General features: G+C 39.7%; 1 long non-coding RNA gene across 2 annotated transcripts; it reads right to left on the bottom strand.

Moving 5' to 3' along the window:
* Window positions 1–32,253: 32,253 nt before the first annotated feature.
* On the bottom strand, window positions 32,254–68,193 carry LOC140534490 (uncharacterized). 2 transcript variants are annotated; one of them, XR_011977342.1, is made up of 4 exons: window positions 67,986–68,193; window positions 44,692–45,313; window positions 36,994–37,111; window positions 32,254–34,235 (listed from the first exon to the last, which is right to left on the bottom strand). It is a non-coding gene; the product is annotated as an uncharacterized lncRNA (long non-coding RNA). The 2 variants fall into 2 exon arrangements; XR_011977341.1 differs by lacking the exon at window positions 36,994–37,111.
* Between the last annotated feature and the right edge of the window lie 3,896 nt (window positions 68,194–72,089).

The following is a 72,089-nucleotide window of genomic DNA, read 5'->3' as shown; positions in this document are numbered from 1 at the left end:
GAAACTCAAAATTTAAGAAGAAAAGAATGTTTAAAATAAATAATAACAACAATAATAAATAATATGAAAAATTGATTAATAAAAAAGATCTCATCTTCCTTTCTAATAGAGGTATTCTGCCATTTGGTAGATGATCAGACCTCCAGTATGTATTTATCAACTACAATGTGCCAGGCACTCTGCTAAGCATGGAGCTCATAAGGGTGGAACTCTGGGCTTGGTCAAGTCCTGGGTTCAAATTTCCCCTCCAGTACTCACTTGGTGTTATCACCTTGGGCAAGTCTTTTAGTGCACCCCCCTCCCCCAGCTTCAGGTGATAATAATAGTACCTACCTTACAGTGTGGTTGTAAGGAAAAAATGAAATAATGTACTTATGACGCTTTACAAACCACAAAGCACTGTAGAAACTAGCTGTTATTAATCCTTAGACGTTGTTTGGTTCAGTCATTTTTCAGTTGTATCTGACTCTTTGTGACCCTATTTGGGATTTTCTTGGCAAAGATAATAGAGAGATCTGCCATTTCTTTCTCCAGCTCATTTTATAACTGAGGAAACTGAGGCAAACAGGGTTAAGTGACTTGCCCAGAGTCACACAGCTAGGAAGAGTCTGAGGTCAGATTTGAACTCAAGTACTGCTGACTCTAGGGCTAACTCTATCCTCTATGCCACCTAGCTGCTCCACATTCTTTCTAGAGGGAAATAAAACATACCTGCAGAAGTATGTACATGGCATATACAAAGAGTCACAAGATGACAAGATGGATGGAAATGTGAGCGCAGGTGAGGCAAGCAAGAAAGGCCTGTAGAAAGTGGGGCTCAAGCTGGATCTTGTAGCCGGGGACTCCAAGAAGGGGAGGCAAATAAGGAAAGCTTCCCAGGTATGGGGGATCACCAACACAAAATCATTATGTGTGAGGAATCTCAGGTATGCCTCATGGCCAGATTGTGGAGTACAGGGAGAGGAGGAATTCTTAAGGGGATTGCAGAGCTAGGAAGGGACCAGATTGTAAAGAACTTTAAAAGCCAAACAAAGGATTTTATATTTGATCTTAGAGGGAATAGGGAGCCACTGGAGTTTCTTGAGTGTGGGGCAGTGTGCTAGTCTGACCTGCCCTCTAGGAAGATCACCTTGGGGTCTGTGTGTAGGATGGGTTGCTGAACAGGTATACTGGAGTCAAATTGCCTGTCTTAAAAATCAGACTAATGAGTTTGTCTTTTATCCTAGAGATAAAAGAGAGATACTGAAGGTTTTCAACTGGCATGATCAAACCTACTTCTTAGGAAGATTATTTTGCTTCCCATGTGGCAAATAAATTGATGGGGAGAGATGAGGTAGATTAGAAGGCAATTAAGGTCACGGTTAAGGCAGAAATGACAAGATTTGGCAACTAATTCAATAGTTGGGTGTGTAGATGATGAGCTGAGGAGAATGCCAAATGGTGTGGAATGGATGGATGGGCCAGCTGAAAGGTAATGAGGACCAAAATCCAGAGTCCACTGAAGGCAGGTAGGGTATTCGTATCATTTATGGACATAATAATAATGACAATTCTAATAGCGAACATTAATTCAGTGTTTAAAGATTTGCAGAGTACTTTACACGTACTAATCTCATTTCATCCTCATGCGAACAGTGTGAGGTGGGTACTCTCATTATTTCTAATTTACAGGTGACAGAAGTGGGTCTAAGAGAATTTAAATGACTTGGCCAAGATTGCCTTGCCAGCAACATTCAGATGCAGGATTTGACCTTAAGTCCTTTTGATGTCAAGTGCAGCAGTCTTTCATTTGGCCTAAAGAGAGGAGTCGAGAGAAACATGGGCATACACAGCTTCCCTGGCCAGTTGTCTTTAGAGCAAGGGAATATTAGAGGAGGGGAAAGAGACAAAGGCTGACAGAGGGAAAAGAAGGAATTTTCCTTGAGTAGAAGAGTAATACAGTCACATCTTTAGGATCATAGAATCTTACATGTAGAGCAGGAAAGGATTGTAGAGGCTGACTAGTTCAACCCCTTTATTTTACAAATGAGGACACTGAGGCCCAGAGAGCTCACCCAGCTAGTAAGTGGCAGAGCCCTGGGGCTCTGACTCCAAATTCAGGGTATTTTCCACAGTACCAAATTGCCACTAACCAGAAAATTCCAAATGAAAAGAATGTTCCAACTAGACCAGAACAGATTGTGTTTGGAATAATTTGGGTTGTTAATTTCATCCCCTGAAAGACTTCACAGATTCTGCCAGACAGACGTTTATAAGGTTCTCCTGTGGAAAAGAGGAAATGGATGGTCACCTCACTGGTCCAAATGGGCTTGAGCAGCTCTGTTTCGTAAAGATCATCATGTCTTGTAACCTAATCTACCAAAAGCACACAGGCCACTAGGAAACCAGAAAAGAAATGCCCTCCCACAACTTCTCTATGTCTGCTGAGGCACCACATCCCTTACAATGTAAACTCCTTGAAGGCAGGGACTGTGTTTTTGAGTGTTTAGCACCTGATAAGTGCTTAATACATGTTTATTGGCTTCCACTGCATCTGGGACCATCTCTGTTCATCTTGCTGTCTCTCTAGCCACTGGACCCAGATGACTCCAGAGCAGAAAGTGAGGCTGGTGACTTTGCACAGCCTTCTCTCACTTAAATCCAATTCTCTTACATGTCATGGCATTGCCTTCCTGATGCCATGGTCCTCGTTGAGAACGAAGAAGAAGCAACAATACGTTTGTTGGCTAACAGACTATACTAGCTAACATCCTCCCAGTCACTCGGTTAGATGGATCTGTTTCTTTGGACTCCTCCCTCTTCCCCATACCCTGCACCCTATCCTTTGTTAAATGTTCTCTATTAACGGGTCCCAGCCTCATTCACCTGTTCTCTATCCACTCATCAGGCCACCACCCTCTTCATGAGATTCACTCTGCAACTTGCAAGATTACCCATCCTCTAAGACTCAGCTCAAGTACTTCTTCTTCCATGAAGGTTGTCCTCCCTTCTTTGGAAATGATCTCCCCTCCTTTCCACATCACATAGTATTTTCTTATTAGCTCTTCTACTACTTACAATGTTCTATTTGCTGTTATAATTTTTTTTTTTTTTTTACTGCCTCTCTCATTCTCACTGCTAGGTTGGGATCTTCATGAGGGTTCACAAGATAATAGATTTAAGAAGGAATATCAGAAACCATCTAAACCAAACTCCTCCTTTACATTAAAAAAAATGTTAATTTGAATTTGTTAGACACTAGATATTTCCACAGGTAAAAAAGAACAGAAAACTAGGATTTCATATGAAAGCAGGAGCTGCTATTACAAATGCTTTAAAAAAATGCTTTGAAAAAAGCATATGATTGATTCAACATGTTAGTTTTAAAATTATTCTGTTTCTCTGTCTGCCTCTGAAGCTAATTCCGTTTTCTTCTGTGTGTTTATTTAAATGTTTCCATAACTCTGTACATATAGTCATTTTGCATATTACTCCCCTTAACAGAATGCAAAAATTTTTTTTTCTGTTTAAATGTTATTTTATTAAATATCTTCAGTTTAGGGTTTCATTGTAACAAAACTATGAAAGGTCTATACATTCAAAACAGATGCTAGCTACTTTTAAATTATTTCTCTGTCATCATGCAAAAAATTCTGTTTCAAATGCCTTTCATTTCCTGTTTAAGATTAAAAAAAATACCTAAATTCCATAGATGCTGACGTTCGCTCTAGAAGAGGAGAGTAAGAACGCTAAAGAAAGGAGGGGATCAAATCCTGCTATCAACTTATGGCTCTCAAGACCATTTGTCTCCATGACTGCAAAACCAAGGCACATTGTGCAGTTGTCTCCATGCTGCAATGCAGAATATAGGAAAGGAAAGGGGGCCTAGGGCCCAGAGGGTGGACTTGCACACTATGTTCCATTGAATCTGACCAACTGAGAGGAAGGACCAAGGTTGTTTTTTTTAATTTAAATTTAAATTTTTTTATCCCCATACTGAATATATACTTGTTGTCTAAAAGAATGACCTTTTCTTTTTTTTTTAAAGACCACTATCACTCAGTCCCCTCAATCCCCCTACTTGTGAAAAAACATTCCTTCCCCTGTGACAGATAAGCATAGTCAAGCTGAAGGAAATCCACATATTGGCAATATCTGAAAATGTTTGTCTCATTTTGATTCTCTCCTCCATCCCCTCAAAGCCAGGATGGGGACAGAATGCTCCATTATCAGTCCCTTGAAATCTTGGTTGGTCATTGGCCTCATTAGTTCTTAAGTCATTCGGAGTTGTTTTCTTTATAGTGTTGCGGTCATATAAATTGTTCTCATTCTACTCATTTCACTTTGCATAAGTTCCTAGACATGTGGCACCCATCTGGGGCCACTCACCCAAGGTGCACTGGTAGGCTAAGTCTCTAGGAGGATGAATATTATTCCTTTCTTCAGGATTCTAGGGGATACCCTAATGGATTATAACTTCTAAAAATTTAGTCATTGAACCCCCATTGAGTCCCCCACCCCATATCAATCAGCTGATATTAATAAATTTTTCACAAAAGAGATATTTACTGAGAAAATGAGGACAAATGTCATTTTAAAAAATCTCCCAAAAGAGGAGTTCATTTTCTGCTTGCACACGAAAGATCACTGGGGAGTGAGTATATTATTAAAGTAGAATTATAGTGAGGTACATATATGGAGAACATGTGTGGTCAAGGCGTACCTTCCCATTTCTGGCTCCTGATGTGTTTTTCTCCCTTTCTGAAAACCTCACTATATAGAGGGAAAGAGAGAGAGAGAAAGAGGAGAGGGGAGAGAGAGAGAGAGAGAGAGAGAGAGAGAGAGAGAGAGAGAGAATCAGTTGCTAGGACCTTTTGTATACATACTCAGTTCTGGCTCATCTTCTTAAGTCATCATTCCTTATGACTCAGAAGTCAATTAGAAGGCATTCCTTCATATATATTAGTAATTCTGAGTCATTATGGACCAATCTAGACTCTGTGCAAGTTTGTACCATGGTCTCTGGACAGAGAATAGGTAGGAAATATCTAAACATGTTTCAGAGATCCCTCATTGACTCATCTACCCATTACAAAGCTCTTGCTAGATTTCTGAATCTAGTCCTTTTATCGTTTGTTATGATTTGATAACATTTCCTTACATTTCTATACCATAATCCATTCAACCATTTCCCAATTGATGGCTACTTCTTTATTTTCCAATTCTTTGCTACAATAAATTTGTTATAAATATTTTTGTATTTATGAATTCTTACCCTTTGGTCTGGATGTCATTGGAAGTATAAGTCTAGCAGTTCTATCACTGGGTCAAAGATGATGCACAGTTTAGTGACTTTTTGAGTATAGTCCAAATTGCCTTCCAGAATTGAGGGATCATTTTGCAACTTTATCAGTTATCTTAGTGTCACTGCACTCTCATGTCTCCAGTGAGAATGGGTATTTTCCCTTTGGGTCATCTTTGCCAATATGATGCCAATGATCTCATTTCACAGATGAAGAAAATGAAATTCAGAGTGGCTAAGTGATTGTCCAGAATAATGTAGGTATTAAGTGTCAAGAGTCTGGATTTGATCATAGTTATGGATCGAGTGTTGAAAGGATTATAGAGCCAAACCATTTAAAACCCCCTCATTTTATATACAAAGAAACAGGCTCAGAGAAGTTTAGCAACTTTAGTCGCAGAGCCTAGTCCTCCTTAACCTTGGTGTTCTCCCTCTGAAGGTACTCCATTTTATCCTGTATTATCACTTGTTTGTACACAGTTATTTGCACATTGTCCTCTCTATTAGACTATGAGCTTCTTGATCCCCAGTTCTCAGTGCCTGGCATATAGCAGGTGCTCAATAAATGCTTGTGGATTTGACTTGACTGATAAGCATCTGAAGGAGCAGCCTTTTCTTTTTCAGCTTCTTTCCCCCTTTCATTCTCATCTTCATTCTTTACCTTTTTTCTCTTTTCATCCCCTTCTTTTTCTATTTGTTGCTCTTTACTTCTTTCTCCTTTCAATTCCCTTTTTTCTATTTATGTCCTTTTCGATCTTTCATTCTTTATGATTCCTTGTCTTTCATTCTTTTATTTTATCTTTCATTCTTTCTCTTCTGCTGTTTCTTTTTCATTTTCTCTCCCCATCTCCCTCTGTCCTTGTTTTTCATTCTTTTTCCTTTTTAGTTATCTCCATTCTTTCCCCCTTCTTTCTCCTACCTCCCTTTTCTTTTGCACTTGCTTCTTCTTTCCCTTCCTTGTCTCACACACTTTCTCCTTGTAGTCTTCCTTTTATTTGGTTTACGCACACCATCTTTCATCTCCTTTTGCTCCCTTTCATTCTCCCTCTCAGTTTTCTCATCCTTTCTCTTTCACTCTCCCCCTTTTGCCTTCTCTCCCCTTTCACCCTTCTTCTTTCTCCTCTCCTTCCATCTTTCATTTTCTGTCCCTTTCTCCTCTCCCTACTTCCTTCTCTCCCTCCCTTTCTTTTCCTCTCTCCTTTCCTTCCTCCCCTCCTTATCTCTTCTTCTTTCCTTCTCTCTTTCTTACCCAGTCTTTCACTTTGTGTCCTGCATTTCAGTTCCTCTGGAGTCCTCTTCTGAGCCACTGTAGGGCTTTCTCTCCATTGGCTAACTTTGGGTTACTGTCTGCTATTCCTTCTCCATGTGCAGGGTGTGACTAATCAGATTCAGTTAAAGCTGACAACGCAAATGTAGAGTCAAGTCCCGCAGAGCAGGGTGTCCTTTCTTCAGCATCCTTGCCTGAGATCTGAGGTGACCAGAGCTTGCTGACTTAGCAAGCCTAGCGCCAGAGAACACAGAGGAGTTTTATTCTTCATGCCTGTGAGCTTAGTTGGTTAGAACATTGTGCTAATGAGGAATATGCACTCATGGAAAGAGATCTGGTCTTGGAGGCAGAATGCTGGGGTGTGAGTCCTGGCTGTGACACGGGCTGTGTAGGCAAGTCCCCTACTGTGTCACATCTTCACTTTCCTCCACTGTAAAGTGCACTCATGGTACCTGCATCTCAGGGTGGTATTTTAGAATCAAAGAAAGGGCTTATAAAAGTGATTGGAGATGCCAAGCTACAGATGATGCCAAGCCACAGCCAGAGAGGCCTCTGCTGAAGACTCTTTTTCCCTCCACAGAGTTGCCAGAGGGAAGGAGCCAGTACGAGAAGGAGGTGCTAAAATGGCAATAGTACTGTAAAGGGAGGGAAGTGGGGGAAAATAGACAGAGATGGGGAAGAGAGAGAAAGGAAGACATGGGTGTGAAGGAGGGAGAGAATAGAAAATAGAGGAAGGGGGAAAGAGACAGCAGGGAACTACAGTATTAAGGATCAACAAAGCTCAGAGCTAAAGAATAGTAAATATATGGATCTTGCTTTCTGCTGGTACTTTGAATCACATGGGATGGATAAGTCCCTGGTGAAGGTCCCTCACGTGGTGAAGGTGAGAACCACTCCCTCTACCCCTGGTGGATGCTCTGAAAAGGAAAGATCATTTTCATTTTTTGAAGTGAAAAAAAAAACACACTTCAATTTTCACTCAGAGTTCATCAGATCTGAAGGATCATTATCTTAACTATTGGACTTAGGTATGAGCCCTTTGGTCATTTTTGTTTGCTTCAATGACATCTATTCTATATTTGATGCCAGATTAACCTGAGAGTAAAATGAGCCATGTGCTGATATTACTGGGGGTTTCCATGGGCTAAGGCGTAAGTCAGAGGTTTTTGGTAAAAGGCATCCTTCCTTCCCCATTGTCCCTGAGTCCCTTTGTCAGGGAGATCCTTGGATATTAGGGGTATATTCACAACTATCCCTTGGCACAAGAGGGTCAGGGTAAAAAGATTCTGAGCCAATCTACTGGCATGCATCCTGAAGGGTACCTTCTAATGAAGGGGTCAGGAATGTCATCTCTGTATACAAGGAACAACACTTTTATTTTGACATGGAACTTGGAAGTCGAAAAAATGCAATAAATGAAATATTCAGTTACTTTTAGCTGGGGGAAGGAGGAGAGCTTTCCGAGTGGTTTGTTATTCTGACCACCCTCCTCTTCTCTCCATCTTCCCCCCACCCCATACCCACCTCCCTCATGTCCCTGGGGAGAAAACGCAGTGGAAAGTTCTGATTTTGGTGTTTGGGTACATTGTCAGTGTTCTGCCCTGCCTCCTTCCTGCTTCTGCCTGTCTCCGATACTTGTTTGGCCTTTCGCGGTCTCCTTCTTGCTCCATGATCCCTTTTCTCTTCCCCCCTCCTTTCCCCCTCTTCCATTTTCTTCTCTATTCCTCTCTCTCTCTCCCTTTCCTTCTCCCTCATTTCCCCTCTCTCTGTCTCTTTCTCTGTGTGTGTCTCTGTCTCTCTCTCTTTGTCTCTGTCTCTGTGTCTCTGTGTCTGTCTCTTTGTATCTGTCTCTCTCCTTTCCCCCTCTCTCCCTCCCCTTCTCTCATACACTCACACCTAAAAAAGATCACATTTATAATTTGCTGGTGCCTTTCCAAATGCCAGTGTTCATTTCAGGAGCACATTTGTTTCTCTTGCTTGGGACAGCCTAAATTTTCCACTGGCTCAGAGCTGAGAAAGCTCCCTTTTTGTAGCCTTTCCAATCCCTTGGTGCTGAGGAGGGAGCCCAGGGGGTGGAATGCCATATGCCAGCGGGCTCATCCTGGTGTGCTTAGAAGAATCATTCCAACCGAGAAGGCACATTTCTAGAATGACTCAGGGGCAGAGTTTGGCTAAGGAGCTTGCATTGTTTTAATGTGGACCGTTCCTTGAAAATGATTGGAGGTGAAGGACTGGAAGAACAAAATATGCAAAGTAAATAGATAAAGAACGGTAACAGCCAGAAGAACAAAGCTGAAAAGCTGTGTCGTTTTGTAATGACCAATCTTAGTCCCAAAGGAGACAGAATTTCACCTGCTTCCTTTGATTGAAGAGGTCGGGGCTATGGTTATGGAATACTGCATATGCTGTTAGATTTGGTTGATGGTTACTTGTACTGAACTGATGGTTTTTCTCCATATCTTCTCCACTCCCCGCCCCCCCCCCCCGACTTTTTTTCTGTTATAAGGGAGAGTTGAAGGATTTATTTGAAAATGAAGATAATGTCAAAAGAAAAGCTATCAATAAAAAAAAAAAAAGAAAAATAGTGACAAAAATCAGTCACAAAACCCAAAAGAAAATAGTAAGAGGTGAACTGTATTAAGGAATAAAAAACCCAAGGAAAAATGCCCCTCCCTTTCTAAATCACCATTACCAACACAGAGAGGAGAGGACAACTAGTGGAATTTGGAAAACTCTGAAAGGAGAAGAGTATAACTATTATTCACTGTCCAGTAATTAATCTGAAAGGTCTCTACTGCTTCTGAGGACAGCTGCACATGCAACCATTCTTCAAGGATGGGCTCAGGGCTAGCCTTTCACACAGGCTAAGGGTCACAGCAGTCTGGAACTTACATGATATCACTTTGGGGCCCTGGGGGAGTTTCACTTCTGCCTTCCGGGCTGATGCCAGAGATTCTTTGGACGAGGCATAATCTTCCATTTCTTAACCTGAGCCAAAGGTTTAAAATACACATAACCCTGAGAAGGCTGTCCGTGATTATGATCAATATTAACATTTAAGAACGTTGATTTAGGGTTGGATGGATTCTTGAAGGTCATCTTACCCAACTTTCTGATTTTACAGACGAGGAAACTGAGGCCCAGAGAAATTCAGTAACTTGTCCAAAGTCACCTCTGGCTTGGAAGCCAGCTTTCTAGCCTCCACACTGTGTTGCTCCGCAATTTATCATCAGACATTATTCCACATTGTGGCATATACTTCTATCTAAGTTCATCAAAAAATGTTTATAATTCTTTACCTTTTTTTCTGGCAAATGAAGTTTCCAAGACCTGCCTGGTGCCACGAATGTCCCTGGCCACTCCCAATTCCTTAGGTTGAGTTATACAAACCTGTTAAAGTCAATCTTGATGCTGTTTGTCATGTGGTTACTGCCTGGGTAAATGAGCAATAGGGTCATGTGTTCTGCACATATATCACCTTATTTTAGATGTGCTGAGAGCTTCAGAGACAAAAGAAGAGCCCCAGGTAAGAGCCAGACATCTCTTTCCATATAGGATGTGCTGTGTCTACTAATATATATGTAATATAATATAATAATATTATATAATAATAATAACAACATAATAATCTACTAACATACACAAAATAATACACATGCCATCGCATGTGACATATCTCCATGTGGAATCCAGGCATGCTTTCAGTAGCACATATATTTTCATGTACAAGAAGCTCATTAGTATGCCACTGTGCCTACTTCACAGTGAGTGTCTAACCTTTGCTTATGCTCAGTTTGGAACTGTTGGCCATGTAGGAAGAGTGAGGAGGAATTTTGGAGCTATGGGTGTGGTCTCCAGATCTGAGCCAGCTCATGAGATCATAGACTTATTGACTTAAAGCTGAAAGGGTCTTTGAGGGCATCCAGTTTAACCTCTTCATTTCATGGATGAGGAAAGTGAGATTCAGAGAAGTGAAGTGACTGCCCAGTCACACAATCCTCTCTGAGGCAGGATTCAAATCTAGGCCTTCCTGACTCCAAGCCCAATGATTAATCAAATACAACACCTCGATGTCTCCCCAGTCCCCCAGGGTAATTAATTTCAAACCTTTCCCTTGTGTTCTACTCCTTTTTTTTTTTTTTTTTGTCTAATGCCCCACCCTTACCATGATTTTCTGCATCCTATCCCATCCCTTTCCTCAAGGCTTATGCTCAGCTGAACTATTTGTTACTCCCTGAATTTACCCCATTTTTTCTCAAAGTTACCTATGCTAGACTCTCCACCTGAAATGCCATCCTTACCATTTGCACAAACACAATCCCACCTCTTTTATGAAGTTTTCTTTGATTTTCCCAGTTGGAATTTGTTTCACTTCCAACAAACATCTTTAAGGCCCTCCTATGTATAAGGCTTTATGCTGCGTGGGGATATAAAGAGCACAATACTCTTGTTTTCAAGGGGCTCATAATCTAATGTGTGTGTGTTCAGCCATTCATATGCCATCAGAGAAATAATGGCATGACTTGCACTTGACTTTGTTTCGAGTGAGGGAGGGCTTCATAATGTAATAAGTATGTAAAGAAAGACAAATTTTAATGTCTATACTTGTCCCTAAGGAAATGTAGAAAGTTCATAAAGGACTCACATAAACAATGGATACAATTCTCCTCCCTTTCTTTATATGAGCAGCTTCCCAGACTTGTAGAACCAAGGCCTCTCCTCCTCTGGTTCAGATTCCTTTTGGAAAGGAAGTGAGTTTAGGATTAGAGAGGTGCAGCGAAACTCTGGACTCTTCTGCAGTGAGACCAGCTATTTCGTTCCCTCAGTGTTTTTATGGATACTCCCAAGGAATGAAAACATCTTTCTCTAACGATATGAGCTCAAGGGATCATTGCAGTGCTCTACCTAACAACTGGCCTATAGCGATTAGCACCCCTGTTCTCTTTAACTAAAGAACATCAATTACCCTTTACAAACGGATATTTACTCCATAGATAAAGCAAGGACAGAGGTACAAATGAACTTTTCTCCATTACCAGGCACACTCTTCCCTATACCACCTTGGTTCCTAGAGACATTAGGCTCAGACAATTTTTTGACACAGCTTTGGTCCTACCAAGTTCACTTCCAAATCCACCATAACCCCCAGATGAGCTCCTGCTGGGTTGGATCCTGAAGGTCATTGCTCAGGGGCTGAATGCTAGACTGGCTAGATGAAAAAGCTGGTGTGGACTCCATTCTTGTAATTCTTGGTGGTTCACTGCTCAGTCTTTCAAAGCTCACAGAGTCATAGCCATCTCCATTGTCATTCTTCTAACCCAATATCATTCACCTTAAACAGAAAAGCAAACACGTAAGCAAAAAAAGCCAAGGAACAGAGACTCGTATTCACGTCAGATGTCAACACCAGATGAAGAGTACCCAAAGCATGTGTCTTATATCCTCTTCTCTATCCCCTGAATATCAGTCAGACAGAAAAGAGAGAGACAAAATGCAAAGACCAGCCGCTGGCTGACACTGTAATACAAGGGGATACAGACTGGACCTTCCTGTGATTTCAGTGTTCCAAGAGGAATATATTCCTACCTCTTTTCCAAGGTCAAGTTTCTTGGTCATTATAAGTTCTTGGCATTTAAATTTCTTTGTTTTTGTGCTTGTCCTTTCCACTTACATTGTTGAAGTCATTGAGTATATTGTTTTTCTGGCTCTGCTTACTTCACTACTCCCAAGCATAGGAAGACTTCCTCTGGCAGAATGGGTGGGTGAGAACAATTTGTTCCAATGTCCATGAAGGTGGCTGGAGCAGGCACTCTGGAATACTTAGAGCTTGATTAGACATTGAAGATGCCAAGGTCATTCCATGAATCCTGGATCTCTCCCAGTCATCTTGACTTTTGTCTGAGATTGCGAGACTGATGACTTTGTGCAATTCTACCTCAATTCAATCCAGTTGATGCCAAAGTCAAGACATCACCCCATAATGTCATCAGTCCTCTTCAAAAATGAAAGACAAACCACATCAGATGCTGATAGCTCAGTAGAGGTCTCCTGATTCCACAAGATATATGGTAACTCTACAACTTCATTGATTTACCTTAATTGAGAGGGCTTGGGTTCCAATCCCACCTATGAAACCAATGGAGAAATGAGAACAAAAGAGTTCCAATTCACATATAAATCTGGCCGTCACCTGTGATATCATTGGTCCTCTTGGAAAACAAAGGATAAACAACAAAAATAATACTTCACTCATCACAGAACCATAGAATCTGAGAGTGGGAAGGCCCCCAGTGGCCACCTGACAAGCGATTGTAGCCTCTACATAAGAATTCAGATCGGTGCGTCTCAGTCCTTCTGTGCTTCTCCAAATTCTTTATACATTTAGTTTCTTATGGCATCTGGGGTATTTCTGTTCCTAGTCTATGGAGCTGAGTTCAGGGATCAGAGATCAACTAACATGAATGAATGAATGAATGAATGAATGAATGAATGTGTATGTGTCTGTCCTTCATTGCCGAAGAAGACCACGCCATCAGAGAAATGATGGCATGACTTGCACTTGACTTTGTTTTGAGTGAGGAAGGGCTGTGCAGGTCACCAGCCTCACTTTTCCTCCAGAGCCATCTGAATCCAGTGACCAGATATTCATCAGGATGACTGGAGATGATCCAGGATGAGGCAATTGGAGTTAAGTGACTTGCCCAAGGTCACACAGCCAGTGAGTGCCTGACATGAGATGTGAACTCAGATCCTCCTGACTCCTACATTGGTGCTCTATCCACTGCACCACCTAGCTGCCCCTGAATGAATGAATGAATGAATATGAATGGGAAAAAATTTTATTCAGTGTTTGTTATGGATACAAAAAGAATAGTCAGGCAATCTTTGTTCTCCAGAAACTTACATTCTCATGGCAGTTGGGGGAGGAAGATAACATATGGAACATCTTACCTACAAGGTATGTAAATCAGATGGAAAGATCCTGTGGTTCTTAAGGGGCAGTAGCAAAGCAGATAGTAATGCTTCTCCTTTAACGCCATTTCTACTGATAAAATCATATCCATTTTTGATGATGAACCATTTGACAATGCCTTAGAGCAGGCGCTGCCCTTAGAAACCATCATCTCTCTCTCTTGTTCTGGCAAAACCCTGATTGGTCCTTAGGGTATGATGCAAACATTGTCTGTTCACTCAGGAAGTGGCCTTGGAATCATGATAGGAGTTTAGGAACTGGAATGTCTGTTTTGTTGATATTGTGTCCAAATGCTATTTTAATTCTACTTTTCAAAAACTGTGTTGGTTGGTTGGTTGGTTGTTGTCATCTGTTCTCAAAGAGGACAAAATGACATCACCGTGATAAAGTCAAGTTTCAGTGTTTCCGACTGTAGCTGATCAGACCAATATGAGCTTGGAATGCTCTACCACCGATTGGGCACAGATAGTCTATGCGAGCATTTAAGGACAACAGATTTTAGAGGAAGAAATAGAATTTTGCTTTTATGTATCGAGAGGAAGCATGATATAACAGAAAGAACATTGAATTCATTGTCCTGTATTTGGAGTCAGAGGACCTGGGTTCTAATCTTACTACCTGTATGATCTTGTGCAAGTCACTCTCTGGGACTTACTTTCTTCTTTAAAATGAGAAGGGTTGTACTAGTTGATCGCTGAGGTCCTTTCCAGTTCTAAATATATTTTATGGCTAAATCAGGAGATCTGTTTTCAAGTCTTTGCTCAGACATTAACTGGCTGTAAGATTTGAGGCAAATCACTTCACTTTCCAGAGCCTCAGTTTCCTTCTCTGTAAAATGAGATGGCTAGACAAATGATTTCCAAAGTCGCTCCCAACTCTAGCCATCTGTCAAGTTATAAATCCATATGTAGACATTCCCTAAGGATCTATGTCTTTCTTCCATTGGTTGTTAATTATTCTTTTAAGACACAGATGACTTTATAATAATCTATAATTGGCATTAAATATTCCTCTTCCTTTTTGTCTTTTTCAGATCTATAGAAATTTTAAATCTTCCAGCTTCGTGACAAATCTCAGCAGTCTTGGCACTGGAGAACAAGGCTGTCTTGCTGGGGTTTTTTGTCATCTATGCAGAGCTGGAAGGAATCCCAGAGTCCATCTAAGCCAATTGCCTCATTTTACAGATCAAGAAACTGAGGCTCTGGGAGATTGAGTCATGTCAGGTAGTGACACATTATGCATATTGTTTATTCTATTAGTACATAAGTGAATCCGTGCTTGGATACTCTCACTCATATATGATCATTTGCACACTCTGCTTCTCTGAAGTCCCTCCTCCTCTCGAAGGGTCTTTTGAAGGTATTAAATTGGGCATCGTTTACATTTTGTAAAAAAGACAAAGTCATGAATAAGATAAAAATACTAAAACAACAGGATGGAGTACAAGTGAAGACTGTATAGTGTGCAATTTTGAAAGCATTGTGTTTTTCCAACTTTTGAAAAGCATGTTAGAGATGAATGAGGCCAAGTAACTTTCTGAAAGGTCAGAAGATTCTGTGAAGGTGGGAGTTAATTTTTTAGAGCTATACTGATTCCATATCCCTACATTTCCCTAGTTAGAAAAGAAGATCCTTTTCTACCTTGAAGGGAATATAATAGTATGGGTTAAGGGAAGCCTGAAGATGTTCTGTAGGAACTTGGGAAAAGACACATTAAAGCAGAAGCTCTGCTGTTAAGACCAAGTCCCTTGAACAACTCAACCACTAAAAATCTGAAATAATTAATTCATCAGTGAAGGTCCCTGAAAATGAGTCAGAGGAACTTTATAAACCTACCTCTTTTCTTGCTTACTAAACACATCTCTCCTTTATGTCTTTTTAAAAATTCTTATCTTGCCCTTGGGCAGTATAGAAAAAGACAGCGTTCTTTCTTTGTGATTACCTAGCGTCTCCTATGTGTCTTATTAAGGTTTCTACCACTTTTATTTTTTTCTTTCCAAAGTACTTGGAGTTAGTGGAATGGTTATCCTATTGGGATGCTTCTCTCTGAAAATGCTGAGCCTTGCAGCTTGTGTCACCCTCCAAATTGGAGTTGGGAATTCACATATCCATTAGGGCTGTATGTGAGACACGTCTTCTCAGAGTGCATTGTCAGCAAATGAGATTCTCTCTAGTGCTCCTTGGGCCTAGAGAGGATATGTGGGGCACTCAGTGACACAGAGACAGTTTGGGAAATGAATTTGACCTGTGTAGCTAAATACTTTAGGAGATTGAGGCTACTGGAATGAGGGATATGTATTTGAAAACATTGTGTGACTAAGTTGGGAATTCTTGGAGGCAAGTCTTTGGTCCACTGGTGTTTCTGTTTTTTGAGAGGGCTCACACTGAAGGCTTCTGCTATCCTTAAGGAGATCAACTCCTGGCAATCTCAGATGTATGCTTTCAAGTCAACCAGGATGCCATGCTTATATCACCATCATGTGATATTGTGAAGCTCTTGTGATACTGATGTATCTATACTGATGACAATGAATGACCCTTAGGTCTGGATGATTTGATATTGAATCTGGGCAGAGCTGGGAATAGCTTGATAAATAGCTTTGTAACCTCTCAGATATCTGTTTTTAGATATGAGATTATAATTTGCCAAGTTAATAGGTAATCCTGTACTTGAAGGATTATTATATTTATTTTATTTCCTTCCTTCTTTCTCTTTCTTTCCTTCCTCCCCTCCTTTCTTTTTTCTTTCTTTCCTTCCTTCTTCCTTCCTTCCTTTGTTTCTTTCTTTCCTACCTTCCTGTGTTTCTTTCCTTCCTTTCTTTTTCTTTCTTCCTCATAATAGGGTACTAGCCAGTGAGTCCAGTCACTGTGAGTATGCTCAATCATCTTGAATGTTGAAATCACTATATGAATTGTAGAATATATGTAGACAATATTTCCATTCTGCTGATCATGCAAAGAAGAGGTGCCTTTCAATTGACTGCTAAGCCAATAATCAAAGCCCAAGGAGGGTTAAGTGACTGGTCCATGGTCACAAATGTAGAAAGCATCAAAAGGGTGACTTGAACTCAGATCCTCTGATTCCTGTGTTTCATTTTTTTCATCTGTGAAAGGAACAGGTTGGACAAAATGGTTTCTTATGTCTTTCCCATCTCTAGATTCTTTATTTTGTTATTTTGAGCTTCCACAGAAGCCCTCCTTGGGTGTTTCCCTGAGCCATAGAGGTGAGTCTAAGTTGAGGGATAGGTGAAGCCAGGAGACAGACAAACCTTGGTTATTTGTCAAGGTTAAGTTTGCAGAAACTCATTCTTTGGAGAAGGCAGAAATTTCTTTAGCCCCAGGAATTTGGTAATTGGTTGAGGAATGGCTAAGCAAATTGTGGTACAATACTGTAATAGAATATTACTGCCCTATAAGAAATGATGAATATGAAGGATCTAGAGAAGCACCAGAAGACACATGAATTGATGCAAAGTGCTGAAAGCCGAACCAGGTAAATAGTAAGAATAATAATTATGGCAATGTAAATGAAAACAAAATTAGCTTGTATTAAGTTCCCTCTATATTCACAATTGAGAGGAAGTCTCATATAGTAGATAAAAGATCAGGAACAGTTGGAAATTGGCAAATGCTGCCAATCAGGGCTTGATTTATTATTTTGTCAATTGTCTTCTAGACTAAAGAAAGTGAAGGAGAAAGTGTCAATAATTGTTAAACATTGACCAGCATGCCTCTGTATGCAGGCATAGCTTCAGTGTGTCCTCTATGATGTATTTTTGGGAAAAAAAACCAAAGCTGAAAAGATTCAATCCCAAACAGCAACTGAAGCAAAGAATGGTCATTTGAGCTGACCTTGATCCTTCTCTGTTCTGTTTATCAGTCCTAGCTTTCAGCAGTGTTCAGAAAAAAGGAACCCCCTGACTTAGAGGGCTAGACTTGGAATCAGGAAGACCTGAGTTTGAATTCTACCATAGGCAGTTACTTACTGTGTCACTTCTATGTGGCTGCAGTTGCCTCATCTGTAAAATGAGGGCTATTGAGCTTTACCAGATTTATCATCCCATGAACCCAATATTGAATATTTCAATACTTGAGAACCAAACAAATAATCTGATAAAGCAACAGCTCTACATTAAATATCCATTTTTCTAGGCCTCCTAATCTGTTTATGCTACCCAAAACTTTAAGTTTAGGGCAGATAGATAGTGCAGTATATTGAGTGCCAGATCTGCAGTCAAAAAGACTTGTCTTCCTGAATGCAAATCCAGCGTCAGACACTTATTAGCTGTGTAACCCTGGGCAAGTCACTTAACCTTGTCTACCTCAGTTTCCTCACCTGTCAAATGAGCTAGAGAAGGAAATGGCAAACCATTCCAGGATCTTTGTCAAGAAAACCCCAAATGGGGTCATGAAAAGTTGAACGTGACTGAAATGATTCAGTAACAAAGACTTTAAGTGACAGAACTGGATTAACTGAAGATAGTGTTGTGAGAGAACCATTGTTGTGCTGGGAGTACCTCAGTCATTATGATGAGGGTCCTTGTGATGAGAAATTTCTGCAAGACTGTTTGGTGCCCATCAGATGATTTCTGTATTTGAGTCAGGGCTCTCCAACTATAAACAAAGGGAGATTTTTGGCTGGGGAAATATCAATTTTACTTTGTTAATGAGGGAGGCTGAAACTGGGAAAATAATTATGTGTTGCAAACACAGCCTTGTGGTTGGAATTGTGTAAAACATAACCCTGGGAAAAGGCTAACAACAAAAATGGCCTTGGAGAGAATGAAAAGACAGTCAAATTTAAGCAAGCCCAAGGAATAATCTAGGTAAAGATGGAAAATCATTTTTTAAAAAAAAGGGTCTAATTAGTTGATCTGCCTTATAAAAATCCCTTAAAAGGGCAAAATATGAAAAGTGTGTATTTTGTCACAATTTTTTCTAGTGGTAGAAATATAATGATTACAAAATCATAAAACTGTGTATTTAAATCTGGGAGAGAAAGTCATATAGTCCAACCCTCCATTTTACACATGAGGAAACTGAAGCTTAAAGAAATGACATGATGAAATGACTTACCCAAGGTCACAAAGGTTTGTCATAGAATCTTAGATCTAGGGCTGAAGGGGACCTTAGACATCACTTAGTCTAGGAGATGAGGAAACTGTGTCTTAGCAAGAGTGAATGCCCAAGGTCATCAAGGAGACAGAGCCAGAAGCAGGGAATAGTTGGGTTCTGTCCTCTGTCCCAAATATTCATTGGCTTTGTCCAAGCTCTAGAAGTTATTTTACTCTTTTGATTGTGAGCAGGGCCTTTCATTTGTCTTTCTTTATATTCCCTTGCACACAGTAGGTACCTAGTGCATGGACCTGATGATAAAATTTTCCCTGTTGCATTTTAAAACCTTCTTTCCTTTCCCCCCTCCTTCTACTTTAGTCCTCTGGCTAATGTGTTCAGATGGGATCTTGGCAGCCAGATGGAATGTGATCTATATTTAGGGTCTCCATTTGACCTTAAGTCTAAATATGCTACCATTTTTTAATTTCCTCATAAATATTCTTGGAAAGTGGATTGTCATTTATTTTTATGGCATATAAAAGTCATTATGCTTGTGAGGCTATTTTTCCTTAAAGAATTTTTTAAAGTCTTTAAAAAAAAATTATTCCCATTTTGACAAAAGTGAAATGGCTAATCTGAAACCAGTTTTACCTTGTTTGTCACTTGTCTTGCCAGGTGCCCGGGCATAGAGCTGCCACTGGCATGGGGCCATTTGGGTTTTACCCCAGAGTGGAAAATTTAGCAGAGAGGGCACTGGACTTGGAGTCAGGAAGACCTGGGTTCAAATCCTGCTTCAGACACTTAATACAAGATCCTCTGCCTCAGTTTCTTCAGCTATCAAATCAGGTGGTGGTGGTAGAAGGACCTTTTAAAGAACCATTCAGTTTTTGGTCTAGTTACCCCAAACTACTCTTTTCCCACCATGCTTGTGGCAGCAGACTCATCCCAGGGGACACTTCCTGTCCCTTTAGCAACTCAGAAAACTGGTCATATCTACTGGGGCTAGTTTCTTCTGCCCAGGGGCCATACTCTCCCTCTCCTCACATATCTTGCTACTTACTCAAGGTGGAAACATTGCTAGTTATGGCACTAACTAGGGGTATAGAGTAGCACAGGGGCAAAGTGAGAGTCATCCTCTCAGTCGATGGGAGCTCAGCAGCTAGCAAGCAGTTCTGAAGTTAAGAAAGAGAAGGATGCTGTAGGACTTAGGCATAAATGCTGTATTTTGCTAACGTGATGTTTTCTGTTCTAAGAAACTGTATCTACCCAAACGTATGGGCACCATGGTGAAAAGATGCCAGAGACAGGCAAAGAGGGAAGTATAAAATTGTTGTTTTTCTTAAGACAGTCAGAGGCAAGAAAATGAATACCCAGTGAAGACACCATTGTAAATGGAAAGAAGGACCAACGCAAAGCAGTAGATAATTAATATTGCCAAAAACCAAGAATGTCCCTGAAAAAGTAATATGAGAAAAAACTTGCCCTACTCCTTCATGCAGATGGTGTGAATGGTCTATGGATATGGAGTACTGCATGTAATGTTAAAAAATATCTTTGATATATTGATTGATTTTGCAGAATTTTTGGTAGTTTTCTTCAAACTTTTGTTATGAGGCAAGAATTCTCCCTGGGAGGGTGGAAGGGGAGAACTGTAGGAGGAATCTAGGCAATGAAAAAAGAGAGGTTATAAATAAAAACCTACTAAAAAAGAAAAACTTAAAACACAAAAGGAATGAACTTAGCCTTTGTCAAAGTGCCTCGGGTTTCAATGCCATAGACAAAAGTCCTCTGTTTTGTCACCATCCTCAAAATTCACATGCAGAGCAGAGCCTTCATAATTCTTCTGCTGTCCCAGAGCAAGGAATTCCTAGAGAGCCAATAGGAAGCTGGCATTGACTGTAGCATCCGCTGGTCGGGGCCATGGAACCCTGTGGCAGGTTCCAACCAAAGTAGCCAAAAGAATAGTCATTCGGAACTCAATCTTTATTTTTCTTTTAAGGATAATATTCAAATTAATGGGGCTTTCAGGTATCAGAAAAAGAGAATGCTGTAAAATAGGAGAAGGCTTGGGTGGGGGGGTTGTAACATCTGTCTTCAAGTACTTGGAGCATTGTCAAGTAAAAGAGAGATTCCACTTGTACTTGACTGCAAAGGGTAGAACAGGGAAGAACGGATGTATGTTGTAATGGGACAGATTTAGACTTGATTTAAATCACCCCTACAAACATTTATTAAATATCTATTATATGCCAAGCACTATGCTAAGGGATTTTTATAGTTATTTAGTTGTTCTCAGTCATGCCCAACTCTTTGTGACACTTTTTGGGGTTTTCTTGGTAGAGATACTGGAGTGATTTGTCCTTTCCTTCTCCAGCTCATTTTACCCATAAGGAAACTGAGGCAACCAGGGTTAAATGACTTGCTTGGGGTCACACAGCTAATAAGTGTCTGAAATAGGATTTGAACTCAGGTCTTCCTGATTCCAGGTCCAGTGCTCTATCCACTGGTCCACCTAGCTGCAGCATACTAAGTGCTGGATTTAAGGAGCAGGGGATGGGGAGGAGCTCCTCAAAAGCAGAGCCTATCCCAAAGTGGGATGGATTGCTTTGAGAATTTTTAAAAACAATTTTTATTTAAAGTTTTGAGTTCCAAATTCTATCCCTCCCTCCCTCCTTCTCCTCCTCCATCCCTGGGATGACAAGCAATCAGATATACACGTGCAATTATGTAAAGCATTTCCATATTAGTAATTTTGTATAAGAAGATTCAAATAAAAAAGGAAGAAAAAGTGAAAAATATCAGTCTGTATTCCATTAATATCATTTTTTTCTCTGGAGGCAGATAGTAAATTTCATCATTAGTCCTTTAGGATTATCTTGAATCATTGTTTTGCTGAGAGTAGCTAAATCCTTCACAATTCTTCATTGAACAATATTGTTGTTGCTATGTAAAACATTCTCCTGATTCTGCACACTTCATTCTGCATCAGTTCATGTAGGTCTTTCCAGGTTTTCAGAAAACATCCTGCTTGTCATTTCTTATAGCATAATAACATTCCATTACAATCATATAACACAGCTTGTTTAGCCATTCCCCAATTGATAGGCATCCCCTCAATTTCCAATTCTTAGCTACTACAAAAAGAGTTCAGTGAATATTTTTGTACAAATAGGTCCTTTTCCCTTTTGTAAATGTCTTCGGGTAATAGACCTAGCAGTGGTGTTGCTGGATCAAAGGGTATGAACAGTTTTATGGCCTTTTGGGCATAGTTCTGGATTGCTCTCCAGAATGGTTGGATCAGTTCACCACTCCACCAGCAGTGCTTTAGTGTTCCAGTTTTCCCACATCCCCTACAACATCTAACATTTTCCTTTTTTGTCATATTAGCCACTCTGATAGGTGAGATAGTACTTCAGAGTTCATTTAATTTATATTTCTCTGATCAATAGTGATTTAGAGCATGACTATAGATAGCTTCAATTTCTCCATCTGAAAACTGCCTGTTCATATCCTTTGACCATTTATCAATGGAGGAATGGCTTGTATTCTTATAAATTTGACTCAGTTCTTTATATATTTGAAAAATGAGGCCTTTATCAGAGATGCTTCTCACAAAATTTTTTCCCCAGTTTTTTGCTTTCCTTATAATTTTGGTTACATTGGTTTTGTTTGTGTAAAAACTTTTAAATTTTATATAACCAAAATTAGATATTTTATATTTGGTAACATTTTGTATATCTTCTTTGGTCCTAGATCCTTCCCTTATTTGAAAATCTGATAGACAAACTATTCCATGCTCTCTTAATTTGCTTATGGTATCACTCTTTATGTTTAAATCATGTACCTATTTTGATCTTATCTTGGCATACGGTGTGAGATGTTGGTCTATATTTAGTTTCTGCCATATTGTTTTCTAGTTTTCCCAGTAGTTGTTTTCAAATGATGAGTTTTTGTTCCAAAAGCTTGGATCTTTGTGTTTTTCATATTTACTTCGTTCGTTAATGATAATAGTAATTTGTACCTAATCTATTCCACTGATCCACCACTCTGTTTCTTAGCTAGTGCCAAATTGTTTTGATAATTATTGCTTTATAATACATTTTGAAATCTAGTATGTTTACTCTAGACCACCTTCTTTCACATTTTTTTCATCGATTTCCTTGATATCCTTGAACTTTTGTTCTTCCAGATGAATTTGTTTTACTTTTTCTAACTCCATAAAATAATTTTTGAAGTTTGATTGGCATGGGACTAGATAAATAGATTAATTTAGGCAGAATTTCATTTTTATTATGTTGACTTGGCCTACCCATGAACAATTACTATTTTCCCATTTGTTTAGATCTGACTTTATTTGTGTGAAAAATGTTTTATGATCGTGTTCCTATAGTTCATGAGTTTGTCTTGGCAGGTAGACTTTCGAGTATTTTATGTTGTCTACTGTTATTTTAAATAGAATTTCCCTTTCTATCTCTTGCTGCTGGACTTTGTTAGTAATATATAGAAATGTTGATGATCTGTGTGGGTGCTTTAAGCATTTATTAAGCATCTCCCATATTCCTGGAATATTCCTGGAGATACAAATACAAAAGATAAAGCAATTCCTGTGATCAAGGGGTTTACATTCTAAGGGGGTGTGATATGGTAGGGATGGGGGAGAAGGCTGTAGGTAATGTTGAAAGTGGCAATAATTTTTCATGGATGGACTGGATTAGATGATTTCTGAACTTCCTTCCAAGCCAGACCCAGTAATTCTGTGAAAATTGCCTCATATACTAGAGAAAAAGGCAATGACCCTAATTGATGACTGTTTGAACTTTGTAGAAATATTTGCCATGGATTTGGTCACTGAATAAAAAGAGTCATGATGTGAAATATGTGGCATGGCATGATTTCCAGTTACAGGAGATGCTAGCATTTGCTTCACAGATTCTGAGTTGAGAGGGATCTCAGAGGCCATCTAGTCCAACTTGGACCTGACCAAGAATGGCTTCAGTGAAATCAAAGACCTCCACTGAGTGGGGAACTCCCTACACCTGAGTTAGCCCACTCCTTCACTGGATGGCTCTAGTTATTGGCAAGTCTGATTCTTACATGGAATTTAAATCTTAGTCTGTATGACCAGAGGCATTGTGGTGCAATGGAAAGAGGGCTAAATAAGAACTTGATGTCACAGAACCTACTTTCTCTATCATCTCTACCATGTGTTACTCCAGATTATACAGGGAAGACATAGAACCACTCCAGAGTCGATATACATTTTATTCTCCAGGAAGTTCCAGTGGTTACATTTTGTTCACCTTTACAACTTCTTCCCCTTTTCCCCATTTCATTGGTAGATACCTTAGATAGCATCTTTGAAGAGCTATAATTCATGTGGGGTAACCAGGACTTTGGACCAAGGAGCTCAAATTTATAGGACAACGATAGCCCATGAAATCCACCAATAGCATAGAAACAACTAAACTGAACATTTATTTAGCATGAATAAGTAGTTAAGACAGGATGCTACCAGACTGAATGTTTATTTCTTGTTTATCTAAATCACCCCTTCTTCCATGGATATATTTCAAGCAAGCTTCTCCCTGGATAAGGACCACCCTATTCTCCCCCATCTTTCTAGCAGCCCTCTCACTGTGTATCAAAATCTTATCCCATCTTCAAGTGCATTTGCCTTTAAAAATTGATGTGGAGACATGATCCATGCTGTTTGTACCATGCACAGAAATCGCTGGTTATGGCTCTGCAGCTATGTGGAATGTCTACTGGATATCCCCAAAAAAACTGGAAAGTGGATACTTTTGGAAAAGGGAAGCAAATATGATATTGAACTTGTCAGAAGGAGAATTAAAGGGGAAAAAATCAAGATAAAATGGTGCCATGCTTCAACACCAAGGGCATAGAGGTAGTTAAAGGAAGAACACTGCCAATCATACTAATGGTGATGATGATGAGGATGAGACCATGTATAGAGCAATAACCATGTGTCAGACACAGTGCTAAGTGATTTACAAATACTACCTCATTTGATCCTTACAACAACCCTGGAAAATAAATGCCACTATTATACCCATTTACACTATTATATCCATTTACAAGGAAAGTGAGGCAAACAGAGGTTAAATGATGCCCAAGGTCATATGGCTAGAAGTAATTTTACAGATGAGGAAACCGAGGTCTAGCAAATGATTTGCTCAAGATCATTCAAAAAGTTGAGAGTAGAGCCAAGATTCAGACCCACATCCTCTGACTCTGGGGACCCAGTCATTTCCACTGCAAGACATTTCCCAGTTCATTCTGTGCCTCAGTTTCTCCATTGTCACTTAAAGAACATGCATATTCTCCTTTCAGCCAGAGAATATTGGTCAAGGGTTCCCTCATATTTGAATGGAAGACCACTTGTGAGGTCCAACAAAGGTTATGAAGGGTGTCTTTTCTTTCTCTGATTTTAATGAGATAATTTCCACCAAAGATCTTAAGTCTCTAGGTTTCCCTAACTTGAGTTAATTAGCATAGGCCTTTTCTAAGAATTCTAGGTATGTTTTCACAGGTGTAGTGCCTGTTAATCATTCTTTACCCCTTCTCCTCATATAAAACATAATTACAATAGAAGCACCGTCATTGGCTTCAAAGAGCTTGATACCCCTTAAATGGATTGGCTTCTCCATGGACAGAGATTGGATTTGAGATTTCACTGATATTAGGAACTTGCTGTTCAGGAAATGTCTTCTCCCAGTTTGTTCCAACCTATGGTATTAGAGATCTGCCCAGAGCACTGAAAACTTGAGGAACTTGTCCCGAGTTACACAGCCAAGAAGTATCAGAGATGTGATCTGAACCCAAATCTCCCTAGGTTGACTATCCACTGTATGGATCCTCATGCTGCCTCTATAATATCACAGAAACATAAATTTAGAGGCAGAAAGGACCTGAGATCCCTCATTGTAGTTAAGGAAACTGAGGCCCAGAGAAAATAAGTGATTTATTTAATAGAATTTGTAAATGCCAATTTAGTAAAACACTGTTCCTGTGGATCATCTTTATGTCATATGATCGAGCATCCCAGATCTAAGGCTGGGAGGGACCTCAGAGACCATCTGGTTCAACTTTCTCACTTTACAGATGAGGAAACTGAGACTCAGGGAGCTGAAGTGACTTACTGAAGACTCCATAAGTGGTAAATATGAAATGCACAATTCGAACCCAGGTTTTCAGGCCCAGAGCTAATGTTTATTCCTTCCACTGTACCACATTGTCTACTTTGGAGGCTCTGAAATGGCACTGAAAACCAGAGTCCGTTGTTGGAAGGGTACCTAATAAAATGGGCTTTTGACTCCTAATAATGATAAAACAGTGGAATGTAAGCTCTTTGAGGACGGGGAATATTCCTTTCTGTCTTTGTATTCCAGCATCCAGCACGGTATTTTGTACATAGTACTTGCTTAAGAAATGAAATATTGAGATGTTTGTAAAGTGCTTAGCACATGGCTGGTAGCTAATAGATGCTTTGTTGTTTGGTTGCGTCCAATTCTTCATGACCCCTTTTAGGGTTTTCTTGGAAAAGATTCCTGAGTGGCTTGCCATTTCCTTCTCTAGATCATTTGACAGATGAGCAAACTGAGGCAAACAGAGTTAAGTGACTTGCCCAGGGTCATACAGCTAGGAAGTGTCTAAGGTCAGATTTGAACTCAGGAAGATGAGTCTTCCTAACTCCAGGCCCAACTCTCTATCCACTGGGCCACCTAGCTACTCTAGTAGGTGCTTAATAAACAAACATTCCTTCCCCCTTCTTCCTTTGTTGAATTGAACTGGTTAATGTGTGTATGGAAAATAGTCTAACAATTATCTGATTTTTACCTCCTTTATATCATTTGAACTTCACAACCACCCTATGATGTGGGCATTATTGGCATTTTCATTCCCATTTTATAGATAAGGATATTGAATTTTCTGACCTTCTTAAGTGACTGGCCTAAGCTAGCATGGGTCAGAGACAGGGTTTATACTCAAGCTTCCCTGCCTCAAAGTCCAACATCCCATCCATTATGCCTTCTGGTCTTGAAGACAGGTAATCTTCCTTCTATCTCGTTCATTCTGGTTCTGGTCCATCACAATCCCAGTCCCACTTTCCCTTCCCCCTTTCATTTCTGACTGGCTGACATGCATGTAACTCTTGATTGCTTCCATGGGGCACTATCCCTTGGGCATTTGTGAGAGGCAATGTTGCCTGGTATGTAGGGCCCCAAAGGAAGCTGCCAGTATTTTACTGAGATGGAAAAAAATCATGTGAAGATACATAGAGGAAAAATAAACTCCCTTTATCTTCCACAAATACTTTGAATAAAAGAATTTTCTCCCCAGGGGGTGGAGTGCTGGGAAGGATAGGGAGGTTATGTGGTTTATTTAAAACACATACCCCAAAACAAGACTATGTGTTCTTTCTAAACCTTTATTTCTTTAAAAAATATTTTTTTAGCCATATAATCCTATTTCAGCACTTGTTCCACTGTGCTGTATTCCCTTTGTTGTTAGAAATTCCCACTGGATCTCTTCCTATTAATAGATTTACTGGATGAACACTTGGGTAAGTGGAAAAAACCCAGAATATGTCTTCGGAAGGGACTAAGTCAGCTGTACCCCTGCCTATACATTTACATATGAGCTGGCAATCATTAGCTGCTTGACTTAAATTTGAGCTCTGAACTCTGTGGCAAGAAGTCATCACTGGTTAAAACTTAACTGTTAGCAAAACGTCCTTCCTTTTCAAAAGTCTAGGTTGTTAAACTAACCAGCTACTAAAATGCCCACTTTGAATGGCACGGCAAGAGTTTGACCCATTGTTTCTAGTGAGAAGCTAAAAATATAAAGAAAAAGCCCAGGCCTGTGGGAAAAAAAAGTGAGTGCTCTGTTGGGAACTAGAAAAATCCATGAGAGAGGATAAAAGGGTAGGAAAAAAAAGCCAAGCAGAACGTTCCCAGAAGACATAGTTCTTATCTGTTCTCTTATGCCCCCATCTAGGATCAGTACAATAATTCATTGGAGAGAACTATGTAATTTGATGAGGCTTTTTTGTTTTTTTGTTGTTCCACAACAACAAAACAGCCTTCTTTTCTGGAAAATAACTTGCTTGATAACAATGTATTTTTCCCCTTTTTAAGAAAATTAATTTATTTTTCAAAGATAGTATCAATGCCTTTTATTTCTTACATTTCAGTCATTTCTGCATATTCTCTCCCTCTGCCTCCACTACCCAATGAACCTTTCCTGGTAACAAAAGACAAACAGTCAAAACCAATCAACTTAGCAATAGTATCAGGCAGCCTTTGCAGCATTCCATCTTAAAGATAAAATTTGAGTTCAATTTCATGACCTGGGAAAGGGTCCCATGTACTTTTTTGGAGCTTGGGTTGCATTTAATATTCATTTGACTGACATCTGGGATACATTTTCATTTGCTTAATTCTATTTTCTCTCAGGGGCTGCTCTTGCTGAGATAGGAAGGCAAGAGTTGATAGGACAACTGACCTCATTCATATTGTAGTTTATACTGCTGTGGTCTATCTCCTTAGTATTGTGGCCATTAAGAGAGTCTCACCCTGAGGGATGCATTTTCAAGGAGCCTAGTTTTAGATTTATATCTGGAAGAGATCTTAGAGATCATCTACCCTCTCTTTATTATTTTAGAGATGAGGGAGCCAAGACCATAAAAGTTATGCTACTAGCCCAAGGTCACAGAGTTAGTGGGTGTCAGAGTTGGGATTTGAACTTGGACCTCTTTTTCTGAATTCATCATCCTTTCCTTCAGGCAAATAACATTGGTATTTTCCTTCTTTAATCATTGATTTGGTCTCCTCTCACCCTCACCTTCTTCTTTGAAGTGACGTTAATAATTGTAGTATACACACGTAAGTTTGCAAGTCTTTCACTCCTCTAATCATGTGAAGGTAGTTGTAAAGAGGCGAGTCATAGGAATGTGCTTCTGTGATGCCCAAAGATTAGTCAGGACCATGGACAGGGATGGCTATTAATCATCTGCATTCCTCCCACCCCTAATCAAGGTCCTTTAACTTGGAGGTTAGTTCATTCAGTTGTTCTTCCACCTATGTGACCATACCGGTTTCTCTTCTTCCCAGGATATTGTGTTAATCAAAAGTTTCTGCCAATAAGTGATTACATTTGTAAGTAGTTCCCTTGGATTACATAAATGAGAAATAAAATGCTGACAGATGTGCATATCAATTCTCCTTTACTTTTACTGACTCCAGCTACAGTGTAAAAACCAGAAAATTCTATGGTTTATGAAAGCCCAGGAAAAGGTGAATCACTCATGGTAATCGACACTGACTTTCCCCTTAGCTCAAGATCATAAGAGTGACCTTGACCATCATGGGGCTGACATATGTTCTATGCATTCCTGGGTTCAAGGTGCAGAAACTCAGATTCCTTTTCACTCAGGTCTTTACATAAATTAAGACAAAAAGAAGCCATCACAAAAGAGTCAGTCTAGGAGGCGAAGACCCTCAGAGTTCCTGACCAGAACAACAAACAATTGCTAATTTACACTCACTCAGAGCCTTCACAACCCAAACAATGAGCATGAGAAGCTTGGACTGGGACCCATTATCAGCCATTCCATGAAGGCCAGAGTGACTTGACTTTAAATGCCTGGACAAGTACCTCTATTTGAATCACAATGGGCATTTTCCAAACCTGTTTTTTCAGAACCATATTTTACGAAGTCATGAATATAAATTGTGCAAGACAAAGTTAATTTTCCCAGCTTTTTGGAAAAAAAATTATTTGTGACAGGTAATCTGGGGGAAAAGTTCATAAACACCATAAATTGTTGAGGTTTAGAGGTGCTGGGACCTCAAAATAGTGACATGAACTGAACGAATTTGACCTAAGCCTTCTTTCAATCAAAGAAAAACAAGGTTTATTAGAGATCCACCATACTGATGAGACTCTTAAGGAATCTCAACATTTATATAACTAATGCAACTGAGCCAGATTGAATCTGAGCACCTTAAGGGAGGCCAAGATGGATTTTACATACAAAAAGACTGTGGGAGGGATCTGGGGTTGTCAAAGTAGTCTGGGGTGACTGGAGGAGGGGTCCAGGGAGGATCTTGATGGGAATGGCCAATAGACTGGGGTGGCTATGAGGTTAACAGAAAAGAGAGGGCAGGGGGGGAAGGGAAAGCCAAGGACTTATACCATGTGACCAAGGGAGAATGAGATCTAGATAAGATCATGGATGGGAAGTCTAGGGTGGAATCAGATGCAGACAATGAAAGGCCAGTAGACTGGGATGGGTAGATACCTCAGGCAAGCACTAGATATAGTAGAAAGATTCAAGGATAGTTCAAGGGGGTTTCCAGAGCCTGTACCCCCTCATTATCATATAAATAATATAGATATAATTGTTTCCCTTGTACAAATGATGAAGTGGAAGTTCAAGGAGAAATTACTTCTTAAGGCAGGAGTGTGCTAGAGCCAGCTCAAGCCAGCTAAGGGGAGTCAATTGTTAAATTTCCCATGTGAACATTGGAAATCAGTTGAGTTACAATTCTGGGCTTGGATTATTGTTTCTCTAGATTTAATTGTATAGATTAAGTTTCTAGAATTAAGAAAGTGATGGAGAATATGCTTATACAGATTAGATTTAAACACATATCCCATGAGCATTCTTTTTTCCTGGAAATTTAATTGTTGTTCAGTCATTTTCAGTTGTGTCTGACTCTTTGTGACATCTTTTGGGGTTGTGTGGGATGGCTCAGGTCCCTACATAAATCAATTACTCAGAGGCCTCTCAAAGTGATGACAGAAAAGAGTTTTATTCGATTCTCGAGAATCTGGACAATCCCACAGCAGTTCACCTGGAGTAGGAAAGCCGAAGATAAAAATCAGGACAGTGATTTATAAACCCTAACGCAAGTCCCTCCTCCCCCCCACTGACCATTATCCTCATTAGCTGAGGATATGGTCTTACATTCTAGACACGAAATCTAACCAATCCCTTTGAAATGAAGACATCGAGGAATTACGCAAGTTTTGTCCAATCATTGAGACCCCAGTACACCACACAGTTTTATACCTTATATGGAACTATTCTATTCCAAAAACACTGCAGCCCCGAGCCTCCAGGCCCCACCTCACCCTTGGGAGAAAACCACAATCTGAGGAGTCTTCACCAAGTCTATCCCACTCAGGGTCTTCCTGACAAAGATACTGGAGTGGTTTGCTATTTCCCTCTCCATTTTATGGATGAAGAAACCGAGCAAACAAGGTTAAGTGACTTGCCCAGGGTCATACAATTAGTAAGTGTCTGAGGCCAGGCTTGAAGTCAGGGAGAAGAATGTCTTTCTGACTCCAGGTCCAGCACTCTATTCCCTGGGCCATCTAGCTCTCCTGAAAAGCCAGTTGTTAACTATCTACCAACATACCCCTGTCTCAGGGTCATGCATATAGAAAGTCACAAGGTCATAGATCTAAATCTAGAAGAAATCTTAAAGGTCATGGGGTCCAACCTCCCCCTTTCAGAGTCAAGAAACCATAGGCATAAAGAAACTGCGACTTGCCCAGGGTCGTACAGCTAGTAAGTGTCTGAGGCAGGATTTGAACTCTAGTCTTCCTGACTCCAAATCCGGTGTTCTTTTATTTGCCCCCACATTGAATACAAAGAAACGATAGGGTAAAGGGGTTCAAAATGATAGGGTAATGTTTGAGACTCAGAATATTAGGATCACAAGACAGCTTAAACATTGTCTAGTACATTCCTCTCATTTTCAAGAATGGTGGCTTTGGTGTGAAAAACAAAAAACTGCCTTTGAGTCCACAGTCCAACACTAATGGCATGATCACTGAAATTCATTTGTTTAAGTAGTTTTCTTTATGTGCTACTCAATATATATACACACACATATGTATGTATGGATACACACATATATGTATACATATATATATATTCAATGTTACCTAATAATTTTAAAAGAATATTCCCTTTACCTTTGCTTAGTCGTTTGCTGTTTTCTGCTAAAAATAGAGTAGCAGATGGGAGTGTTAATTTTTACGCTATCAGGATTTTTTAATATGAGTCGGTGTCTTGCCTTAGGACATACGTTCTTCAGCTGGACCCTAAGACCATGGATTTCAAGTGCTCCATGAACTTGGACGGGAAAAAAATGGCATCTTTATTTTCAGTAACTTCTTCAGTAACCTCCTGGAAAGCCAGTTGTTAACTATTTACCAACATAACCCTGTCTCGAGGTCATGCAGATAAAAAGTCACAAAATCATAGATCTAAATCTAGAAGGAATCTAAGGGGTCCATGGGGTCATAGACTTCACCAGATAACCATAGAAGTTCATGCCATATAAAGGGTTGAGAAGATTCACTTGAATTCCTGGTTTCCAGAAATATGGTGCATCCAAAAGCAAGAATCACTTCTTTTTATTTATGAAATTGAAAAGCTTTTGCTTTAAAAAAAATTAATTGAATTTTTATTTTCAGTTCCAAGTTTCCCCCCCCCCTTCACCCCCTCCTCTACCCATAAGAAGGCAAGAAATATGATATCCATTATACATATGAAGTCATTTAAAACATATTTTCCCATTAGCTATGTTGCCCAAAAAGGCAAGGAAAATAAAGAAAAGAAACAAAAATATACTTCAGTTCACACATTGAAACCATAAGTTCTTTATTAGTTTTTTCCATCATAAGTCCTTTGAAGCTGTGGTTGATCAGTGCATTGATCAGTTACCAAGTCTTGATTATCCTTCCAATGTTGCTGTTAGGTATAATTTGGTCTCTTGCTTCTGCTTACTTCACTTTTGAGGGTAATACATTTTTATCCATTTTATTAAATATTTCTGAATTACATGTAAAAAATTTAACATTCGTTTTTTCACATGTTGAGTTCCAAATTCTCTCCCTCTCTCCTGCCCCTTTCCCATCCCTTGAGAAGGCAAACAATATGAAAATAATTATACAAGTGAAGTCATGCACAACACATTTCCGTATTAGCTATATTGCAAAAGAAAAAACATATGCACAAAAATGAGAAATAGAAAGAAAATTTTAAAAAAGTATGCTTCAATCTGTACTCAGTGTTTTCTCAGTTCTCTTTCTGAACATGAATAGCATTTTTCATCATGAGTCCTTTGGAATTGTCAAGGATCATTTGTATCGATCAGAGTAGCTAAGTCTTTCATAGTAGATCATCCTTACAATATTGTTGTTACCATGTACAGTGTTCTCCTGCTTCTGTTCACTTCATTTTACACTAGTTCATGTATAAGACTTCCCAAGTTTTTCTGAAACTGTCCTACTTATCATTTCTTATAGCACAATAGCATTCCATCACAATCACATACCACAATTTTTTCAGTCATTCTTCAATTGATGGGCATCTCCTCAATTTCCAAGCTGTTTCCAAGCTTCCAAAGCCTGGATTAGATCCAATCTATTCCAGTTAATGCTCTTGAGCCCTCAGCGTTCCTGAGATTTCTTCTTCCCAGACCAGTTATCAATGAATCACTTCATCTTATGGACAAAGAACAATTGACTTAAAACAGAAAGCACAGTCATTTTAAGAGCAGGAAAGAAGACATTACATAACTTACAGTGTAGCACCTTGAGGTGTACCCTGACTCACAGGGAAGATTCCCTCCAGAGAAAAACGAAACTGGGTTTGAGAACTATGGGTCAATATGGGGCTATACCCTAATGCTGTAACTTAAAAACAAATTGACCATTAGGTCAATTTGGATGGATAGCCATTAAAGCTATTAGTAAAAAGCAAAGATATTTAATTGAATTGTACAAGAAGAGAAGTAGCAACAAATTTTTATTTTCTTCATAAACCTGTGGTGGCATACTATCCCATATACAAGATCATTGGCAAGAGTGGAGATATACGTGTGTGTGTGTGTGTGTATGCACAAAATTGCACTAATAAACGTTTAACAACCAGCTCTTGGGGAAAGGGGGAATGTACCTATGACACACTTTTAAGTTTAATCTGCACTATTAACATTTTCTCCATTTATTGAAAGTCTAGACAATCAACAAAACAATAAATTGAGCCCTGAATTTTAGCATTTGCCAATTACCATGGTATGAATAACTTACACTGAAAATTTAGCAATTGATGGTCTGGAGCTGGCTCCTGCACACTCCTGAGCATGTGTAAAGGAGTACATAGAAGAAACCAGTATAATCAAGACATACATGTGGAGAAACCTACAGGGAACACGAGTGGTAGGACAAGTACTGAGGGTGCACATGTATAGAGAGTATGTGTCTAGCGTGAATGCATGGAGGGGCAATTCATGCCTTGGAAGCTATCAGGCTGCTAATGTCTGTTGAGGTCCTTGCGCTGCTTCTGCCAGAGCTCCTCTTTACTGATCTTGTGGTCTCTTCCCAGTGCTGCTCTGGTGAGCATTCATCCAGATGTTTTCCAGTCTGACTCATTGTCTTTCCCGAAGCTGCTCTGACAGACTCATAGACTTCACCTGCTTTCCCTCCTGGAGGCTTTTTTCTGTTGCTTCCTGCTTCTGGCTCATCTGAAATCCTTGACTTTTCTCTTCCTTAAGAGAAAAGCAGGTCCTGCCATGCTCTTTTAGTTTAAATCCCAGAGATACTTTCCTGGTATAGCTCCTTTAGAAAAAGAAGAAATCTTGCTTCAGACCAGCAAAAAGCATCCCCTTAGGTTTTCCTGGCTTGTTCCCTCTGAGTCTTAGCTACTAAATTCAATTCTCAGTCCTAGGCTCCTAGCTGATTAGAGTTCAGAGCAAAGTCCTCCCAATTAGCTAATGTTATTGGGCTTAATCTATTCTTTCAACCAAACCTTTTGGTTGCTAAATTTCAGGGTTGCTGAGGGAGCCCAAATTCATAAGCATTTCATACACTACAGTGAACATTTCATATATGTACTGATTTTAATTTCTGAAGCCTAAACTATAAATCAGGTAATGGCCATTTGCTCCATAGCAGTCATTAAACTTGGTAGGGGTGGAGTGGGGAGAGATGTGGGATCTCTCATTTTTGGAACCCAAAGCTTGCTCTGTTCTTCCAAGCTCATGGATGGGAGCAGGAGAGGAATCACTGAGATAAGGCCAAGATCTAATGACAAGATCTTTGTCTACTCCATAACCACATTTCTGGCTCTTTTATGGGCTTCTAGGCACACCTTAGAATTCCAGACACCCTTGGGAGAAGAGAAGGGAACAAGGGTTTATTAGATGACTACTCTGTGCCAGGGACTGCGATAAGTGCTTTGTATATATTATATATATAGAATCTCATTTGATTCTCACAGCAATCCTGTAAGGTGGGTGCTATTTTATACTTGAGGAAACTGAGGCAGACAGAGGTTAAGTTACTTATCCAGGGTCATATAGCTAAGAAGTGTCTGAAGATGGATTGGAAATTACCTCTTCTTGACTCTAGGACCAGTTCTTGATCTACTATGCCATTAACTGCTTCTAACTGCCTCACCCTCCCAGACCATCTCCATCCACATTCCTGACTACCTATCCATTAGTAATTAAGGTTCTTAGTCTCATTTTAACTCCTCATTGCTGTCTTATTACATAGTGGGCAAGCTAGAGAGGAGAGGAAGAATGAGATATGTTGGGCTGTTGCTCCATTGCTTTCTCCCTCTCTCATACTCTGGTGTGGGCATTCCATGTGGGCCCTTCAGCGTGGGCACTCCTTGCAATGATGTCAAGCACAATATACCCCCATGCATCTTTGGTCCATGTCTTCCCATACGTGGGAAGTCTCTGGTAATATTAGGGATCTTCTCCCCATTGTCTTGATATCCTGAGAATGTTAGTGAAGCTTGCAAGCTGTCCACTAACCCTTGCTCTAATTGTGCAACTGGTCCACTTTCTTTTTCTATCATATTCATCTTTGATGACATCTTTTACTCTGATTCTCTTCCACAATTCCTTCTGTTATGGTCTGCCCACACTTCCCAGATGCATCTCCCTTGCTCTATGAATGAATTTCATCTTTAATTCTTTGGGGACTCATAGTCATACAACACCATAGATATAATATTGGTATTAAAAATAAATCCATGTTTCTTGGAGAAGTTTAAGGGTCATTATTTTTTAGGTTACAAAAAAGCAATATAGCACCCCTCCCCTTTTTCATGTCCAGTTTAATTCTACTTCCAACTCATTGTCCATTTGTGGGATCTCTCTAAAACATAAAAATAGATAGATAAAAAATTTGATCCATTTCTCCCACTATACATAAATAAAATGAGAGTCTAGGACCCCCAGCAGTTCAATTGATTAGAGAGAATAAGGAAAAGTTGAGATCATATTGAGTCTGGAATTTAACTAGAAGTCCTTTCCCACTAGGAAAGCAACTATAATCTAAAGAAGCAAAAGTAAAGGTCACCCAAAGGGCAATAGAGAGATAGATGAGGAGTGTGAACAAGCCAGGGAGGATTAATTTAGAAGAAGCGAGAAAGTGTGTCATCAGAGAGATATATTGCTAGTAAAAAAAATGGGCCAGTCACATAATGAGAATAAGGGATAATGAATGGACAGCCTATATATGACTCAAGTAATCATATCATGCAAGGAGACAGAGAAGAAGGACCCCAGATTTGTTGGGTTATTGAGAGGTCATGAAAACTGGAGGTAAAGGAAAGTCGATGGGTTGCTCTCTGCTCTTGGTGATGAGATCATAGATACAACCAAATAGTGTCTTCATCATGACTAGTTCAATCTCCATTATATTTACTCAAGAAAGTTAATAGATTATTTATGAAAGCTGAGCCTAAGGGACCCCATTCCATCCTTTCTATCATTAAGCAGTTACAATCACCATCATTGGGTCCATTGTGTTTCCCAAGAGCAGAAATGACCTCTTACATGGTTCCCTCACGTGAAAGACTATCCTTTGTTTGGTCACATTTCAACTCTGTAGTTGAAAAATAAGCATTCATGGTTAGAATATCATTTACAGGGCCCTGTAGGTAGCAGCATACCAAATAATCTCTCTGAATACTTTTTAAGATAACTAATTAAGGGATTAAATCCTTATTTTTTCTCCTGCTCTTTACATTAAACTGCCCCTAAGCTTTAAAGACATGGTGTTCCAGATCCATGATACTTTGAAAGATCTTAAGTAGAAATATCACAAGGAAGACCATAGTGGAAAATGTTCTCAATTGGTTAAGAATTGGCTTCCTCAAGTGCTGCTTCTGAGAAAGACAGCATAGGTGATTTTTTGTTTTTAATTTTTGTTTTTGTTTTTTGCTTCCGTGTATCTAGATATCATTCTGGTTAGGATAGAAGAAATCAGGGAAACTCTCTGAACTGTTAAGGTTGAGGATCTCCATATTACTAGTAGACATTGACTTTCATATGTAATATTCCATCTCCTATCTATATACCTTTACATAGGTTGTCCCCCATGGTGCAATGGAAGTGGATTTGCAGTCAGAAGACATTGCTTCAAAGATCAACTCCACCCCTTGTTAGCTGTGTGACCCTGGGCCTTATTTTCCATATCTGCAAAATAAGTGGGTTGTGTTAGATCTCTTGCAGCTCTAAATCTATGTCCTTATGATCCTCTAATATGTTTATGTGATTTGTCACCACTGAGAACCAACAGTTTTCCATTGGAGGTGATATCACTGAACATGAATTAAGTTCCCTTTCTGGGCTATCCAGTAAATGCTAGACCACTGTGACACAATCCAAGGCTATGCCTCACAGGCCAAATGAAACCTGAATTTAAGCTCCCTCCGGAACAGATGGTATTAAAATCGGGGTACTACTCATTCCCCTGGAATGGAGGTCAGCTATTTTATGCCCAGTGAATAAGTCAAACCCGTCACAGAACGTGAGGAAACATCCAATTTGCCCATTTCATCCAATAGTATACTCTAATCCAATAGATCATATCCTTTTGATGCTGTTACAGGAATGATTCAGGCTATTTTTGCCCAGCGTGGGCCAGATATCATTCATTAGCTATACAAGTGCTTTGGTCAAATGCCTGAATGAACAGGTGTAAGGCTATCAGCTGACCAGATATAAGCTTACATATCTCATATGCTTAACATGCTCAGGCATTTATTTAGAAAGCATATTCATTGCCGAAGGTACTACTTTGTCAGCGTCTTGGTATACATGTCTATTGAAAACATTAGGAAAACAGCAAAGGTTTAAGCTACTTTAGAGAAGAAAGAGGAGATGATTTAAAAAATGGTAAATGACATCTCCATTATGTTTGATAGGCTATTACAGGATGGAACATTTAAACTCCTCCCTCTGTGACTTTATATAATCTACCCATGTCTTGGATCTTGGATCCTTCCAATACTTGGCTCAGATGCCATCCCCTATATGAGATCCTTCCTGATCTCTCACCCCTTCCTATATCAGGATGATAGAGCAAGAGCTGAAAATTGCCTCAGAGACCATTTAGCCCAACCTAATCATTTTATATATAAGGAAGCTGAGATAAAATGAGGTCATAGTCATAGATCTAGAGATGAAAGGGATACCAGAGGTCATCTGGCTCAACCTTCTTATTTGACATGTAACTAATATACTTGCTTTGTCCTTTGAATAAATTCCTCTGCTAAAGAACTAACTTAGTTTACTGCCTGATTAAGGGAAAACACACCAGTAGGGGCTCATGAGCTAGCATTTAGTAGGAGAGCCACCCACAGGGTTGCCTCTAGCACTCTGGGAATAGTAACAGCCACCCTTCTGGGGACCTAACCAATCAGTGATAGCGTGAGTTAGGTAAGGGAACCCCCAGGGGGTATAAGATACAGATAAGAAAACTGTGGTCCAAGGAATTTAAGTGACCTGCCCTAGACCAGACTAAACATCAGAGGTGAGAATAAAGTCAAGGTCCTCTGATTCCAGAGGTTCTCTTGGCACATTCCAGAGGTTCTCTTGGCACTATATTATGCTGCCTCCTTGTTAGCATACAGCCTATCAGTATTTACTCCTCTCTATTCATGTCATATTGTTCCAGAAGAATGTACGCTCCTTATGTGTGGGGACTGCGTTTTGCTTTGTTTTTGTATCTTCTGTGTCTAACAGTGCTGTGCAAACAGTAGACACTAAATAAATGGTACAAAAACATTGACTGTTGTCATTTTTTATCTTTTTTGCCAATTTGCAGATTATGAGATGAAACCCCAGTGTTGCTGATGTATATCTGGCCACTGGAACCAGATGCTCCAGAGTAGAGAGTGAGGCTGATGACTTTGGACTGTTCTGCCTCATTTAAATCCAATTCACTTACAAGTCATGGCACCACCTTCCTGATGCCATGGTCGTCTTCAAGAACCAAGGACCAACAACAGTGATTGTAGTTTTGACTTGAATTGATTTCAACTGAGTTACTTATACAGATAGTCCTGAGTCAAATGCTTCTCTCCAGTTGTCTGAAATGCAAAAATTCGATCTCACAGCATTGTACTCTCAGGAAAGTTTTAAATAGTACATCTATTCATCTTCTTGACAGTGCTAATTTCACATGTATACTCAGTTGGCTTTTGTTTTTGCCTCATGATAAATTCAATTACAGGGAAGGTACTGTCTGGCTCCAGAGAAATCCATAGTTCTTTTAAAAAATGTCTTTAATTTGTAGCAATTTCATTTCATTTGGGGTATTCGAGATGTTTTCCTCTGGGTTACCTTGTTATCTATTATTACCTGATTTCAAAGACTGGATAGGAAAAGAATACTTTTTTAGTTTACTTGTACTAAGTAATCCTTGTTTAACAAGGGCACGCTTTCATTTTCATATTTGATTTCTTTTAAGAATCTTCCTCTAACACTCGATAGATTATGCAGGCTTCTCTCTCCCCATCTTAAAACAGATAATGCTTTTGTAAAGCAAGCAGACTTTGAGGGCAACTGCTCCTATAGAGAGAATGCAGGCAACGAACGGAAGAATAAATCAGATCTGACAGGAAAAAAAATCTAGTGCTTAATCGCTGGTTTACTGGTGTTCACTGTAGGGGCCATTCAGATACTCTGCATTCCTGGGAATCACTGTATACTAATCATTGCTTCACTCCAGGCATTTCAGCAGGATTTATTGCAGCAGACAAGCCATGTGATCTAATCACGAAGTATTAAATTAGGGTCTGGGAAGCCATGTTGGTGCATAATGTATGAGTTTCTTTGTGGTTCTCTGCAGCTGCATAATGGGTCACTTTGAGGAAAGTTAGCTGTCTTTCTTAATTTTTCCATCCATAAAATGGAAAATGCATTACTTTTCACATAAGAATGTGAGATGGTCAGATGAAAGTGAGCCAGAGAGATGGTGCTCCTAAGTGTGCCACAGCTTCTCTCCATAAGAGATTTGTTTACAAACAGTAACATTAGAGATACTGACCAGGAAATGTCTAATTAGAAATGGATGTGGGCCAGTCATAAGACAGAACCTGGAGTAATGCATGGGATAGCTCAAGCTCTGCCTTTGTGCCTGCAAAATTCTAAAAGGTTTCCAGCCTAATGGAATTTGCCATTTGGAGAATTTGCCCAACAATATTGGAAGGTAGGGACAGATTGCGATCTATCCCTAGGTCATTCCACAAAAGACTCCATACCTTTGCACTGGCTGTACTTCATCTCTGAAATGCCTTCTCTTCTACCTTGGGGATTCCCTCAAGACTCAGCTCAAATCCCACCTTTTGTAGGAAGCCTTTTTCTGTTCCTCTACCAGTGCCTTTTCTCGAAGATTACCTTCCACTGACACGGTATATATTAAATATATATGTAATTATTAACATGTTGGCTCCTCTATAAGAATGCGAGCTCCTTCAGGGAGGGGACCATGTTTTTGACTCTAGTGATATACCTACAGTGAAACACACTGCCTACCCCTGGCCTAGCATATAGTAAGCCCCTAATAAATGTTTGTGATAGACTCATCTATATCAATGAGATCACAATTTCACTGAAGTATATTTCTGTCCACAAATATTTTTGAGATCATCCAAGGAAAGAAGAAAATCAGAGACATATAAGATTAAAAGTCAAAACACCGCTTTGGCTGACTCTACCCCTACCTGCATAGAGGGGTCAACACTCCATTTCATTTGTTATTTCTTTGAATTGACGAAAATGCTTACCTGTTTTTGGCATCTCATAGAGAAAAAGTTGATTTTTTTAAGATGATAATCCTACAATCCTGTACAATAATACTAATATTGTGATCTAATGTGAAAGCTTGAAACAAAAAAGACCTCCCAGTGTAGGTTATTTAAGTTTACTGAACATATGCCGGAAGGAAAATATTACCTCATCTTTGCTGTGGTCATGTGAGATTGAAAAAAAACCTGCAGGGCAAGCTCAGACTATTTCATGATTACATCAGATAATTGCATATGCCCTGACAAAAATGGCCCTGCTTAGTCTAGGTTTTGAATGGCAGCCAATGACCTCATGCAGAAAGAAAAATGAGCAAATTCTAAAATCACCGACCTGTTTGCACGCCCATTTTGAAGGTTGATCACTCTTTATTTTACACAAGGCAGTCTTCATTCAACAAGGATGTTACTGCCCAGAAATAACGATGACATCTTTGACTTTGTATTGCTATTCAGTCATGTCTGACTTTTTTCGTGACCCCCCCTTGGGGTTTTCTTGGCAAAGATACTGAAGTGGCTTGTCATGTCATTCTCCAGCTCATTTGACAGATGAGAAAACAGAGGTACACAAGGTTAAATGACTCACCCAGGGTCATGCAGCTAGTAAATGTCTGAGGCCAGATTTTAATTTACAAGATGAGTCTCCGTGACTCTCAGCCCTGCATTATCCACTGTAACACCTAGCTGCACTATCTTTCTGTAGGTATATATGAATTTAGTGAACATTCTATGGTACTGACTAATGTCTAATAGTCTGAGGCATCTAAGTGGTGCAGTGGATAGAGTGTTGAATTGGAATCTTAAACATCTGAGTTCAAATCTCATCTCTGATACTACACATGTGACTTTGAAAAAGTCACTTCATCTCCCAGGCCTCTGTTTCCTCATCTGAAAAAGGAGAGTATTGGACTAAATGACCTCTGAAATTGTTTCCTGCTGTAGAGCTAGAATCCCCTACTTTACAAAGGAGGAACCTGATACATAGAAGAGAGTTTATAATCCTGTCAGAGGTCCCATAGGAAAAGGAGTGGGCAGCTTTCAGAGATTTGGTGTATAGCACTGCATTTACTCATCTGGGTCAGAATACTCACAAACACTGTGACTGGTTTGATGAAAATGATGGGGAAATTCAGAAGCTGCTAAATGAAAAACGAGAACTCCACAAGATTTACCAGCAAGATAGTTCATCTACCTCTAAGAAGGCAGTATATAATTCCATCAAAAGCAAAGGACAAGCAAAGCTTAGAGAGATGCAGGATTCCTGGCTCGGTAAGAAGGCCGATGAAATTCAATCTTATGTTGATAATAACAATCCAAAGCACTTTTCTGATTCCCTGAAAGCTATTTATGGATCACAAACCTATGTTATATCACAACCACTCAGTGCTGATGGAGCCACATTGATTAGTGATAAGGACATAATCCTAGAGAGATGGGCTGAACGCTTCCATTGTGTTCTCAAAGACCATCATCAGTCACTGCTGAGGCCACTGACCATTTACCTCAAGTTGAAGTCAATCCCTCCTTATCTGAACTTCCAACTGAAGAAGAGGTTTTGAGGGTCATTAGACTCCTTTCATGTGGCAAAGCACATGGTGCCTATTCTATTCCAGCTGATATTTACAAGGTAGGGGGACCATTGCTCATACAAAAGTTGACTGAAATTTTCCAGGTTATATGGCAAGAGGAAGTTATCCCCTAGGAGTTCAAGGATGCCTCCATTGTCCATTTCTATAAAGGTCAAGGGAATAGATTGTCCTGTGACAATCACAGGGGGATCTCTCTCTCTTTCTCTCTCTCAGTCATTGCTGGCAAAATTCTTGCTAGAGTCCTCCTTAATAGGCCGATCGTTCACCTGGAAGATGGTCATATACCTGAGAGCCAGTGTGACTTCAGAAAGGGCTGAGGAACACTCGATATGGTGTTTGCTGCTTGACAACTCCAGGAGAAATGCCAGGAGCAGAACAGAGGTCTGTACACAACATTTGTAGATCTGACCAAGGTCTTTGACACTGTTAGCCATGAGGGCTTATGGAAAATTATGTCAAAATTTGGTTGCCCGGAGAAGTTCATGAATATTGTACATGAATTTCATGATGGCATGTTTGCCCGGGTTCTGAATAGTGGACAATGCTCTCGGGCCTTCCCAGTCACTAATGGAGTGAAACAGGGCTGTGTGCTCCCATGTTTTTAGCATGATGTTTTCAGCCATGTTGACAAATGCTTCCAATAAGGATGAACACAGCATCAAGGTCAACTACCATACTGATGGATAAGTTCTTCAATTTGAAAAGGTTACAAGCCAAGACCAAAGTGGAGGGAGTGTTGGTACATGATTTTTCTGTTTGCATGTGATTGTGCACTCAATGCAGCCTCTGAAGCTGAGATGCAACAAAGTATGGATCAATTCTCTGCTGCCTGTGCTAATTTTGGCCTAATAGTCAGCATTAAGAAAACACAGATGCTCCATCAGTCACCACCACACCATTCATATGTGGAACCATCAGTTACAACAAATGGAGAAGTTTTGAATGCTGTGGATAAGTATACTTATCTTAGTACTTACTTAGTACCTTACTTTCCAGGGATGTACACATTGGCAACAAGGTTGATATACACATTGCCAGAGCTAGCTCAGTGTTTGGGAGGCTCTGAAGAAAAGTCTGGGAGAGAAGAAGTATTAGACTACCAAACTGAAGGTCTACAGAGCTGTTGTGCTGACCTCATTGTTATATGCTTGTGAAACATGGACAGTCTACCAGTGCCATGCCAGGAAACTGAATCGCTTACATTTGAACTGTCTTAGGAAGATTCTGAGGATCACCTGGGAAGATAAGGTACCAGACGCTGAAGTCCTTGCTGGAGCTGAACTGCCAAATATTCAAACTGTGCTTCAGAGAGCGCAACTTCGATGGGCTGGCCACATTGTTCGAATGCAAAATGTATGCTTGCCAAAAAGGCTATTTTATGGAAAACTTGCATGGGGCAGGTAATCACATGGTGGCCAGAAGAAGTGATACAAGGACTCTCTCAAGGTTCCTTTCAAGAACTTTGGATTCAAGTGTGCAACATGGGAGACACTGGCACAGGACCGCTCAGTATGGAATGCCCTCATCAGAATGGGTGCTGCACTCTTTGAGCAAAGCAGAATTGAGACAGCACAAAGTAAATGCAGGATGCACAAATTTGGGATATCCACCCCAAATATTTACATGGTCTATCTGTGCCCAACCTGTGGTAGAGCATTTTGAGCCCATATTGGTCTGATCAGCCACAGTCGGACACACTAAAATTTCATCTTGTCATGGTGATGTCATTTTGGTCCTCTTTGAAGATGGAGGACAACAACCAACCAACCAGGAGAATCAATGGATTTGAATAGAAGTCTTAGGATTCCAGGGTAGCTAGGTGGTGCAGTAGATAGAGCCCCAGGCCTGGAGTCAGGAAGACCTGAGTTCAAATCCAGCCTCAGACACTTCCTAGGTGTGTGACTCTGAGTATGTCACTTCACCCTGTTTGCCTCAGTTTCCTCATCTGTCAAGTGAGCTAGAGAAGGAAATGGCAAACCACTTCAGTATCTCTGCCAAAAAACCCCCAAAATGGGTCATGGAAAGTCAGACAGGACTGAAACAACTAAACAGCTCCTGACTCCAAATCTAATATTCTTTCCAATATAACAGAAGTCTTACTTAAACTTAAGCTGAAGAATGTTTCTTTCACAGCAGAACTTTTTCAAGCCTACAAAGACTATGTTTTGAACCAAGACCTATGGTCTCTGCCATGGTTGTAGGTAGCTGGCAGAGGGACCTTCTTATTCCCGAGGCCTGGCCCCAACATCCATTACATAGAAGCCTTGCTTGGTGAAAATAGGAGATAACATAATATGGCGGTATATGTGTACTAGCTCTGGAATCAAAGGCTTTGTGTTGAAATCCCAGGCTTTTCACTTACTACCACGATACTTACCCTCACTGGTCCTCAGTTTCCTCCTCTGTAAAATGAGACCTCAGAGATGAAAGGGATCTCAGATGCCACTTTGTTCAACCCCTTCATTTTAGTAAGTATTTTAACCAGAGTCACACAGGTGTTAGGAATGAGAAGCAGTAATCTTTCTGATTCTAAGTCTAGCACTGTCTTTCACAGTGGTGGAACCAGATTGCTTCTGAGGTCCCTTCTAACTCCATATTTATGATCCTGTGACCTAGACTAGCAAAAGAAGACAAGGTCAGGAAGAGAAGAAGACAGTAGTAACAGCAGCTGAGACAACTCATGAGCCTTTCTGGTCAGGAAAGTGCTGAAGGTGCTGTGATGGTTGCCAGAAGATATAACTAGATGAGAATGTTTCACAGGTACCATCTTGAGTCTTGCCATAGTCATGTTCCATTCTGCCCAGGGCAAGGTTGGAGATACAGCAAAGAATACGTGAGCATCTTGCGTGGGGTTCCTCAGTGATACATCATGCCCTGGACTGGGATGGGAGGATGTCTTCAGGTCTCTGATGAATTTCCTCAAGAACTCTTAGAACCAGTGGGGGCAGTTGGCCAATTGAGAGATGACTCTTATTCCTTCTTGACTTCATGATCTCAGCCTAGTTAAAAAAAGAAGAAATAAAAAACTTTGGCTACCAGACTAGGCTTTGAAATGATGAGGATAATAATCCTTTTGGCAGAGTGGAATTTGCTTCCCTCATCAAGGGCTGTGTCAGGCTGGGTGGGGCCCTTCAGTACCTGTATGACACATAGTCCCCCCTAGGCATTATTGCAGAAGGAGAATTAACCCTTTCTGCCCAGGTGGTTGAAATTCAATGACATTAATCAATCAACCAATTGATTGTTCACATATATTTGTTTGGGACATGTAGGTGATGCAGTCGATAGAGCTCTGGACCTGGAGTAAAGAAGATTCATCTTCCTGAGTTCAAATCAGGCCTCAAATACCTACCAGCTATGTGACTCTGGGCAAGTCACTTAACCTTGTTTCCCTCAGTTTCCCCATCTGTAAAATGAGCTGGAGCAGGAAACAGCGAACCCCACCAGTATTTTTGCCAAGAAAACCTCAAATGGGTTCACAGAGAGTCACACACAGTCATGACTGAACAATGTATTTTTTTTGCATGCTACCTCTCCCATTAGACCACAAGGTCCTTGAGGGCAGGGGCTATTTTTAACCTCTTTTTTTTTCACCCCAGCCTGGCACATAGTAAATGCTTAATAAGCACTTACTGATTCATATTAAGTACCTACTATGTGTTGAGTACTGTGCTAAGAATACAAAGACAAAGGCGAAGTAATCTATACTCTTAAGCAGCATTCTATCATGGGAAAAAAAAGATACACATAGAAGTAGATATGCTCATTTTTTAAAACCAGGCCTGTGGTTTTAATGGTATGAGAAATTAACTTCCGCTACCAAACCAAAATAGCCCCTGCTCTGCAATTTCTAGTTTTAGAGAGGTGTGTAGGGTGCTGAGGACTGGCTTGACTTGTCCAGTCACACAAGGCCAATATGTATCAGCTGTTGCAATTGAACCCAGGTTTCCTTGGCTCTGGGGCCAACTGTTCATTGGCCACGCTGTTCCCTTCTTACACATGGCAAGCATTTAATGAGTGTTGAATAATTGCTCAGCTTTCTAGGTCTCTTTGGATTCAGATCTTTGCTCAGACCCAGTTTGAGAGAGCATGGAGAGTAGATGCACATAACCTAAAACTTGGGCTTAGTGACAATGGGAGGGAGCAGAGGACTGCGGAGGAGGTTGTTTGGGTTTTATCTTTAGGTCTGACTTCAGAATTTGATAATTCTCCTTATGCCAGGCCAGAATATGGGATGGGCACCTGTACTTTATGCCTCATCCTGATTCCCTAATTTTATCCATGTATCATTCTTTTCTCGGTCACTGAGGAGCAGAACCTGTGAGACATTTCACTCCACCCTCTCTCTCATTCCCATTTCCAAACCTGTTAGTTCTAGCTCTGAAATCTCTCTCTAATCTGTCCCCTCCTTTCTATTCTGTTACTATCACCCTATATCAAGACCTCATTATCTTTCTTATGGACCAGTGCCATAATCTACTTCCTGGCCTCCCAAGTCTATTTCTTCTCTGAATCATCCCATATTTACTTCCAGATTCACATGCCTAAGACATATCTTTGATTACCTGCTAGCATATCAGGGAGGCATCTTTATACAATGGAAAGAGAATTGGCCTTAGAGTCAGAGGGTCTGAGTTCAAATCCTACCTCTGGGAGTTACTACATGAGTGATATTACATAAAATCACTTAGTTTCCGTGGGGCTCAGTTTCTCCATCTGTAAAATGAGGGCAATGGGGTTGGACTATATGGTCTCTGAGGTTTCTTCCAGCTTGAAGTCTATGATTCTAGAATTTTTTCATATATGAAAGCAGACACCTAGATGGAGTAGGGAATGTTGGCCTTGAATCTGAGCCAGAATTCTACCTCACACACTAGCTGTGTGATCTTTCATCTTTCTGAACTTATTTCTTCATCTATAAAAGGGGACTAATAATGACACCTAACTCACAAGGCTGTGTGATGGTCAAATCAGGCAATATACATAGCTGGCTATGTATATTAATTCTGCAAACATATATGTGTATGTATGTGTGTGCATCAGCTTTTGTTAATCTTAAAGTTCCATAAAAACATTAGCTGTCATTGTTAATGTATTATATGCCATCTCCCACATCTATGTTTTTGCAAAAGTTGCTCCCTCATGCCTCAAGCTCTTCTTTCTCACTTCTACCTTTCAGAATCCCAACCTATCCAAAGCTCAGCCCCAGTGCCATCTCAGAAAGGTTTTCCAGATCCTTCTAGGTGTTAGTGGTTTTACCCCACCTGCAAGTTACGTAGTATGGATTTTATATTTACTTAATTATGAATGTGCTGCTTTCTCCCAATCAAATATAAACTCCTTAAAGTCAGGGACTTACTTTTTTTTCCTTTTTTGTATCCTAGTGCCTAGACCAGTGCTTGGCTAAGAGTTGTTTCTCTGTTTTCGAGGAAGACTCATGGGTGATATCACGGGTGCATGGAAAGGCCATCATGGGTAATGTCATGACCTGTGCATGAATTGGATTTAAGTGGGGCAGAATTGCACAAAGCTATCAGCCTCGCCCTCTCTTGCTGAGTCATTAAAATCCAGTGGCAGGACAAAAGTCAGGAGGATGACTGGCAATGGCTCAGGAATGCAGTGGATGACCTTGGCATCCCTGATACCTGATCAAATTCCATAGTAGGTTGCTGTTGATTCAATCTCTCTCTTCTCCTCCCCACCAAAAAAAAAAAATCCACTCTAGAGGAAGTCTTACCTCTCTCTCTCTCTCTCTCTCTCTCTCTCCTCCTCCTCCTTTCCCTTTCTATTTCTCTCCCTCCCTTCTTCCCTCTCTCATCTGTCTCTTTCTGTCTCTGTTTTACTTTCCATAACATTTTGTACATCTCTCATAATCTTGTGCCTTGTAATATCTGTATATTCGTGTACTCTTCGTATCTTCTTGATCTAGACTGAGGTCAGAGATTGTGCATTATTCATCTCTTACATGTCTCCTCCATCCAATTCCCCTCAGATCCTAACTCTTGCTCAATAAATATATATTTTTTTAATGAATCAATAAATCGATCTAGAATGTAGCAAGGCATGGTGAAAAGAGCATGAGATTTGGAGTCAGATGACCAAATGTCAAATTCCAGCTGTTACTGGTAACCTTTGTGACCTTGAGCAAGTCCCTACCTCCTAAGACTCAGTATCTTCATCTATAAAATCAAGATGTTAGATTCTTCTTATATCCCTTTGCTGTTTTAAATCTATGAGGTTACATTGTGCAGTGGAAAGAGAACTGGATTTGGAGTCAGAAAACCTGTGAGTTTGGACAAGTCATTCAGACAAAAGCAAGATACCTTTTTTGCCTACTAGTAAAAATAAACACACCATGAACTGTGATTCTGAGTGGTTGCCTCCACCTGGAAACTCAAAACAATCCTTCTCCTTGAAGCTGACAAAGACAGTTCATCATCACAGTACTGACATAAACATCAGCACAGTACTGACCCTGAGTGCCACCAACCTCAACTAGCTTTCTGGGTCTCCATATGAAAGGAGAGTTCTGGGTGCATTTTCTTTCCGTATTATATATATAACCTATGTATCCTAAACGTAACTCAAAGGATTTTATTGATTTTTAAATATCACATTTTTTTCCAAATATATTCCTCTCCCTTTCCCTACTCAGAGAGAAAACCCTTGATAAAAAGAATAAAAGAAAATGAGAGAAGAAAAAACCCAGTTCAACCAAAGTAAGACTGACAGTAGGACAGAGATGTTCTCCATCCATACTCCTCCATTTCTACCAAGAAGGAAGGGAGGTGCATTTTTTACTCCCTTCTTTGGGGAGAAGTTGGATTATTATAAGCCTATCTAATGCTCAGTTTGGATTTTTGTTCTTTTTATTTACATGGTTGCAGTTGTGTATCTTGTTTACTTGGTTCTTCTTACTTCACTTTGCATCAGATCATATATGTCTTCTTGTGCTACTCTGTATTCATTCCATTCATACTTTCTAACTCTAGAGTAATATTCCTTTCCAGTAAAATCATCATAATGATGATAGCTAGCATTTACATAGGAGTTAAGGTTTGCAAAGTGCTTGACAAACATCTCATTTTATACTATGAGGTAGGATCTATCATTATCCCCATTTTACAGATGAGAAAATTGAGGCAGGGATATTAAGTGATGCACACAGGGTCACACAGTTATTAAGTATTACAGACTGGATTTGAACTCAGGAATCCTGAAGTCTTCCTTACTCCGAAGTCTAGCATTCTGTCTTCTGAGACACAACAATGTATTTATCTGTAGACAGTTAATAATTTTATTTCCAGTTCTTTACTCATAAAAATGCTTTTATAAATACTTTGGCACAAATGGATCCTCTAGTTTTTGTCTAGTTTTGTCTATGACCTCTTTAGGATATATATTCCTAGAAGTCTAATATCTGGGTCAAAGGAAATGGGCATTTTAGTAACTTTCCTTGGCATAATTCCAAATCACATTCCAAAATGTTTGCACCAGTTCACAGTAGTGCCCTAGCCTAACTACTCCACAACTCCAACTTAACCTAAAGACTAGCCTCAACATGAACTCCAACTCTATTTTTCATCCCAATCTCCCTAAACCAAACCTCCAACCCAAATCCATACCTCAGCCCTAACTGCATCACTATCCTTACTATCTGAAAGTATATTCTATCCATCTTTATGTATCACCCAGTATATCACAGTTCTTTGAACATAAGTTCCAGAAGTTAAGTGATGTGGTGCTGGAGTTGTAATGAGAAAAATCTGAGTTCAAATTTTTCCTCAGGTACTTACTAATCATGTGACCCTGGGCAAGTCACTTAATTTCTCTTAGTCTCAGTTTCTTCATCTATAAAATGGGAGTAATAATAGCACCTACCTCACAGGGTAGCTGTGAGGATGAACTAAGATAATATTTGTGTAGCACTTTGCAAACCTTAAAGTGCTTTAGAAGAAATAGCTATTATTAATATATTTGTCAAATGGCATTAAAGGAACAGATAGAAAGGGATTTGTCCTTACTCAGTCCTTCCCAACTCAATAGGTTTATCCATATAAGGTGTCCTCCTTTGCTTCCTTCTCCTTATCCATAGCCAAATAGAAACTGAGAATCAGTTCATTGACATCCCCAAGGCAAGGAGAACGAATGACTCCTATAACACAGAGTCCCTGCATGTCATTGCTGGCTAAGATGTTCATCACCATGCCATTAAATTTCAGGAGTCATTCTTTACGAACGATGCTATGGCACAAGACCAGTGACTTGGTTTCAGTTTGGTGACGTGTGTTCCCTGTGCTCAATCCCTCCCACTTCTTTTGATGAGTGTTCTGCTTTCTCTGGGACCTTGGGTGAGGTACATCTGACCATTCTGTGTGCCTGTTATCCATTCAACAGAAATGTAATGGAGATAATGATTGGGCAAGAGGAATGATTCAAGATCAGCCAAGGAAAGAGGTTGCAGAAGGCTAAAGTTATATCTTTATTCTTATTACTGTTATTAACCAGACCAACTCCTCTCATTAGGACAGAGGGAGAAGCATAGACATAGTCTAAGTCAGTGCATAGTATCGGATGATGCCACACAATACCTGATGGGAGCTATCATAACTTTGATTTTTTTTCTAACTTGAATTTCACTCTTAACCTCTTCACTCCTAGTTCAGGGCATTTGAAGTTATCTTTCATTCTCTTGGCTCCTGCACCAGCTATGTCCAAGCAGTTGCCCAAATCTGTGGATTCTTTTTGCTAAAGCATCATATATATCTATATATCTATATCTATATCTATATCTATATCTATATCTATATATATATATATATATATATGCATCTACTCCTCTCCAGTAGCATGGCTATCACCCTAATTTACATCCACATTGCCTCTGGCTTGGAATATCGTATTAACTTTATAAGTGGTCTGGCTGCCATCAGTCTGGAGACTCTCCAGTCTATCCTTCATGCAGCTGATAAAATAATTAATGGAAGCATTCCTCTTCTTCAGTGGCTCTCTGTTGTCTCTAGGATGAAAGACAAACTTCATCCTGGCATTTAAGACCCTTCAAAATCTGATTTCAATAGGAATTTCTGGACTTATTTCACACATTGTCTTTTTATAACTTACATTCTAGTTGAACTACATTATTAGTTGGTACCCAATTTTCCTCTGCCCTCTCCTACCTTTGTGAATTCATGCTAGCTGCTCCCCCTGCCTGGAAGACACTTTTGTCTCATTTTTTACTTCACATAATTTAATGGAAAGAGTTCTAGGGATAGAGGACCTAGGTTCAGATCCTAGCTCTGCTTCTTACTAACTTGTGTGACCTTGGGCAAGTCACTTAAATACTCTAGGTCTTAGTTTTGTATGAAATGGTTGGATAGGATTGTCTCCATTTAATTATAGCCTGAGCAGGTTAAGAAATTATCAGACAAAATGATCTTTAAATTCTCTTATGCCTTGAAATATATCATCTCTACCTTTTGAAATCTTTCTCTTTCTTCAAAACCCAAAGGAGATTCCCTTTAAGTGAAGCCTTTCCTCATTCTTCTGGGTGAAAATGATTTCCTGTATCAATCATTCAGTCAATGTATTTGTGAAGGAATGTCTTCATTTGACACTTGGAATGAAAAGATAAATTAAAAAATTCTTCCCTCAAGAAGCTTACATTCTCTGGGGAGGGAGAAAGAGGGAAGAATAGTGGGGAAGAATATATACTCAGTTAAATAAATACAAATTATATGCACAATAAATATATAGTATCTCCTCCAAACTACTTGAGCAGCTAGGTGGCACAGTGGATAGAGTGTCCTTGAGGCAGAAAGATTCATCTTTGTGAGTTCAAATCTGACCTCAGACACTTACTAGCTGTGTGACCCTAGGCAAGTCACTTAACCCTGTTTGCCTTAGTTTCTCATCTGTAAAGTGAGCTGACAAAATAAATAGCAAACCATTCCAGTGCCTTTGCCAAGAAAACTCCAAATGAGTTCACAAAGAGTAGGACACAACTAAAAGGACTGAACAATAAACAAAATCAAGCTACTTCCCTAACTCTTACCAGTATTGGCAAATTGGGTTCCTAGAGGGTGGCTGCTACTTTTCCTTTCATCTAGCACTATGGTTCCTGAGCCCTCAGCAGTGTGGTCCCCATTATCAGTCAACCAGTTCAACTTCATCTTCTTTAAGAAATTTACTAAGATGGTATACAAAAAAATTTCCCCTCAAAAGAGATTTACTGAGAAGGAATAACAATTGGTATAAAACATTCCTACCAATATGGAATTCTCACTCCCTTTTTGTATATGCAAAGTAGATGGGAAGAATAGGTTGAAACTTGAAATACAAAGGTGATGAGATGCATATGAGGCCCAGGGATGTCTCATAATTATTGGTTCTGAGAGTCCTCTTTCTTTGTGGAGTTCCCATGAAGTTCAAAACAGGGTTTGGTATTAATGATGGGCAAGCTACTCTTTTGCTCAGCTCTTTGCAAGGTTATTCCTGGTCCCCTCCATCTCATAATATCCCTTCACCTAAGGTTAAGAAAGAATCAACAGCAACAAGGCAACCAAACCAGAAGAGACATGTGTTCACAGTTTTAGGGTGTCCAGGTACGACAATGCATCCAGCTGCCCCTACTGAGAAGCTAAAACCAATCTTCCTTTTTGAAACTGACAAAGAAAAGGGAGTGAGAGATCAATGGGTTGATTCTCTTTCTTTGTATACTTGATTCTGGCTCATCATCTCATAAGCCATCAGCTCCATAGCCAATTAGAAAGCTAGATATTACCAGAGTGTATCCCCGAGTCATCATGGCTAGAAACTAGCTCTCCAAAATTTCCCATGGATTGGTAGATGAAAAAAGAATATCTGTGTACACTTCAAAGATGGTCAGTTCCCTTCCCCCCTCCCAATTATAAATGCAGAGTAAACTGTAAGCAGTTGAGGAAAGGCCTGTTATAGGAGATAATATTTGACCTGAACTTTGAAAAATTCCAAGAGACAGAGGTAGGGAGGGCAATCCAGGCTTGGGGGGATAGTGTGTACAAAGACACAGATATGGGAGATAGATAAAACCCTCTAAGACTCTGATACTTGATGATTTCAGTGGAAGTGGTGGGAAATTAAAAAGTCCTCTGTTTAGCTTTTAAAGCCCTTTCCAACTTGTCTTTCTAGCCTCAGTGGACATTACTGTCCCTCTCACAATAGCCTTTTCTGTTTCTTACACATCACACTCTATCTCCTAGCTCCATGCCTTTTCCTTGGGTTTCTGCCATGTGTGGGATGTACTCCCTTTACCTTGTGGAGTCCCCATTTTCTTTGTGCCTCTCTTATTAATGGTCCAATGACAACATGGCAGAAGATCTTCACTGGAATATCTCCAGGGAGCTGTCCTTGGTCCTGTTGTCTAACTTTTTTGTCTTTTTAATCAATGATTTGGATAAAGTTATAGATGGCACACTCATCAAATTTTGCAAATGACATAAAGTTGTAAGAGACAGCTAGTAAAGTGGATGTCAGAGTGAGGATTCAAAAGGATCTTGACAGGTTAGATCATTGAGATGTATCTAACAAAATGAAATTCAATAGCAATAAATATAAAGTCTTGCTTTTGGCCACAAAAATATCAACTTCACAAGTATAAGATGAGGCAGGCATAGTTACATAACAGCTGTTCTAAAAAATATATGGAGAAAAATAAAAATAAATATCTGAGGATTTCAGTGGACTGCAAGCTTGAGTCAGCACTGTGATGTGGCAGTTGAAAAAGTGATCTTGAATTATCACTTGAAGAATATCACTTAAGGGAATAGAGAGTTGCTCATCCTACTGTATTCTGCTCTTGTCAGACCTCATCTGGAGTATGGTATTCAGGTCAGGGAATCATGGTTTAAGAAGGCTGTTGATATGCTGGAGAGGCAGGGAGGGTTTTGAGGATGGTCAAGGACTTTGAGTCTTTGGAGAGTCACTCGAGGGAATGAAAGATGTTTAACCTAAGGAGATTCAAAGATGGGGGTAGGGATGAGAGCTATCTTCAAGTATTTGAAGAGTTGTCATGTCATGTCATATCATGTCATGTCATGTCACATAATGAGGAAGAGTTGAGCTTGTTTAGTTTGGCTTCAGGGAGAAAAACCAGGAGCAATGGAGGAACACTGCAAATGGGACAATTTAGTCTTGATGCCAGGAAAAACTTCTTAATGACTTGAGCTGCCCAAAAGCTATAGAAGTCACCTCAAGAGGTGCTGAGTTTCTCTTCCTTGAAGATATTCAAACAGAGGTGGATAATCTATAGTGAAGATTCATTTTGTGTATAAGGAGGCGCTGATGAGCTGCTAAGGGGCTAACTTACAATTCTCACATGCTTTGATGAATGAGTAATTCTGTTAAATATACCAAGAAGCTTTCATTGGTTACTTCTATGTGACTCCTTTTGGATGACCAAGGAAGGAATAGTAGCAACCTATAGACTCACACCTGGGAAGGCTGCCTTCCATGTAGACTCTATGTATGAAGGACCATCAATGTAATACACATAGATGAAATACACTTAGATGACATTTTTTTCTGAAACTCTCTTCTCTCCCCTCCCAAGTGGAAAATGTTTCTTCTTCTTCTTCTTCTTCCTCTTCTTCCTCTTCTCCTTCTCCTTCTTCTTCCTCTTCTTCTTCTTCTTCTTCTTCTTCTCCTTCTTCTCCTCCTCCTTCTTCTCCTCCTCCTCCTCCTCCTCCTCCTCCTCCTTCTTCTTCTTCTTCTTCTTCTTCTTCTTCTTCTTCTTCTTCTTCCTCTTCTTCTTCTTCTTCTTCTTCCTCTTCTTCTTCTTCTTCTTCCTCTTCTTCTTCTTCTTCTTCTTCTTCTTCTTCTTCTTCTTCTTCTTCTTCTTCTTCTCCTTCTCCTTCTTCTCCTCCTCCTTCTCCTCCTCCTTCTTCTCCTTCTTTTTATCCTTCTACTTTTTCTTCTTCTCCTCATTTTCCTTCTCTTTCTCCTTCATCTTTTACACAGGACTTTAAGGTTTATAAAGTTTTCAAGGTCACACAATTTGCAAATGTCTGAAGTAAGATTCAAACTCAGATCTTCCTCCTTCCAAGTCCAACCCTCTCTCCATTGCACCACTTGGCTATTAATGTTAAGCTCTCTTCTTCTGGGCTAAAGAAACTTATCTAATGGCATACTAGATGCAGACAGCAAATGAGTTTCATTACTGACTCTAAATCAACATTTTTCTCAGCATTCATACTTAAGACACCGAGGTCTTGATTCTTTGAGAGTTTAGAGAAGGTAAATGTCAGTGAAGTCTCTTGTTTATTGATATCACAGAGGGATTTAGAGATCTAGTCCAATTCTGTCATTTGACAGATGTGGAAACTGAGCATAAAAGAAGCCAAAGTAACTTACTGAAGGTCACAGAGGTATTAAGTGACAGGGTTGAGATTTGAATGCAGATTCTCTACTCTCAAACCCATTGCCTTTTTCATTAATGCATACTATCTTTGTAACTTAGAATTCAAAGGGATTGTAGAGATCTTAAGATCATAGATATAGAGATGAAAGGGACATCTGGGTCCTTCTAGTCCAACCTTCTCATTTTACATTTGGTAAAACTGAGTCTCAGGGAGATAGAGTCACTTGTCCAAGGTCATAGAGATAATAAGAAACAGTGTCAGAATATGAACCCAGTGCTTTAGTTCCAAATCCAGTACTCTTTCTACTATGCTGCTTCATTTCAAGGATTCATGTAGACCTTTCTTCTTAAAGGAGAGATAGATACTGAGCCAATGATATCAACCTCAAATAGAAAGTGGAGGTCACTAAACCATGCATAGAGATCCCTGTACGCTGCCTTGAATTAGAAAACCACATACTGACATTATCCATGCTCTATTGCATTTTTTATTTATTTTGTTAAATATTTCCCAATCATATCTTTCTCTGGCTCAGGCTGTACCTAAGAGTATCTCTGGTGGCAATGTAGTCTTTGGACCCTTCTGTGTTAAGTCCTCATTTTCACCTTCCAATCTATCATCAAAGTGGGTAGAATTCTCATTGAATTTGCTATTGCTAGTGGTTACCTAAAGACTTTGCCCTTCATTTTTTTTTTTCCAGTCAAGCCATGGATGGGTCGTAAAAGATTACTAGGTTGGCTCTGTATCTGTGATCACAGTCAAAGGGGAAAATGCTGGTATCATATGAAAATGAAAAACATTCCGCATCAGAGAACTCAGCTGGTTACAAAACAAACACCGAAGTACCGCACTGTTTCTCATGTTACAAAAGCAAATAGAAAGAGGGTGAAGGTGGAATTGTAGCACATGGAGAATGTTGGGTAAACAAGAGAGAAACTAGAGAATGTTACCAGTCTTTTATTTTTTTCTTTTAATCACAAGAAGCAAGGAAAGGAACTGAAATGGAAATGAAAAGTGTTCTACTTTATGCTGTCCCCTTCAAATCCAAGAGAAATTCTCAGAATTTCCTTATGAAGGATTCATTGTATCTGCTTGCCCAGTAATCTGCTCAGTTTGGGGGATTTAAATCACTACTGAAGATTAGTTGATGTGAAATTTATCCCTGGGAAAGAGATGCAAAATTGTACCTCTCTCCTCCTATTGCAGAATTGGGAGATTATAATTGTAGGGAATTACATACGTGACCAGACTCAGCTGAAGTGTTGCTTAATTTTGTTGAACGGTTTTTCTTCTCTTTCTGTTTTGTTCTTTGTCATATGGCTCATTCAGAAGGATGAGGAAGGGAAAGTTTTGGAAGTGAAGGCAATGAATAAACAAAAAAAACAATAAAAATTTAATGAGTTAGAGTTTTGTAGGGGGAAAGAAGAGAGGGGAGGAATAAGAGGGAAAGATAAGGAGGGACACTATTGTGACACAAAACCAAAATAATATAGTACTGTCAACTGATAGTATTTACAAAGCTTAGTAAACACAGGGAGGGCAAAGTAGAAAACATGTAGAATTAAGTGTCCTAATTTGATGCATGAGGCAATCAGGTGAGCTGGTGGTAAGAATCTGCTGCCTAGTTCCTGCTCGAGAAGCTTGAAGCTCATAGGATTATAGGACCTAGAAGGAACCATAGAGATAATTTTCCTTCCTTCCTTCCTTTCTTCCTTCCTTCCTTCCTTCCTTCCTTCCTTCCTTCCTTCCTTCCTTCCTTCCTTCCTTCCTTCCTTCCTTCCTTCCTTCCTTCCTTCCTTCCTTCTTTTCCCTCAGCAAGTGCTAGGCACCAGAGATACAAAGGCAAAAGTCAGAGTCTGCTCTTAAGGAGCTTCTATTCTACTAGGAACTACCTTCAACTCAGTTACCCACAACACCTATTTTCTCTTCTTCATAATATTTTTTATGGCAATTCTCTTGATGAAAACAGGGGAACTATTGAAAATTTTTTTCCAGAGAAGCCTACATCATACACACACATATACACACATACTTGTAGTTAGAACTTGTTTGATCTTTAGAGATTATTTTCAGTCCCAACAATTTTAACAATGCCAATCTCAGTGTGTTTATTGTTTGTTGATTAAAAGAAAAAATGATTCAGTTGATGAAAATGTAATCTTAAAATTATCCTCAGATAAGGTGTCTCCTTTATATATATGTTAAAACTACACAAGTGTACATGAAAGGGCTAACTTTATCCAACCATCCACTATCAGCATTGAGTGAGAAACAAAACAGGGAGACATGTGCTTGCCTCTCACGTTAACTAGTCAGGTTGTCCTGTACCAAGCCCATGTAGAAGAGGGAACCCTTATTTACCATGGCATTCTCCACATGTTCCTTTTGATGATTTACATTGTGTTGATTGCATCAAAATTCTGGAATACTATAAGTTTCCTTAATGGAATCCATGGTTATTCTAAAGAAAACAGTTCATCCACTCATATTGTAAAAAAAAAAAGAAAGTGGTTGAAGAACACATACTTTCAAGATTATGACAGATAGAGTGACCATCTATGGATGTAGTCCATTAGAATATACGGATTAGGGCCAATTGGTGGCACAGTGGATAGAACTCTGGATCTAGAGTCAGGAACACCTGAGTTCAAATCCATCCTCAGACACTTGTTAGTTGTGTGACCCTGGACAAGTCACCTAACCCTGTTTGCCTGTTTCCTCATTTATAAAATGAGCTAAAGAAGGAAAGGGCAAACCACTCCAGTATCTTTACTAAGAAAACCCCAAATGGGGGCACAAAAAGTAATATATGACTGAAAACAACTGAATAGCCATAATATAAAGATTAAGGCTATATATCTATCACCCATTCATCTATCTATCTATCTATCTATCTATCTATCTATCTATCTATCTATCTATCCATCTCTCTATGGAGTAAATCGCTGAACAGTCAGTCAAATTGTATGTCAGAGTCTGGGAAACATATGTTCTTCATCCTCTTTGTTTTTTCATATAGGTGGCTAAACTGGTCTCCTTTGAATGATCATGAACCTTATTGAATGACCATGGTTCTCATCCTTTCTTTCTATGTGCATATATTCATATATATCTATATGTACACACATATTATCATACGTATATTTCAATTCCTGTTCCAGACTGTTGCTCATTTCTATAATGTGTCCAACAGATAGAGATGCACATATGCACATATGTATATATATACATATTATATATATATACATACTTATACATAAACACAGGTATGTATATGACAGGTGATGTAAGTAAACAAGAATGTGAACCAGTAATTGAATTGTATACAGACATATGCATTATAATATATGTGTGCACATATACATGCATATATGCAGGTGAGCAACAACAACCTGGACCAGACATTGAAAAAAAGGAGACAGGATTCAACCCAAAGTCTTTCCGACTCCAGTGACAGTTCTCAGAATGCTACACTTCATTTGATGTTAATGGCACACTACCTTGCAACATCTCTGATATCAGTGGCTTTATAGGTTTATAATAGTTGGCATAGTAGAGAGGAGATCTGGTTGTTAAATATTCACCAGTATACCACTGCTAAATCCCTTGGAGCCCTAGTTTCCACATCTGTAAAATGTACATAATAACAAGATAATTGTGCAAATCAAATGAGACAATGTATGTAATGTGCTATGTAAGTGTCAAAGAGCTGTATGACATAGGGTGTCTATGGCTCTGGAACTCCCCTATTACAAGGTTTGGTACATTATGACTGCTCCAATTCATTTCATATTATCTAGGAAGTGACTTAGGATATATAAAAGAATAGATTTGCTCATTAGAATTTTTTAACTTGAAAGTACTACCTTTCTCCTGGGGAATACAAATGAATGGATATTGTTTGGAAAAATATATGCATTCAGAGTCATTTTTATATGTATGTTCATAATTAATGCTTTCACATCCCTCTGTTAGGAGCTTTGTATTTTGGAATTTTATACCTCTTTTGCTTTAGAATTTGAGTTAGCATTTTTATGTAGAATCTCATAGGGGGGAGAAGGAGGAGACCTCAGGTGACTCCATAAGGTTTTTGATCATTACCTGAAAGGCCAATCCAAAGCCTCCTCCTTGGCGCTGGGAAAGCAACTTAAAATTGGTTACTGACTTGTAAATCTAGGTCGTTTTAATTGCTTCTCATTTTTCTTTTGTTTTCACGCCTGAAAACAGCTGAGAATGTTTCTCCCAGTTTCCCCAATTATAACTTCATAGGAAAGTGTTCATTTGCAGCTAAACAGCCCTATAGCACCTGGTATCATAGATAAAAGCCAGCGTATCTTCCTTAATAACCAACCTTGAGTAAATGAGGAAAACATTCCACTCATACTTGCATGCCCCTCAGCCAAAGATCTTCAAGTGTAGCTGTTGAAGTGAAGGAGCAGATAACATATTGTTCCCTACTTATCATTGTCCTTGAAAAGAAGGAAGCATCAGAGAATGAACTTTTTCTATACAGAGGGAAAACTGGGAGGCCATTTTGCAAGTAGCTGCCGTATAATCAACCTACTGTGATCACAGATTTGGAAGATGATAGCACCCCACCTACACTGGCTTGAGCCAGTGATGAAGCTCATGCTCTAATCTCCTTTAGATATATCAGTCCCTTGTGTGAGCTTTCTTCTCCTCCCTTCTCCAACGTGGAAGCTGGATTACCATATAATCACTCATTTGAAGAGGCTTTTGCCACTAAATAGAAATGAGTAGGAGAAACTGATCAAGTCTTCTCATTTTCAAACTCACATTTATACAGAGAACCCTCATTCTGATCACTTCAGTGAATGACTCTCACTTATCATGTCTTTCTTCCTTCCCCAGAGTTAGTGTGGGGAAATTGGAATAATCATAGTTATATAAATATAGCTTGAGCCCCCATATAGCACATTATTAACCAATAGACCAGGTAGAAGCCATAAATCAAATAGCAAATGTTAAATTAGAATGAGATTTTAATGATAAAATAAATAACAAAGGAAATCAAGAAGCCTGGTCATTCTCCTTCTCATTTACACAAAGGGATATGATTTCTCTTCCTTATGGGAACATGCTGGAAATATCTCTCAAAGTTCCATTTCTTGTCAATTAGTTAGCCTTCACTGTTGCCTTTTCCCTCTGCTTCTGGAGCTACCTTTCACTGTTTCTCTGCCAACTTGTTGCTGCCATCTGCTGGAACTTTCACAGGTCCATAGATCTTGAGTTAGGAGGGTCCTTAAAGGTCATCTATTCAGCCCTTCATTTTGCAGATGAGGAAACAGAAGCCTAAGGGAGTTGACTTACCTAAGAACATAAAAGTAGCAAGCTACAGAATGAGATTGGAACCCAGTCCTTATGACTCAAAATCCAACACATTCTTTCCATTTTATCTCACCACCTCTGTGATGCCATTTTTTTTCTTTTACAGAGGTGTGTGGCTTCCATCAGCTAGAGCTGTCATCTGCTCTGACTTCCCCTTCCTCAGTGGGCTACTTATGCCATTTTCTGGACTTATCTTCTATAAATTATTTGTCCTTGAAGGGAGCGTTATCCATTTTGTGTGTGTGAGACTACTCAGGGCCAACATACCTGGGGTTAGTCAACATTTTTTCAGTTGTATAGTAAATCTGATATTCAGTTATTACTGAATGACCCAGAAAGGGACCTCTTCAGTAACACTCCAAAATTAAAAAAAAAAAATAGCATTAAATTAAATTTTACTTTTCTAATTCACAAAAATCCTATTTTCTCTATCTCCTACCTCCCTCTATTGGAAAAGAAAGACCAAATTTCCACATTGCCCTGTCTCCAAAATATAGGTCTCAATATGTACCCTGAGTCCCTAAGTCCATCACATCTCTGTCAGGCAGTGACATAATTAAAAAAGAAAAATTTCACTTATTTATTCCTCCTCTCCTCCCTCTTGCCCTTCCCCTCCCCCTCATTCACTTTCTTCTCCTCCCTCCATCTTGATTTCCCTTCTCCTTGCCTTCCCTCTCTCCCTCCTAATGTCCCTTTCCCTCCCTTCCCCTTCTTCCCCTCCTTTCTTTCTCCCTCTCTCCTCCTCTTCCTTTAGCCCTCTCACTCAAACTCAATTAGGCTCAGCCCTCCCTCACTCAAAACAAAGTCAAGTGCCAGTCATGTCATCGTTTTTCTGATGGAACAGCCTTCTTCAGCAACGAAGGAGGAACACAACGACAATTAGGTTAAAGTAAGTGAATTCCTCTTAGCTCCCATTCTGTGTCCCTCGCAGCTAGCATCAGATTCATGCAAATTACCTAGACCCTTGAAAAGTCTTAAGGAGATCCTTAGAAGTGGCTAATCCAGCGACCTTTGCTTTGCATTTCTGCCTCCAAAACCAAGGTACATCTACCAGCTAGTGACTTTTACCCTACATTCCCTCTGCTCTGGCAAAGTTCCCTATCTCCTTAAAAGGGTGTCAATTATAAGAATTTTTTTATTAAATGATTCACCCAGGGTCACCCAAGTGGTCAACATCACAGGCACATGATTTCTCAGTAAAAGAGAAACTTTTTTTTCCCACTTCAGAGCAAAATCCTTGTCATTCCTGTCTCTGACAGTTGGGCCTCCCTGATCTTTGTTTAGGTCCTTATCACTCCCATTTCTTTCCTGGACTTCTCTCTTAAGTGAAGAGGGCTAGGTGACCAGGCTGCCCTCTTGAAACCCCAGGGCAGCAGCCCAATTCCATTTTCTCTTTCTCTCTGGCTGGCAGCCTGACCAGGCTCTAAACCTTTAGAGCAAAGAGCAGATACAGATATCTTCAGAGTCCACCCATTTTTTTCCCCTCCAAGGCCACCAGGAATAGACTGGCCTATTTCCACTTGCTTTGCACAAAACTGGCTTTTCCTTTCCTGCTGCTGATGCAAGTGCCCCATTAACTCTCATCAGCTACAAGGGGACATTCCTCAAGCCCTACCACTGAACTCCCCAATTTTATCAGACACTTGAAACCTCTGCCAAGAAATGAAGAGAAAGCGTGACAGTGCTTTCCAGCCAGGTTTGGCTTTTATATAAGTGTTTGACTGTGTTGACAGGAGAGCAGCCCAGGATGATATTATAGACCTTACTGTAGCTGTTAGCCAGAGAGCCTGAGGGAGGCCCTTTATGCCCATCGGCCTTGGGTAGCAATTGCTCTGATAAAATGTACTTTTCTCATGTTTATTTTTCCTGGTAATCTTGTTTTGGGTCAAGAGAGGCACACTATTTCCATTCCACATCTCCATTCTGCTCCCTTGCAGTCTGTTCCTATAAGTAGAATAACTGAGAGATAGAAGCAAATTAGCAAAATAGCCCATGTATTCAACGGCCGTGCAGGCTGGATCTTTGAGATATCTGTCACTGGCTACTGAGAGGGCATCCTTCATGACTGAGGGGTCCTCAAATAAAAAAATGACTCAGCAAAATAGAATTAGGATTTTCACGAATGCCTGGGGTATCGTTAAGAAACAAATACCAGTAGGCAGTTAGGTGGTATGGTCAAGAAACATTTATAAAGCATCTACTTTGTGCCAGGTTCTGTACTAAGATACAAAAAGAAGCAAAAACCCTCAAGGAGCTTACAGGCTAATGAGGGAGACAGCAAACAAATACGGATAAACCCTCTCTTTACAGGATGTCGCTTTTCAGTTGTGTCTGACTCTTTGTGACCCCATCTGGGTTTTATTGGCACAGATACTGCAGTGGTTTGCCATTTCCTTCTACTGTGTATTTTATAGAGGAGGAAACTGAGGCAAATAGGGTTAAGTGACTTGCCTAAGGTCACAGTGCCACTGTCTGAGGTCAACTTTGAGATCAGATCCTTCTGACTCCACGTATCCCCTAGCCGCCCCAGAAGCATAAATAGGAAGTAATTTAAAAAGGGAGGCCAGTAGAATTTAGAGGGGTTGAGAACGTCTTCCTGTAGAAGATGAGATTTTGGTTGGGACTTAAAGGAAGATGGGGTAACCAGGAGGTAGAGCTGACAGAACATTGAACTTGGAGTTAGGAATACCTGAGTTCAAATTTGGCCTCGGACACTCACTAACTGTGTGACCCTGGGAAAGTCACTGCCTTGGTTTCCTCATCTGTAGAATGGGGATAATAATAGTATCTAATTTCCAGGATTGCTGTGAGAATAAGAGGGAATGATACTTGTAAAGCACTTTGCAAACCTTAAGGCGCTATATACAATCTAGCTCTAATTATTAGGATGCAAATTTCTCAGAGAACTCTTGGGCAGAGGTATTTAATAGCAGAGGCTATTAGAGCAACATTTTCCACAGAGGGATGATAAATCTAGAGTTACAAAGGCCCTCAGAGGCCATGTAGTCCACAGGTTCTTAATGGCGAGGTGGTGAACTTTTTATTTTTAAAATTCTGATAAATGTGTTAGAATATAATTGCTTTCCTCTGTAATCCTGTGTATTTTATCTTATGTATTTTAAAGTGTAAGTCTGAGAAGGGGTCACTTAGTTTCTCTAGACTGCCAGAGGGGTCCGTGACCAGGGGAGTTAGGAACTGCTGTTTTAGCCAAAGCCTTCACACCACAGGGGATCATCTTTCCAGCCAGGAGAGTTTCGGAGGAGTTTGATTGCATATCAAGTGGTTGATCTCTAGTGGTATAAACAGTGGCAACTAGATGAGCAGCACTGAATTAGGACTGGGGAAATCACATGGTGCCCACACTGACCAAGCTCACTGTTGTTAACACTTATGTGGATATCATTAGCAAGTTATCATCCAGGAAAGGTGTTGGATTCAACAAACACTGATACGAAGGACTGGTTTAAAAAAAATTTTATTTTAACCTCAATGTAGAAAATTTCTGGGTAGAGAAGTAATCAAATGCAACCACTGGGCATTGTCTTCTCCATTAAAACATAAGTTCAATGAGGCTAAAGGCTGTCCTGTCTGCTTGTATTTTGGATCCCCAGGACTGAGAATATAAACACTTACACTTAAATGCTCCATCTATTGGCCACATAATAAGAAGATGGGACTGGGTGGAAAAGACCTTGATGTTGGGCAAGATTGAAGGCAAAAGGAAAGGGAATGGCAGAGGCTGAGATGGATAGGGTCATGGAAACAATGAACATGAACTTAGACTTGTAGAGAGAGTGCAGGATAGAGGGTCCTGCTGTGCTATGGTCCATGGAGGTCATAAAGAGTTTGACCTGACTGAATGACAAAACTAAAAAAAAAAAAAAATCTATCAATCGATCAATTGATCTGTGTGTCTTTATCAATCTGTCTGTCTCTAGTATCAATCTATCTGTATCTATCAATCTGTCTCCATCTATCTATCTGTCTGTCTGTCTCTCCCCTGTCCGTCCTTATCAATCGGTCTCTACCTATCAATCAATCAATCAATCTGTCTGTTTCTTTAACTAGTTAGCTAACTTTACTTACATATAAGTGCTCTTGTTAAACAGTTTTTGCAGATGAGGGAAATGAAGCCAAGATTAAATGACTTGCTCAGGGTCATACGGCTAATAAAGTGATCAAGGCAGGGCTTGAGATCCCTTTAAGTCCAGATCCAGCCCTCGTCCTAGTAACCAAGGTACTCCTGAAATTCAGGGACTGTTTGAGTGCTAGATTTACATTTATTCTGCAATACTCAGCTTAACTAGTGTAAGGGTGGAAGGGTGTGGGGGCAGTGTGTGTGAAGCCACTTTCTTCCTTATGGTTTCCTTATCCATGCTGAAAAAAAACCTAGATCCCTTCAGGTTCTACCATTGTAAATGTGCCCCCCACCCCAAGCCCAGCTGACACATTGTTAGTGGAATTTGAGGAAAATAAAGGACAGGATTGGTGGAAAAGAAAGGGAAGGGATGAGGAGCAATCACATTCCTGTGAGAGATGGAGGATGGGGAAAGAGAGAATGAGCATGAGCAAAGGAAAATATTCTATAAATATCTTCTCAGCTCCCATGCAGCAGAAATTTGCCAAGGGAAATGTAGCAGACAGAAATGAACCTAAAGGCATAGAATAGGACCAAATTGTGCGCGTGTGTGTGTGTGTGTGTGTGTGTGTGTGTTCATCCTTCGTTGCTGAAGAAGACCACACCATCAGAGAAATAATGACATGACTGGCACTTGACTTTGTTTTAAGTGAGGGAGGCCTGTGCAGGTCACCAGCCTCACTTCTCCTCCAGAGCTGTCTGAATCCAGTGATCAGATATTCATCAGGATGACTGGAGATGACCCAGGATGAGGCAATTGGGGTTAAGTGACTTGCCCAAGGTCACATAGCTAGTGAGTGTCAAGTGTCTGAGGTGAGATTTGAACTCAGGTCCTCCTGACTCCTGCTCTATCCACTGCACCACCTAACTGCCCCATAGGACCAAATTATGTGAAGATGGGAAACCCAGAAGAGTGAGATGACTTGATTGGAGGGTATGCCTTGGTGAGTTGTGGGAAATAAGAATGAGTGGGGAAAGTAGAGGTTTGAAAGTCTTGAATGCCATAATTTGGAATTTTTAGCCTTGCATGTGCTGGATACCTCCATCACCAGATGTTAAGGAGTGACATGAAAAAAATAGAAAAACCTTTCTGTTCTTCTTTGGCCTTTTGGGTCAGCTTCTGTCTTGTTTTTCTCACTTGACTGGCTTCCATTTTTCTCACTCCATTTATTTCTCACTTTCCTAGGTTTTTGACAGTGGTATCTCAATACATATTTTTAGGATCATAGATTTAGAGTAAGAAGGAATTTTAAAAATCAATTCAACCAACCCTTTTATTTTACAGGTAAGGGAACTGAGGCACACAGAAATGAAGTGATTTACCCAAGGTCACACAAGTAGTAAGAAAAGAGAAGTGGGGTTTGAACCCATATCTTCTCAACCCAAATATTAAGATCTTTCTATTGTGGTTCAATATCCTGCTGTGCTGGTTGGTTTCAAAAGGGAGAATTAGAAGGGATAATGTTAACAAAATTGTGCATTTATATAATGCTCTATGAGTTGGAAAGCACTTTATTATTTTATCCTCACAGCAACCCTGGGACATAGGTGATATTATTATTCACACTTTACAGATGAAGAAACTGAGCTAGACAGAAGTTAAATGACTTGCCCAGGGTGACACAGCTGGTTAGCATCAGAAGCTGAGTTTGAATTCAAATCTTTCTGACTTTCTGACTCCTGGTTGAGAGCTCTATTCATGGCATGAGGAGCTGCAATAGAGGAATGGGGAGAGGTATATTTCAGCAAGTTGATAGAAAAAACTTCCTAGTACCCCTCCCGCAGTAGAGCCAGCTACTTTGGGAGGTAGTAGGGTTCCACTTTATTGGTGGTTTTCAGATGAAGACTACTACTTAGGATCTGGAGCTGGAAAGGTCCTTTGAGTTCCAGCCCACTTGGGTCAACCTCTTTATTAAGAAACTGAGGCCCAGAGAGGTCAATATTACATGGGTCTTAAGCATCAGACTTGGAATTTGAACTCAGATTTTCTGACTCTAGAACTGGTATCCCATAATACCACCCATTAAGAATAATACCACCAATAATATAATAACAGTGTAAAATAGCTCTTTTTTCCAGAAGCATCATCATAGATTAGAAAGAACATGGGTCAGAGAACATAGATCTGAAATTTTTTCTTCATATTTATTTGATTGAGTGACCTTAGGCAAGCCACTTCTCTCTAGGTCTCTAGGGTCCTTCAGTATCTAGACCAGGGATTCTTAAACTTTTCTGTTTTATGGTCATAGAGCCTTTTGGCAATCTGATGGATTCCTCTCCAATATAATGTATTTTTAAAAAATCACAATTGAGCAAAAGGCTAAATTTCAGTTAGAAGTTAGTGGGTTTTTCACCCATCTGATCTCACAAAACCCCTGACATCCATGGACTTCTTAGGGGAGTTAAGAACTCTTGCTTTAGATCCATGATTTTATGATCAATTTCCTTATCCCTTAAGTGAAAGAATTAGTCAATATGAGCATTATGGATCTTTCTAGTTCTAAATATTATGGACTACATTACAAAAAGTTTGGTTTGGATGGAAGGTCCCATCACTCCTTGCACATCTACTTGATTTCTTTTTGCTCAAGGGACTCTGAAACAGATACTGTATTTGAGTTCTATGATTTCATTTGAAAAGGTTTCTCTTAATTCCCTCTGTTTAATCCTCATTAGCCTTTAAATTACTTACTTCATTGTATAATCCAAAAGATTAATTGGCTAATGATAGTACAGTGCTGGGAAATGGAAAACCAGATTTTCAATAACTGAAGTGGTTCTGCCTACCTGACCACCTTGCCTTCATTAGGGTTTTCTTGGCTTTGGCTATAAATCGTGATGCATCCTGGGTAGTTGAAGGAGGTCAGAGGCTTGGCCACCATGTACATAGATGCAAACTGACTCATTTTCTGCCCATTATATTTAGAAAAAAGAAGCAGAGAGGTGTTTTATGAGTTCTATAAATATCTCCTCCACACTCAGGCTGTGGAATCTTCCAAAGCTCAAGGTAGCAGTAAATAATCAACTAATTTTCCCTGCACCCCACCTCTAGGTTGACTGAAATTTAACTTTCTTTGAATCTCTCTCTTCTCTACAAGTAAAACCACATCCCAGGGGAGGAGTTCCCTCCCCTCCCCCTCTTCCTCTCCTTCCCCCTCTTTTCAATCACCTTGGAGCAAGACCTGGCCAGATTGTACTAGAGAAGATAACCAGGCTTTACTGGTGTGGAGGAGAGGTGACTAGTTAGAATTTAACAAAAGTGGGGGGTGAAAGAGAAGCCCCATTTCATCTTAGCCTTTGCCAAATAAGGCTTTCTGATCACCCCCACCAGCCAAAGGATGTCAGAGAGAGAGACACTGACAGAGAGAAGAGGGGGAGAGACACACAGAGAGAGACAGAGAAAAAGAGAGAGAAGGAGGAAGAGAGAGGAGAGAGGGAGGGAGATAGAGATAGAGACACCCAGAGGCAGAGAGACAGTGAGAAAGAGGGGGAGAGAGAAAGAGAGAGAGCACTGCCTATCACTTTTTATTGGGATTAAGCCTATGTGAGAAATTTTGAGTTGATTTCAAGAAAATGAGGTTGGTTGAAAAAAAATGAATGCAGATCAAACTGGAAGTTTTGACTTCAGCGTCTAGGAACAAGTCACAGAATGTCAGTTCAGAAGAAATGGCAGAAGAGCCTACTTACTACTACTATGTACAAAAAGGCCTGATAATATGTATCAGAAAGACCAACCCGAGCTGGGGAGATCAATCAAGAGGTATTTATTAAATGACTAGTATGTGCCAGGCACTGTACTAGGGAGTACAAAGACCAAAAAGAACAGAGTCCCTCCTCCTGGACTTGTGATTTCATTGGTATAGAGAACTCCCTCCTTCTGCCAAGGCAGGCTAGCATCTTCTTTACAATTTATAGTCTTTAGAGTTGCTTAAAGCACTGAGAAGTTGAGTGATTTACCCCAGGGTAAATCCAGACAGTATTTCAAAGAGGTGGATCCCAGGTTTGGGCCATTCTGATTTGAAGGCTAGGTCTTTATCAACTATAAACAAACTAATTTTAAGGACAGGTAGGTTGTAAAGTAGATAGAGTCCCTGGCCTGGAGTCAAGAAGATCTGTGTTCAAATGTGACCTCAGATACTTACTAGATGTGTGACCCTATTTGCCTCAATTTTCTTATCTGTAAAATTAGCTTGGAAATGGCAAACTACTCCAGTATCTTTGCCAAGAAGACCCCAAAAAGGGGTCATGAGGAGTTAGACATAATTGGAAAAATGACAGCAACAGCTTTTAGGGGGAATGTATTTTCATTGGGTAGAGGTTCTGCTGAATTTTACTGACCATTTTAAGGGGAGTTAAAATAATTCACTTATTTTATATAAAATTTATATAAAATTCTATATAAAATCTCTAGCCTGGTTTAAATCCTTTAGCATGTATACAAAGATATCTTTGAAGTTTTCAAATAGTTATGAATTTCACAAGTTTTTAAAAATTCTTTAGGAAAACCAGGGCTGTCAACCAATTCCCAATAGTCATAATTAAGTTCTCTTTAAACAAAAGCTAATGACAACAAAAATAAATGGGGTTTGGACTGTTTTTCATTAGTATAGAGAATTCCTGGTACTGATGGGCACTTACTCTCCAATTTACAGTTTTAGAAAGTTCCCTGGGGCACTCAGGCATTAAGTGACTTGCCAAGGTCATCTAGCTAGAGCATGTCAGAAACAGAATATATGACAGCTTTTACATACTTGAAGATAGCTATATTTTTTCATGATGTCTCCCCCACCTCATACTTGTGAAATTTATTTTTTGTACCCAATGCAAGACTTAACATTTATCCTTCTGGAATTTTATATTATTAGATTCAGTCGAATGATCTAGCTAGCCTGTCAAAATCCCTCTGGATCCTGATTGAGTTAGCTATTGTGTTAGCTATCTCTTTAAGTTTTTCTTTTCTTTTAATCATTTGCAAATGTGACGTTAACTAGAACAAAACCAAGGACAGCTCCCTGGTATACTCCCTGGAAGACCTGCCATGTTGACACTGAACCATTAACAGCACATATAATAGTATAATAATTATAATAATATAATCATATATGATAATAATATAACTTCATTTTCTCCATAAGAAATATATGTGATACTTTATCAAAGACTTTGCTAAAAGATAAACTGTACTTACAGTTTCTCCCTAATCTTCCAGTTTAGTGATCCTGTCAAAAAAAAGGCAATGACCTTAGTCTGGCATCATCTTGAGAAAGTTATGTTGTCTCTTTGTAATCTTTGCTTTCCTAAGTTTGCCAGCTATCCTTTAATAATCCATTCTAGAATTTTCTAGGAATTCAAATCAAGTTCATAGGCCTAGAGGTTTTCAGACCTTATTCTTCTCTTTCTCTTCTTTTCCCTTTCCTTCCCTTCCCTTTCCTTCTCTTCTCTCTCTGAAAATCACAACATTTGCCTTTCTCCAATCTTGTGGTACCTCTTCCATTTCCCATGATCCTTCACATATTACTGAAAGTGGCTTAGCCATCACACCTGCTGGTCCCAAGAATATCATTCATCTGAGCCTGATCACTTGAATTCAGCTCAGTACTCTCTGGCTATCTTTCTTACTTATCTTGAGTATCAGCATTTTGTTAGTCACTTAGGTTCTATTTTTTTCCAGTGTAAAGGTCATTTTTTCTTGCAGAGAAAACAGAAACAAAATAAGAAATGAACATCTCTACCTTCTCTCTGTTGTTAGTTGTCATTGTCCCATCGGTCCCCAAGCAAGACCTGATCTCTCTTTTGATCTTTTTTTTCTGTCCCAATACAGCTAAGAAAAATTCAAAAGTCACTAGCTTCTCTGGTCAGCCCCACAGACATCTTTACCGCATACCCAAATGTCATAAGTCACAGGTTGGGAAATAGTTGCAGTAATGTGCATATTGAAATACACTAAGCTTGCAGAACTTGTCACAGACTACCCCCATGCTTCCTGTGCTGGAAAGACTCTCCCTTCGTCCTTCTACCTCTTAAAATCCCTAGCTTCTTTCTAGGGGGGGCTTCAATTACTCCATGATACAAAAGACTTTTCTTGATGCCTCCAATTGCTAATATCCTCCTCCTCCCAATTACTCTCTAGTTACTTTGTACACATATTTTTTATTAACTTATCTGTATATGTGCTGTTTCCCACAGTAAGCCCCTTGAGGACAGAGATTGTTTTTTTTTATTTCAAATCCCCATGACATATAATAGGTTCTTAAATTATTGCTGAATGAAGTTAATGACCAGTGATGCGCTCCGCTGAGTAAGCTTCTTTGAAAGGGAGATGCACATTTGAGGGAGGCATTATGGTCCAGTGGGAAGAACACTGGACATGGACTCAGAGGAACTGGAACTGGACCTCAATCTTGACTCTGTTACTGTCTGACTTTGTGCAAATCAGTTAATATCTCTAGGTCTCAGTTTCCTCATCTGTAAAATGAGGGAGGAAGTCTAATTCCAAATCTATAAGCCTATGATCTGATGACTCTGTGTTGTTGTTGAGTCCTTTCAGTATCTTCATGCTCCATTTGGGATTTTCTTGGCAGAGATACTAGAGTGGTTTGCCATTTTCTTCTTCATTTCACTTTACAGATGAGGAAACTGAGGCAATCAAAGTAAAGCAACTTAGCCAGGGTCACAAAGCTAATACATGTCTGAGGTTAGATTTAAACTCAACTGACTGCAGGCCAGCTGTGCCACCTACTTGCTCAATAACTTCACAGAGTCTAAAAAGCCTAGATCTATTTAGACTGACCTCAATGTATCATCCTGAACTGTTCCTGACGAGGTAGAACCCACTATGGGCAAGGAGTGAGAGACTTTCTTGACTTTGTGAAGCAAAGAGAGACTATGGTT

This window comes from Notamacropus eugenii, chromosome 3 (assembly GCF_028372415.1).
Source record: "Notamacropus eugenii isolate mMacEug1 chromosome 3, mMacEug1.pri_v2, whole genome shotgun sequence".
NCBI classification, from domain to species: domain Eukaryota; kingdom Metazoa; phylum Chordata; class Mammalia; order Diprotodontia; family Macropodidae; genus Notamacropus; species Notamacropus eugenii.
This window is presented reverse-complemented; position numbering and strand designations above follow the sequence as displayed.